Source organism: Crocodylus siamensis, chromosome 6 (assembly GCF_052110815.1).
Source record: "Crocodylus siamensis isolate JL-2025a chromosome 6, ASM5211081v1, whole genome shotgun sequence".
NCBI classification, from domain to species: Eukaryota; Metazoa; Chordata; order Crocodylia; family Crocodylidae; genus Crocodylus; species Crocodylus siamensis.
The window spans coordinates 49,341,852-49,413,940 of NC_143400.1; the positions used below are offsets into that span (position 1 = coordinate 49,341,852).

The 72,089-nt window shown below is 41.4% G+C and overlaps 5 protein-coding genes and 1 pseudogene across 5 annotated transcripts; 3 read left to right on the forward strand and 3 right to left on the reverse strand.

Moving 5' to 3' along the window:
* The first annotated feature begins 5,577 nt into the window (after positions 1-5,577).
* Positions 5,578-6,534, forward strand: LOC149862794 (olfactory receptor 6M1-like). Its single transcript, XM_090054113.1, has one exon. The coding sequence runs from the start codon at positions 5,578-5,580 to the stop codon at positions 6,532-6,534; it is 957 nt and encodes a 318-aa protein (XP_089910239.1).
* Positions 6,535-13,362: 6,828 nt separating this feature from the next.
* Positions 13,363-14,319, forward strand: LOC149862795 (olfactory receptor 6M1-like). Its single transcript, XM_090054114.1, has one exon. It carries the CDS (start codon positions 13,363-13,365, stop codon positions 14,317-14,319), a length of 957 nt encoding a protein of 318 aa, XP_089910240.1.
* An 8,930-nt stretch (positions 14,320-23,249) lies between these two features.
* LOC149862796 (olfactory receptor 4D5-like) lies at positions 23,250-24,197 on the forward strand. The gene has a single exon (XM_090054116.1). It carries the CDS (start codon positions 23,250-23,252, stop codon positions 24,195-24,197), a length of 948 nt encoding a protein of 315 aa, XP_089910242.1.
* A 10,813-nt stretch (positions 24,198-35,010) lies between these two features.
* On the reverse strand, positions 35,011-35,955 carry LOC149862797 (olfactory receptor 4D5-like). Its single transcript, XM_090051806.1, has one exon. It carries the CDS (start codon positions 35,953-35,955, stop codon positions 35,011-35,013), a length of 945 nt encoding a protein of 314 aa, XP_089907932.1.
* A 14,287-nt stretch (positions 35,956-50,242) lies between these two features.
* On the reverse strand, positions 50,243-51,198 carry LOC149862798 (olfactory receptor 4D2-like; annotated as a pseudogene).
* An 8,538-nt stretch (positions 51,199-59,736) lies between these two features.
* Positions 59,737-60,675, reverse strand: LOC149862799 (olfactory receptor 4D9-like). Its single transcript, XM_090052274.1, has one exon. The coding sequence runs from the start codon at positions 60,673-60,675 to the stop codon at positions 59,737-59,739; it is 939 nt and encodes a 312-aa protein (XP_089908400.1).
* Between the last annotated feature and the right edge of the window lie 11,414 nt (positions 60,676-72,089).

Genomic DNA, 72,089 nt, shown 5'->3' on the forward strand with positions numbered 1-72,089 from the left:
TTTCCCAATGCTACACTAACAAAACTAACGAATGGCATCTATATGTGGTGTTGTGAATCCTTTGGCCATAATTATTCTGAGTTCTTAAAAGTTTGAGAAAAAATGTAACTATAACAATTATTTCTTTCAAAATTGCAGAGATTCCTTTTATTCCCTGGTATTCCCTTCAGTAGCTATTGGCATATTTATTAAATAGTTGCTATTTTTCATTTCATCTTCTTTTTAAAGAACAGTCATCAGCCATTTTCGTTCCATTTTCTTTTCACTGATTGATTCATTTACTCAGGAATAAGCTGTGATACAGTCGCTCACTTAAAATAATATTTTACGATCTGAGTGTTGCCACAATCAAAAGGGCTGCTTGTGTAATAAGGTTCTGTTCAGGCCAAGCATTATAATTTAGCCTTTGATAATAGCTTGTTATTTTGACAGACACTCTTCTCTAACTATGAATATATGTTTTCTCCAATTTTATACTTAGATTATGAGCTCTTTGAATCAGAAACTGTCTTCTTGTTCAATCTTTGTACAGCATCTACTATACTGGCTTTGTCCATGGTGCTTCTGAAACAGGGATTTAAGGTGATAGTAGTAATAATACCAAAATGAGTAAAAACTGTGACAAGACGTCATATATTCTACACATAAAGAATTGTCACAGTTTTAAGTTAGAGAGAGAGAGAGAGAGAGAGAGAGAGAGAGAATGAAATACTTGTTGTTTTGGTTTTTTTAAAATGGCTCTGTGTGTTAAACACTAAAAAAAAAAAAAAAAAATCCTGCCAGCCTGGAGGTGCTCCCTCTGTCCCCAAGCTCAGCATGCTCTACAGGGGCCAGCAGGAGGGTGAGGGTGCTACAGTGTGGAACAAGCTGGCAAGCAGCCCCAGAACTGTGACACCCATGGGTCCTAACCAGCTCTGTCACCATCCACCTGTGTTTCGCCACATGTAGCTACTCCACTGTAGAATAGTACTTATGTCAGGCAATACTATCCTACAGCTGAATTAATTATTTTAATGCATTCTAATAGTGCCGTATGCCTAGACGTGACACTTTACTGCGGAGCTAATTAGTCAGCTCCACAATAAAGCATCTCATGTAGATGCACCCACTCAATGCTGCTCTAAAGCAGAGGCATTTTTTTATTTCTGGTATTTGGCACATGCACAGAAAAAGTGAGCAGGAGGCATGTGCTTTAGGGCAGCACTCCTCAGCCTGGACTTGAGGTGCTGTAGACCTAACTACATCATTTATGTGATTTTAATTTTTTTGTCCTCAGTCACTAAGAAGCTTAAAGCTTGTATTTAAAGATTTATTTAATGTTTAATCATTAGACAGAGGTATGCGTCTTCAAAGTTAAGTTACGGTATTTGATAGCATTTTATAATTTCCTTGTATTAATAGTTCCTGCTTCCACAACCAGTGTAATTTATAACAGTCAGTCATTTGTGGAGTAGCTTGCTATTTGCTTTGAGCAAAGCTTTGGAAAGGAAGCTGCATCGCTCAGTTGATAAGGCCACTAGTTACAGAATCAGGACCTAGATTTAATCCTGAGCGTGGGCAGTGGGTTTCATTCATCCCATCCACTTCCAGTGTGGCCCTGAGGCTCTCCCAGCCTAATATGCAATATGTACCATGACCTACCAGCAAGGTAAAGGTACCTGAGGCTGGTGCCTCATATTGGCCACATCTCCTTTTTATGCTGAGTCTTAAAAAACAACAGACCTCTCTCTTAGTGGCCTGTAAATGAGACACCTGCACCTTTAAAGGTTTGAAAATCTGAGAGATCAATGCTATAATTTATCATTTGCAAGACTTAGGGTCAGATAAAAATTCAGTGAAGTTCAGTGGAGATAAACCAATTTATACCAGCTGAAGGTCTGACCTGAAGTCTTTCTTTACCAGAAGTTTTAGGATTCGTTAGTCAAAGCTTTCCTGTATATGTACAGAGATTGGACCAGAAGATCCTTGAGGTCCTTTTGAACTCTATGATTCTATGGTGTTTACATGCAGAATAAGGTCCCAGACTTGACTGATCAAACAAATACAGATCCAAACTTTTCCATCTAGAAACAGATGGTGTTTGTGTTCTTCATTCCATTTCAGATCCTTCTCATAAATTTAGAGCAAGGTGACAGCTAATGCATGCCAGAAAAGCTCCAATGATCTCCTTAGTCAAGCTAAGGAAGTATGGGCTGCATGAATGGACTGTAAGATGGATAGAAAACTGGCTGGAGCATCAGGATCAGAGAGTAGTAATCAACGTCTCAATGTCTAGTTGGCTGCCGGTATCAAGTGGAGTGCCCCAGGGGTCAGTCCTGGGACCAGTTTTGTTCAATGTCTTCATCAACAACCTGGGAAATGGCATAGAGTGCACCCACAGCAAGTTTGCAGATGACACCAAGCTGGGGGAAGTAGTAGATACATGGAAGGGTAGGGCTAGGATTCAGAGTGACCTAGACAAATTGGAGGATTGGGCCAAAAAAAATCTCATGAGGTTCAACAGGAACAAGTGTAAAGTCCTGCACTTAGGACAGGGCAATACCATGCACTGGGACAGCCTGGGGGCTGACTGGGCAGCAGCTCTACAGAAAAGGACCTGGGGGTTACAGTGGACAATAAGCTGAATATGAGTCAGCAGTGTACCATTGTTGCCAAGAAGTCTAACAGCATACTGGGCTACATTGGTAGGTATTTTGCCAGCAGGTCAAAGGAAGTGATTATTCCCCTCTATTCAGCACTGGAGTACTGTGTTCAGTTCTGGGCCTCCCACTACAGAAAAGATGTGGACAAATTGGAGAGAGTCAACAAAAGTGGTGACAACAAAAGTGGTGATGGGGCTGGGGGACATGACTTATGAGGAAAGATTGAGGGAACTGGGCTTATTTAGTCTCGAGAAGACAGGGAGGGGATTTAATAGCTGCCTTCAACTAGCTGAAGGGCGGGGTTCAAAAGAGGATAGAGCTAGCCAGGGGTCAGCAACATTTCTGGACAGAGTGCCAAAAACACTCACAACTTCAACTTGTAAGATGTTGGCATGCCAGGGGTGGATAGCAGGGGAGCCACAAAGGGCCTGATACTTCTGGCCATACAGCCCCAGCCCCTTCCCTGCGATCCACACAGAGGCATGCGTGCCAAGCAAAATGTCTTTGAGTGCCACACTTCGGCACCTGTGCCGAGGGTTGCCTACCCCTGAGCTAGACTGTTCTCAGTGGTAGCAGGTGACAAAATAAGGAGCAATGATTTCAAGCTGCAGCAAGGCAAGTTTAGGGTAGATACTAGGAAAAATTTTCTCACTAGGTGGGTAATAAAACATTGGAACAGGTTACCTAGAAAGGTGGTGGAAGCTCCATCCCTGGTGGTTTTTAAGACCTGGCTAGACAAAGCTTCAACTGGGATGATCTAGTTGGGAATAGTCCTGCTTTGAGCAGGGGGTTGAACTAGATGACCTCCTGAGGTCCCCTCCAACCCTAATTTTTTATGATTCTATAATTTTTGTGTGTTCTTTGATCCATCAGGGCTTAAATATGAAAAAGAGAAACAATGTAGAAATAAAAAAACTGCAAATCTTGCTGTACTTGATCAAGCCAATTGCACATCTAACCTGGTTTTCCTTTATCATACAGACACTCCTCAGAAAATGCCAGCTCTTAGTTTTAACTTGTTCTTATTCTGCTTGTTTATTTGTTGTTTGTTTTTAACTAAAGAAGAAACATAATCGAGCAATTCTTCTGTTGCAAAGAACTGGGAAATGTTACTACAGGTCAGAATACTTTTAACATTGTGGATTCTTAGGTGAAAACTCTGGGTTGATCTTGTGAATCATGTTTGTACACTTAACAGTGCTGGCACTTAACATTACCTGGCGTCACATGGCGCCCTTGAAATGATCTCAAGACACAAAGTTGTTATTTGAAAAGCATGTAATATCTTGGTTTGCATGGTTATAACTTGAACATGTACCATGCCATACAGGAACTTCCTTAAGTCTTGAGCCCCAGAGTTGACCTGATCAGTTGATCATTGCCTGGCTGGAACTGCTTGGGGGAATGCGCCCCAGCGTGGTCCCTGCCAGCCAACAGCAGGCCAGGGCAGCTCCAGGGATTAAAACATAGTGCCATCCTGATCAGCTAATCATTTGCAGCCAGGGACTATCTAGGAATCAAATCCTGGGACAGTCCCTGACAGCTGATGGCAGATCGGGATGACCCAGGGTTCAGACCCTGGGACCATTATTGGCAGGGATGGCCTAAGGGCTGAGCCCTGGGCCAGTCCCTGCCATCTGGTGGCAGATCAAGGGGGCCCTGGGACTCTATCCCTGGGGCCTAGCTGTCTGCATAATCTGATTGTCAAGTGTCAGTGACCTCCATTGGGTTTGAGCCAACAGCAGATCAGTTTGGCTTCAGGGTTCAAACGTTTCCCCTCCCTAACCATTAGCAGCCCCCCTACCTATCTGAAGCTGGCAGAGAAGGCCCTGGGACTCAAATCCCCAGGCTGTCCATGCCAGCTGATGGGCGATCAGGATGGCCCCAAGGTTTGAGCCCTGGGCCATCCTGATCAGCTGATTGTTGGTTGACAGGGACAGCATCTAGGATTGTGGAGTCCTAGAGCCATCTGGCAATGAGCTAACTACTAGACACCCAACCTGCTGGTGCAGGAGGAAAACTGAGTAGAGGTTTTCAGGAACCTGGGTTTGACTTAGGGCACCTAAATTCTACTTAAGACCTTTTATTAAGCAACTATACACAGATCCACAAAAGCACCTAAATACCTAAAGTGGGACACAGATACCATTTGAAAGAATGTAATCCACAAAACCCAAAAGAATGTAATCCAAAACCTTTGCCTGATCAATTATGCACCTTAGAATTAAAAAAATCTAACTTTTCAGCAGTGACTTTCCCTACACACTTTGAATGTTGCAACTGTGCATACTCAACATAAATCTGAGAGGTGCCAAGATGACATTTAAGACACTCTGAGATCCAGAAAATATGTGCATATCAACCTGTTTTGAGGGACCTAATCCAGTAGGCATGCTCAGAACACAATTAATAGATACCAGTAGCATTGAACTCGCCAGAAAGCATTGTTTCTGTGCCATTCATAGCCCTAATGGGAAGGAAGTTATCCCACTGCTGTTCAGCTATTTTAGTCCATGAATGTTCAAGGCACGGGGCAGAAAAGCCAATGGGGGCAGGAGAATGCCCAGGTTATTTATCTTCCTGAACATCATGCATTTCAGTGAGCCAGACCCACTTTAAGCTTTTTCTCTCTCTCCTGGCCCAGCATACTTTACCTTCCTGGCTGTCTTGTGGGTCAGCTTCAAGAAGAGGGCTATACAATGGCTAGTCTATGATCTAGTGCTTAGAATAGTTTACTGCCAAGTGGGATCTGTGGGTTCAAACTATGAATGAGAGGAGTCTGAAATTATGGTTGGCAAGTTCCATATAAGATTAGAAGATGGGAGAGTCCTCCTCATCCATTTTCCTTCTAGCACCTATGCATATACTTAGGAAATCCTTTTATTATCATTTTTTACTTTTTTTTTTCCTGTGTAGGCACAGACACAGAAGACACATGGAAACAGTGAATGTGACAGTGGTGACAGAGTTCATCTTGGTTGGATTTCCTAATATCCATGAGGTGGAGATAATCCTCTTCATCATATTCTTACTCATCTATCTAGTGACTGTACTGGGAAACAGCCTCATCATAGTACTGATATGCATTGATCACCATCTCCATTCCCCAATGTATTATTTCCTCAGTAATCTGTCCTTCATAGAGATCCTCATGACTTCTTCTCTGGTTCCTAAAATGTTGGTCAACTTCCTGTCTGAGAAAAAAGCTATTTCTTTTACTGGCTGCTTTAGCCAGCTCTTTTTTTACTTTTTCATGGGCACAACAGAATTCATCCTCTTTGCCATCATGTCTTATGACCGGTATGTTGCTATATGCAATCCACTGAGGTATTCCACAATCATAACTGGAAAGATATGCATTCAGTTGGTCATTGGTTCTTGGGCAGGAGGTCTCTTCATGATTTTGTCATCATTGATCCTGAAAGCACGACTGCCCTACTGTGGTCCCAATGTGATCAACCACTACTTTTGTGACAGTGCACCACTGCTGCACCTTGCTTGTGCTGATGTCCAGCTCATTGAATTAATTGACTTCATAGTGTCTCTGGTTCTGCTTCTTGGCTCTCTCTCATTGACTGTGGTCTCCTATGCCTACATAATCTCCACTATACTTAAGATCCCATCTGCACAAGGGAGGCAAAAAGCATTTGCCACTTGTGCCTCTCATTTCACTGTTGTTTCACTGGGATTTGGCATCACCATGTTTGTCTATGTCAGACCTTCACAAACTGATTCCATGAAATTCAACAAAATTCTCTCGGTTTTGTCCAGCATTGTGACACCCCTCCTAAACCCATTCATCTTCAGCCTAAGAAATGAACAAATGAAGGAGGCCTTAAAAGATGCTGTGAAAAAGTATCTGTTGATCACCAAGTGGGCCAGGATGTCATGATTATACTGTGGTTGGAAATAAATATATACTTATAAATTTGAAATGAGCTTTTAATTTATCCAGTGTGATCTTAAACACTTAGAAGCAGATTATCCTTCCACAAAGATTAAGCTGGGTGACCATACTGCATGCCATTTATGAATTTACTGTTGTATCAAATCCAGAGCTGGTGATTTGATCTAGATTTAGAATTCATACACTTATTTTGTTTAAGATGATTTACTTTCCATTAGAAGAAGAAGAATTATGTTTGGCATTCCAGACTACATGCAAAGAGAGGACTTCAGTGCCTAAAATTAAAAACAAAACCTTAAGTCAATTAAAATGGCTGGTGTCTAGATTTATATTGATTTCTTAAGAAGCTTAAGGGAATCTTAGGTGCAGTTTAGACATCTGCATTTTCCTGAGACAGAAGGGATAAAATACATTTGATGCCTCCACTTTTGACTGTGTAGTTCCCTCGGTGTGTATACATTAGGGCATCAGCACATACACAAAATAAATTCTGGTGGAATGCCTAGGTAACCAACTCCCATTAAGCTCCATTGCGATTCAAAAAGAGTTAGGGATGATCCTAAGCACAACCTAAGTTCCTGGAAAGGCCCAATCCTTTTGGCCTGCACCAAGCACACCTATTTCTTATATATAGAATTAAATTCATTTAAAACATGGAACTATTGGGTGCCTGGGCACCCATAAGGGTAATGGTGCCAGCAAGGAACCGGACAAGAGGAGCCTGACTTTGGAGCCTGTGAATGTTGCCATCCTTTGGGAAGCGGGGAGGACCTGGATTCTAATTTCTCATGTAAGGTTATTCCTGTTCTCTTAACTAAAGATAGTCTAACATGAAATATATAATCATTTCTATAGGTGGATCTAGGATTTTGAAAAGTGTGGTGCAAATGGTATGGCACATCATCACATATAACACAGTGCATATTTTTCTCCAGTTAAATGGAAACCACTTGCTTTATTAATATGCTAATGGGCTAGTAACTAAATTATTTAGTTTAAAATCAAAACAAAAATAAATATAAATTTTGGAATGTTACCAATTTTCTAAAGTATATATACAGTTAAAAAAGTAACAAAGTAGGCAAAATAGTCAATAGATACTGTGTCATTAGTCCTGTAGTTATTATAGCTAAATGTACATTCTCTTATTCAGATTAATAAAACAAAATCTAGCCTCCTTAAGCATCTTGACACTGCCTCAAATACTTCACTCTCAGTCATTTTTATGTTTGAGTTAAGATTGTGATGAGAGAGAAAAACGGTTTGCAGGTCTGTGAAATAGAATAGAGAGGTAAGCAGGAAAGGATAATAGACAACCAAAATGCTGAAGAAAGGATATTTTGAATAATAGAACATCAAGACAATTAAAAAGGAGAACGAGTAATTAACACTTGTAGAGTGGAGAGATATTAGCAGGTATCAAGGAGATGATAATGAGCCATACAGTCAACTGACTCTCCCAGCACTGAATAGAAATGCTGCTGCCCCTCCCACGCAATTGGTTTTAAGGTTTGGGTGGAGCAGGAACCAAAGCACCATTCAACTGCCCTACTATCTGCCCCTTCTCCCCTCCCTCGGTCCCCTTCCCCTCCATGGATCTGCCCCTGATCATTCCTGAAAGCAAAGACCAAAACATAGAACCCCACCCTTCCAGGTAAAAACCTCTGTGTATTGGGTTACAACCTCTGTATAATAGGCTATCTCATCAGGTACCTAGTTAGACTTTTCCTTGCTTATTTTCCTTTTGGCCCCATTATTTTTGCTCCTATCAAGCCAGTTCTACACCCTGGAACTTATGGTTATCTGCTTATGAAGGGCATAGGACCCAGGGGTGACACTCCATTCCTTTTCTGTTCATCTTTATCCTTGTACAGACATACAGTTTCTCCTGGGAGAGTTGTTGCTTTTCCAGGAGGCACATCAAGTGTACAGATGTTCAGGCTTTTTTCTCCCCAAGTAAAAATGGCTGTTCCCGGGGGGAAAAAAACCTGGGAACAACCAGAGTTAACTCATTCCTGAGAGTTTCTCCTGGGAGAGAAAGTGTCTGTACATGTTATAAGTTTTCAAATTGCCTGTACATATGTGGCTGGCATATGTAGTTGCCTGCATATAAAGACTAGGCATGTACAGTAAGATGCACACTGGATGTGAATATCTACACACCACTTATACACATCTCTAGATGTCTAAAAATGTAGCTGACCAAAACGCATGACTACCAAAACTTAGACTTAGAAACAGAGAAGGCCTAAGGAAAAGAGGGAGTTTGGATTTGGGGAACTATGACTTAACAATATAGTACTCTAAGCACCATATGTGAATCATTACAGAAGCTTCTTCCAACACTCATGGATTTCATAGACATTAGGGCTGGAAGGGACCTCGAAGATCATCAAGTCCAGCCCCCTGCCCCAGAGAAGGAAATCAGCTGGGTTTGGTCAAAGGATCCCAGCAAGATAAGCATCCAAATGCTTCTTGAATGAGTCAAGAGTAGATGCCTGCACCACCTGTGAAAGGGAGTCTATTCCAGGTCTTGGGGACTCAGACAATAAAGAAATTTTTCCTTATGTCCAGCCTAAAATGATCTTGGAGGAGTTTATGACTGTTCGTCCTTATTTTTCCTTGGGGCGCTCTGGTGAACAGACGTTCTCCCAGATCCGGATGTACGTCCCTTATATACTTATAAGTAGCCCCCAAGTCCCCCCAGAGCCTATGCTTTTCCAAGCTGAAGAGTCCCATGGCTCTCAGCCTCTCATCATAAGGCCTATTCTCTTGCCCTCTGATCATGCACATGGATCTCCTCTGGACTCTCAAGCTTCTTGTCATCCTTCTTGAATCGTGAAGCCCAGAACTGGATGCAGTACTCCAGCTGCAGCCTCACCAAGGCTGAGTACAGTGGGAGGATGGCATCCTGAGATTTACTTGAGAAACATCTATGGATGCAAGCCAGAGTACTGTTTTATTTGCCTGCTGCAATATCACATTGGTGGCTCATGTTCATCTTGTGGTCAATCATGACCCCTAAGTCCCTTTCAAGTTGTGGTGCTAACAAGCATAGCACAGCTGAGCCGATAAGCATGCTGCGGGTGTTTTCTCCCAAGGTGGAGTACTTTATATTTATCTATATTGAACGTCATCAGGATAGTATCCTCCCACTTACAAAGTTTATCCAAGTCAGACTGGATCACTAGCCTGTCCTCCAGTGTGGACGCTATGCCCCAACGTTTAGTGTCATTGGCGAACTTAGCCAATGTGCTTCTAACACCAATGTCCACATCATTGATAAAGATGTTAAAAAGAACTGGTCCAAGGACAGAGCCTTGCAGGATGCCACTGGTCACAGAGCACCATGATGATTCCCTACTATTGACCACTACACTCTGGGTCTGACCTCGAAGCTTCCTTTTGAAGCTGGTCCCTGGGCAGCCATGAAATGGACATTCAGTGGGGAAATGATAAGCCTGGGGGAAGATCAGTAAGCCAGATGATGTAGGCATCAGCAAAGTGGCTGTTGATCTGGAAGGGCAGACACACTGTGGCCTCTCTCTCTCTAAAAGACTGCCCTTCGTCCATATTTTCCAGTGACTGTTAATGACTTGCCTTCAAAAGAAATGCCAGCAAAGGTACTAAGCAGTGGCTGCCCTATGGTGTGGCCATTTTTCTGTGGTGGTGAGAAATCAATGATATCCAGGTTCAAGCCATCTTAGGAGGGGGGAGTGTCTCTGGCTTTCCCAGTGACTGCATTTGTCGCTTAGCTCAGGAGGACAAAGGTGGATGTCCCTTTTCAGTCCCCAAGTCTAAATCTGGAATAGTTTCCATTAGGATATTTGGACCTGAATCTGTTCTCATTAATTCCAGTCTTAAAACCAATAATGTCAATTTTGAATTGCTTTTCCCAAGGGAAATATTATATGTTTTTGTCAGCGAGTTCTCTTGGGGACACAAGTCGGAGAGAAATTACTGAACACCTATGGATATTGTTAGAGGAGGAGAACAAAACTTGTTTAGCTCTTATGAATTCTTCTCACCTATGAAATAAACTAAAAATAATGCAGAGTAGTTTGAAAATATAATGATCTAGTTTGTTGCAGTTTGTCCTTGTTGGTCATAGATGATGTAGCATTAGAGGAGATTTAAGATACTAGGCTTGGTTTTCTCTCTTCCATCTGACTTGCATTTTTTTTTTTTTACCTATCACCAGATCCAGACAGTTAGAAATCTGGAGAAGATGTACTAACTAATGCAAAGATGCAGCCACAATCTTGTCTCCTTACTGGAGAATTTCTGTCCAAAACAATAGTGTCTCTGTCTCTTCTCACAGATGTACGAAGAACCCAGGGCTCTGCTAATGTTCTGGAAAAGGTAAAGCAAAGGTCCAACCAAAAGGAGTAGGGATGGACTAAGGAAGCAGGTCGTACTATTTTTCCCCCAAAACATTTTAATGTGGAAAATCCCTTTTCTGTGATCTTTTGTTGATTCTAGTTCTTTTCATTAGACATCAATTTGTTTTCAAAACTTACTTTTTAAATAAGTTTTGACTGAATGAAATACAATAAAGAATGTAATGTTGGCATATTATATTTGTTTTCATGCCACCCTAGCTTTTACAAAATCCTTCTAAAAGCATAACTGTGCACAAATTTTCTTTCTGCATTTTGGGCAATACACTGCACAGATTGTTGCTTCTCACAAGAGGTTGTTGGACTTTATGGTTTACCTATCCCCTTCCAGTGTTACATTTATAAATACTTTTGTTTGGAAAAGTTAGACAAAAATGTAACTCCCTCTGACTATAAGAATCTCAGTTTTCCTAATAATGCTTCATTTTCTCTTTATTGTCTATTGCCATTTTTATTAAATAGTTCTAATTTTTCATTTATTATTTTTTAGAGAACAGACCTCAGCCACTTTTATTTCATTTAATTATTGATTCAGTATGGGTGTGTCTACATGTCACCATGCCTTAGTATTTCCTTTTGGAAGTACTAAAGAATGGTGCGGTTACTGCCCCTACTGTGCTGTATGCATGGCACGCAGTTACATTTCACTGCTACTTCCCCATAGCAGCACGCTAAAATGGGGGAACATGCTGCTACAGTGAAGTAGTTGTTGATCATCATGTGTAGACTCACATGATCACTATGTCGCTGTAGTGTGCCATACGGTGATGTAGGACAATGTGTAGACATGCCCTATTTGATGTATTAATGCAGGAGCAAATTATGATACAGTTGCTTACTTTAAATATCTTACCACATGAGTTCTGCTACTGAAAACAGAGTCTGCTTGTAGAATACGATTATACTCAGTGTACACCTCACAATCTAGCCTCTGATGTTTTGCATGGGCACTGCTCTTTGCCTCTGCACATCTGTGCACTTTTATAGGTTTTGTATTATATTAGGTACACTTACATTCTTGGTTTTATACCTAGCTTCAGAGCTCTTTGAGGCAGATTGTCTTTTTGTTCAGTGTTTATACAGAAGCTACCACACTGGTTCTTTGTTGATGTTGTTTTTGACTGAGCTGATTCAAATGGATAGCAATACTTCATGAAACTTTTTGTACAGTGAAGGGGTTGGACTAGATGACCCTTGAGGTGCAAACCTATGATTCTATTATATTTTGATTTACTTTTTATTAAAAAGTTGGCCTGCTGTATAGACAGACAAAAAACAGCCACAGTATATTCATGTGGGAAGCATTCAAAAAAAGTTGTTTCCTAAATTGTCATTAGTGTTTAAATGGATCACCTCTATTGATAAAATTATTGGTCCATCCCCTTAGGTTAAGTGAGGGGAAATAACTGTGGTATTGAAGGAACCTCTCTCTTGAGAACTTTGTCACTCCACATTACTTTTTCTTCACTGTATTAACTGTGGTTGGGAGAGTCACGGTGAAGCATTCCCTGTCCATTCATGCACTTTTTCTGTTGCTCTCTCCTAAAAATGAAGTGATTTATGTCCTTTTGACTCTCTCTCAGGCATGCTTATTGGCACACACTCCAGGTAGCTCCAAGTCCACGATGTTGCTAAAAAGCTTAACAAAGTATTTCATGTGATTGCATCATGGCTCTCAGATCACAAGTACTGACCCAAAGACCTGAAAGTAGGGATGCTGTTATGGTATTTTGTAGCATTATGCAATGACCTTGCACTCAAATTTAAACAGGTGTAAATACAAACCACAAGATACAAATCAGCAGTTTAGGTTGAAGAGTTACCCAATGAGCACATGTTTAACGCACATTTTAACATTCTGTTTTGTCCACATGAAATAGATAAACAGTCTGTGCAACTAACAGGTTTGGTGGTGAGTCTCATATCTCTCTGATTTTTAGCAAGAAATAATAGTTTAGTAACAAGGAGAAACCTTGAGGGACAGAGACAGAATCTTGCTCTCATTTAAGCTACATAAACCCGGAGCAACAAATAAAATCAGAAGTACTGGTTCTGACCTAACTTACAACAGTCTAAAAGTTGTATAAATATATCAATCTCCATCCCCTCTCCGTATTACAAATGTACACTTGACTGGGTCAAACAGAATTATATCTTTGTGAGAGAGTGAGAAGCAGCTCCCTGGCTCCAATGCAGTTTCTTCTAATTGACAAACAATGCCCTGTCACCATGAACTCAAAGAACTTAATGCTAGTACATGACAGTGCCAGTGATCTCAGAAGCAGGACAAGTAGGGAGTCTGTCACTAAACCCCACAATGTTCCTTTAGTTTTTTTGGCTTCTTGTTCTTAATTTATTCATTTCTTTCCCTTCTCCTGTGAATCTCTGTCCAGGTCAGACAAAAAGTGGGAGCATGGAAATAAAGAACATAACAACTGTGACTGAATTTATCTTGGTGGGGTTTCCCAGTGAACACAATGTGGAGATTCTCCTCTTCATATTCTTCCTTGTTATGTACCTGGTGACAGTGCTTGGTAATGCTCTTATCATCATGCTGATCTGCCTTGACTACAGACTCCACACACCCATGTATTTTTTTCTCTGCAATCTATCCCTTATTGAGATCTTCATGACCACCTGTGTGGTGCCCAAAATGTTGGCCAACTTCCTTACTGAGAGGAAAACCATTTCCTTCGCTGGCTGCTCTGTCCAGTCATATTTCTACTTCTTCATGGGATCCACAGAATTCATCCTTTTTGCTGGTATGTCTTATGATCGATATGTGGCTATATGTTATCCACTGAGGTACTCTACAATAATGACTGGGAGAGTGTGTGTCCAGGTAGTCATTGTTTCTTGGGTTTCTGGATTTCTACTCATACTGATGTCCACTATTTTGAAGTCAAAATTACCTTTCTGCGGCCCCAATGTGATCAACCACTTCTTTTGTGATAGTGCCCCTGTTCTTCACCTTGCCTGTGCTGACATCCGGTTTATTGAACTAATTGACTTTCTCTCTTCTCTGATTCTCCTACTTGGCACTCTGTCAGTGACACTAGCCTCTTATATCTACATAATCTCTACCATACTCAGGATTCCTTCTGCACAAGGAAGACAAAAGGCCTTTGCCACTTGTGCCTCCCATTTCACTGTTGTCTCAATGGCCTATGGCATCTCCATATTTGTCTATGTCAGGCCTTCGCAGGCTGACACCATGAACTTCAATAAAGTCCTAGCTATTCTCTCCAGCATTGTGACCCCCTTCTTAAACCCTTTTATTTTCAGCCTGAGGAATGAGCTAATGAAGCAAGTCTTGAGAGAGACCCTGAAAAAATGCCTATCAGTCCCAAAAAATGAGAGACTGTTGTGACTCTGGGCAAAAAGACATTTTGAAAGCATCTTAAAAAAACAAGAATTTCTTTCTGCTACACATTTTTGTGACAAGGGGTCCTACAAACAAATTCTACCTCTAACTTAAAGCCTATTGCTCTGGCCTAAAAGTCTTTGACCTATATTAGGTAGGAAGTCAAGCTAGATAGCAACAGCATTTCTTTTGGCAGTCTTGTTTTTTGAATACACTATCTGAATGCACAGCAAGTGTAGCATTCCCATGACTTTGTCATTAGAGAATCTAATATTGAGACCTAGATCTTAAATTGATGTCTGTTGGCACAACCTCACTAATGTTAATGGACCTGCACTGATTTACAGCCTGGGGATCTGTTCCCGTGTCCCTGTGAAACAAAGTCTACACCAGCTGGAGATTTGGCCTTTTGACTCCAATGGATAAAACTATGAAAATTATGACAGTCTGAATTACAACAATACTATCCAAGTATAACACCAGTCTTTGCACATGTGCAGCACTAAACTAAGGATACCACACTATTATAATTCCTAGCCATACCACTGGTGGATCAAGACACAATGGTGTTATGACCTATACCAGCATGGAACAAAAAGATGGTATTACTCCCTGAATCCCTCAGAAAACCTGATGATCTTTTTTCCCCCTTTTTTCTGCTCCAAGGTTCCTTTTCAACTAAGTTCACAAACACAAATATAATTCCAAAAATGTGAGTTCACCCACTGGCATCAATGGAACTGCTTATACACTAGAAGCCATAAGTGATTGCATGTATTTTTTTTTTTTTACAGGGTGGGAGCCTGGTTACTGGGAAAAACTGATATAACAAAGAAGGAAAGTTTATTTCTGTAAATCAAAGGCTAGATGTTTAACTACAACTATAAGCTTCTGATGTTCTATCAATGTTGACTGAACCTACATGGGAAGATGCAGCACATGTCAATGAATGAGGTGGGGTTTCTGTAAATGAAGGTATACCACCTCTCTCAACAATATAAAGTAAGCCAACAGAAGCACTCTTTTGTTAGCCTGGTTGTATCCATGCCATGGGTTTCTCTCACTGGTTCAAACACATAGTGAAAACACATGTTCAGGTTTGATTCTTTGATTTGATTTTCCTTAATGTATGTCTCTGATGGTATGCATAACCCTGTATAAATTGTCTAGAATTGCATGTGTAAGATTACACAAATTGAGTTTGTATACCCTTAGAAATTCCAATTCCTGGAAAAATCTGACATTAGAACATTTGTTCTCATTCCAGTTTAGGGCAAAAATAATACACTTTAAATTTCATATGAAACAAAACTGTAAAAAAAAAAAAAAAAAAGATTCCATGATTATTTTGCTTAGAAATTCTAAAAGATATTGAGGAACAAACTTAGTCTGTTATTTCATTGTATTCACCAAAGATATCAGCTAATTAATCCTGATTGAAGCATCTTGTGTTGCATTTCATTAGCCAGTTTACCCATGAGTCACACATGTATATGACTTAAGTGACCAAAATGGTGCTTTAAATATCTCCCCCGCTTGTGATGGAAGTCCCAGTTGTAGCTGTGTGAATCAATGGCATGTCTCCACAGTCAGCTATCTCTAGATGTTAAGAGGCTCTATATGGCTAGGAAGATTTTGCTGAAGTGTCTCTAGAGCCCTGTGCAGGTCAAAAAAATGTAGTCATGCTAAGAACATAACTACAGGCACTTTGTCTCTGGTGCAGGAAGGGTTTCTGAGGTTTCTCAGCATGTTTCCTACACCTAAGGGCAGTAACAGGAAGGGTGCAAGTGGCTATTGTCACCTGTCAGGCAGTGAGGCATAGCCAAGAAAGCGTAGGTCATTTCCCTGAGGTTCTCGCTAAGATTTAGGGTATTCCGGTTAACTTTAAGGTCCAGGAGATAATAGGGGGGAGTTCTAGAGGGTAGAATAGGGACTAGAAGGCTATATAAGGGGATTTAGGATGAAGCAAATAAATGCTAGAGACAGAACGAGGAAGTAGGTGTGGGAACAAAATGAACCTCATAAGGAATGGGAAGCTGGGGTGAGGAGGGGATATGTGCCCCTCAGGCCATGTCTCCTAAAAAGTGTTCCAAAATGCTTCCCTGGGTATACTGTGTACTGGAACTTGTTCTCTGTGCAAGGGCAGATCCAGGATTTTGGAAAGGTGGATGTGGGAGCAGTGGCCTGCACTGCACTGCAGGGGTGGCTGCACCCCTAACCCCATTCCGTCCCCCATAAACACACTCCAGGGCAGGAAGACCACACTGCAGAAGGATCAGTTGGACACTTTTTTTTTAAAAAGTCCCTGAAGTTGTTCCCTCCCCTGACTCTCCATGCTCAGCAGCATGTTTCCTCCCCTCCCCACTCATTCCCATCTCTACCATCCACTTCTGCCAATGCTATGGTTCCCCAGATGATCCAGGCAGAAGACTGCTCTAGAGTCACTTCTGTCCTGCCCCAGTTGGTCTGCATCTGGACCTAGGGTCTTACAGAGGCAGCAATGGACAGGTTTTTTTTCCACATGAGGTACTGGGTAGAGAAGAAGAATCTGCTCACTCTTGCTGCTATCCCTGGCTGAGCCCAGCTTCATGTGGAGCCTGGCTGGAGCTGGCAGGAATGGCTTTGAAGATTCCTCCCTGCCCTCAAGACAATTGGAGACTGTAGCACTGGTAGTTGGGGGCAGGGGTAGATGGGGAAAAACATGACAGAGCATGGAGGGTGACCATTCTTACTTATTTTGGGGACTTAAAAAAGTCTCATCTCTTCTTCCTGCATCTGTATCCCTTCAACACCCCTAGGTCCACATCTGACTCTATGCCTGAGAAGAAAAGCAAAGCATGAGAGCAGTGTCAGGCCCCTGTTGTACCTACTTCATTTGATCCTTGACGCATTGACCCAGAAAACACCAATTACTTCTGCAACAGTGACATGGAGGCTTCTAGGTATAGGTAAGGGTGCCATACCTTTAATGGCAGATTGCAGCCTGCCTCTTGAGGAGATGTGACCTTGCCTACCATCTCGGGTTCATCCACTTCTTCTGAATGGACTCCACTGATTATTCATGCCCCATACAGACTTGATCTGTTGACACAGTTCTCCTCACAGGAGGCCCTTCCCATTTTGCTCCACCAGATGCTGGATTATAAATTTGTTGGGGGAAAATAAAGATGCGGAATAGGGATAGTGCAGTGCTGCCTGACCCTCCCCTGAGCTACCTTGGCTTCTTTCATGGCTGCATCAACCTTTGCTAGAAGTAGGCAGCTTGCTAGCCGGTAAATCAGGAGCCAGACTCCCAATTTTGGGAGGTGAGGGTGGCATTAATGATTAGACCATAGATTCACAGAAGTTTAGGTCTGTAAGGGACCTTATGAGATCATTGGGTCCAGCCCCCCCTACTCTGGGCAGGATTCCTAGAGTTCAGTTCCTCAAGGAAAATAATGCTGAAAGGAAATCAGCATGGGGTCACTGCAGGTAGATCCTGCTTGACTAGCCTTGTTTCTTTTTATGACTAGGTCACAAAATGCTTAGACACAAGAATGTGGTAGATGCCATCTAGCTAGACTTTAAGAAGGCCTTCAATATCATATCTCATTCTGTTCTTGTAAATAAACTGACAGGCTGTGATGTAGAGGATTACACAGTCAGGTAGGTGCCAAATTGTCTTAGAGGTCACATCCAGAGAGTGGTGGTAGACAGGTTGATATCAACCTGGAAACCTGTGGGCAGTGGAATCCCACAAGCCTCGGTCCTTGGACCAGCGCTATTCAATGTCTTCATAAGTGACTTGGATGAGAGCATAAAGAGCATCCTGTCCAAGTTTGCAGATGATACCAAATTGTGGGGCAAAGTTAACACACCAGAGGGTAGGGAACAGATCCAGGTGGAAAAATCGGCAGAACGAAATAGGATGCAGGTCAACAAAGACAAATGCAAAGTGCTGCACCTGGGCAAAAAGCCACCAACACACTTACAGACTGGGAATGACCTTCTCAGCAGCACGGCAGTGGAAAAGAATGTGGTAGTTGCAGTTGTGGAGTCGCAGTTGACTCGAAGGTGAACATGAGTCGTCAATGTGACAAAGTTATCAACAAAGCTAACCGTACTTTATCATGCATTATCAGTAGGGCTGTGCGAAAGTTTGCTGGCCGTTTCATTTTGACACTGTTTCAACTCATTTTGAGGTCAAAACAGCAAAATAGAAAGGAAACAAAAGGCATCAAAACAGCCTCAAAACAATGAGGCTAGTCAAAAAGTTTCAAAAGTCAAAAGGTTTCGACCATAGCGCTGTGGATGGGAAGTCAGTCCAGCTGGGCTGATTTCTCGTCCCCAGGGCTAGATCGTGCCAGGGCAGGGAGTCAGCCCAGCTGGGGGAGACTGGACAAGCACCTAGTGCTGACCCCAGCACTCTTTCCTGCCCAGGGCAGGGGGTCAAACTCAATGATCTACTGAGGTCCCGTCCAACCCTAACATCTATAAATCCATTTCATGTCAATCAAAGTAATTGCTAGTGGTATTCTTCTTAACTATGCAATGATTTCCTCTATTGAGTTGTTTTTGGTTAATTTCCAGCTTCAGCAATCACGTGTCAGTGAGTTCTATACTTTGCATTTCTTCTCTTGTTTTATTTCAGAATAATGAGATGGGAACTCAACTGCCCCAGTGATTGCTTTTAACAATGATTAAAAGCAAATCAGTGGCCATTTTTTAGATAGCTTTCAAAATCTTTAAAAAACTGGGGAACATCTTTTATTATATTTTCAGCTATTCAAAATCAGAATAAACCATATAAAAAAGAAACACTTGAAAAGTACAAAATAGAGAATTTGAAAACTGATTGCTCAGTGAACTTTATAATGATCCCCATTGGAACTGAACTGCCAGAGCCTAATAGTTAAATCCCCAATGTAGCATCTGTATGGATAATACTCAGTGAAACTCAAGTCAATTGGCAGTTTATCCAAATGCCAGTGGTAGTTGGAACTTAAATGATATAAATGGAATATTTCTAGAGCTGATCCTCTTTGGAAGTAGATGTGTTTTCTAGTTCACCATGAGAGTGCTCCATTTCATAAAAGGTAGTCATAAAGACTTGACTTCATAAAGGCAGTCATCACTGAAAATACAGATACAACAGGTAGAATATTTTATTATAAAGTATGGGAAAGATCTGGTGCAATACAAGGGATGAAATCATAAAGGAGGATTACACTTTAACCTCACAACAATATTCAGGAATATTAACAATATTAAGGAAATATGGGCTGGATGAATGGACTGGACTGTAATGTGGATAGAAAGCTGGCTGGAGCACTGGGCTCAGAGGGTAGTACTCAGTGGCTTGATGTCTAGTTGACAGCTGGTATCAAGTGGAGTGCCCCAGGGGTTGGTCCTAGGACAGTTGTGTTCAGTATCTTCATCAATGACATGGAAGATGGCATAAAGTGCACCCTCAGCAAGTTTGTAGATCACACCAAGCCATGCCGAATAGTAGCTATGCTAGAGGGTAGGGATAGGATTCAGAGTGACCTAGACAAATTGGAGGATTGCAACAAAAGGAATCTCATGAGGTTCAACAAGGACAAGTGCAAAGTCCTGCACTTAGGATGAAGTAATCCCATGCATCGATACAGGCTGGGGGCTGACTGGCTGGGCAGCAACTCTGCAGAAAAGGACCTGGGGGTTACAGTACAATAAGCTGAATATGAGCCAAAAGCATGCCCTTGTTGCCAAGAAGGCTAACAGCATACTGGGCTGCATTGGTAGGAGTGTTCCCAGCAAGTCAAGGGAAGTGATTCTTCTCCTCTATTCAACACTGGTGTGGCCACATCTGCAGTTCTGTGTCCAGTTCTGGGCCCCTCACTACAGAAAGGATACGGACACATTGGAAAGAAGCCAACAGAAGGTAACAAAAATGGTTAGGGGGCTGGGGCACATGACTTCTGGGAGCCTGAGGGAACTGGGCTTATTTAGTCCAGAGAAGATAAGACTGAGAGAGGAGCTAATAGCAGCCTTCAACTACTTGAAGCGGGTGGGGGGGGAGTGGGGGGGAATCAAAAGAAAATGGAGATAAATTGTTCTCGGTAGTGGCAGATAACAGAAAAAGGAGCAACAGTCTCAAGTTGCAGCAAGGGAAGTTTAAGTTAAATATTAGTAAGAATTTTCTCATTAGCAGGGTAGTAAGGCACTGAAACAGCTTACCCAGAGAGGTTATGGCCTCTCCAGTCTTGGAGGTTTTTAAGACCCAGCTAGCCTTTTTAAAGCCTTGGCTGGGGTGATCTATTTGCGGATCATCCTGCTTTCAGCAGGGGATTGGACTAGGTGGCCTTCTGAGGTCTCGTCCAACCATAATTTTCTATGATTCTATAATTTAGCTTTTCAGTATTTGTTTATTATGCAAATAGAAATAAACAAAAAATATTTAGGGTGATCTGGCGGAGAAAAAAAGATGCTGAAGTTTCCATTTTTGAATCAACAAGGTCAGTTTGATTAATTAATCTCCATCTTTGTTTTTCTCTCTGCCCCCCTCTCTTTCCTCACCTTCATCTCTTTGATCACAGTGACCAGAAAACCCTGATGCTTAGAAATGTTCCATCAAAAGCCTTGCCAAAGCATCTGGCTTTTGCTGAAAATATTCTGAACACCTCTGCTAAGGATATGTGCTTCCATAATACATGTGGGAATGCTCAGATAAGGAAAGGGTAGTCTGGGTAAAGGTACTGCAAATTTTTTTACACAGAATTGTGCATATACATAAATTACTTTTCCTTCATAAACTTCCTGTGAGGAAAAGAAGAGAACATCCTCATGTTCTGGAAATAAGAAATGCATATATAGCAGCCAAAACTACTGACATGCGATTACAAATGGAGACAGTGATATATTTAAAAAAAAAAAAAAATCACACTTCTCATTGGCCTCTCTTCTAAATCACTGGACCAAGCTTTGTCTCAGTTCCACAAAGAAACCAAGTGCCAATGGTTGATGCTCTGTTTTAGTAACTTATTTCCTACAGCAGAGGCTGGCAGCTTGTGGACTGCCCCAGTCCAGCATGGGCCAGGTGACTTCTGCAGTGCATCAGCAGCAGGGGAGTTTGCCTGTGCCCACACCAGGTCTAGGTGCTCCTGCCACTTCTGGCTTCCTGCTCCCCTGCTTCACAGCTGGCAAGCTGTTCATCTTCCAGCCAGTGGGGAGTTGGGCCTGAGCCAGAGCCAGACAGCTGGGAGCTGCATCTATGCCTCTGGCACTTCTCTCCACTCACAGCTGCAGCGCGGACACAGCTGGAAGCTGCCCAGCCCCTGCTCAATTCCCCACGGGCTGGAAGCGCTGTCTGTGCTGCAGCCAGGGTGTGGGGTGGGCAGGGTGAAGTGACAGCAATGCAGGGCCTGGCAGAGCTCCTCTCTGCCCAGACCTAGCAGAGGCAGGGCAGTCAAAGCCCTCTATTTCCATGGGCCAGACCCAGTGGCCCTGCAAGCCATATGTTGCCAACCCCTGTCCTAGAGGCAAAAAAAGTACCCATGACTCTTGATTGCTTCTCCTGAAGAGCAGGCAGTACTTGTTCCACAGAAATGGAATTAGAGAGCTTTAAGAATGCATTTGACTTTGAGGTGACAAACCCTCATCCTGGCCTCTGAGCTCAAAACAGAAAGCCAATTGGGAGCAGCAAAGCCATGCTTAAAACCAGATCCCTGCCCCTTCTCTCCCCCCCCTCGCCACACACACACACACACACACACACACTCCTTGTAACCCTGTGCATCAACTGGAAATTTAATTGTTTGCATCATCATAATGCCTATATTTAGGGTGGTGAATTTTTAGTAGACCAGGACACAAGATAAAAGTTTCCTCTTGACCAGCAGACTGTTAAGATTTATCTGGTAAAAAATAAGTACCAGCGGAACCCTGAAATGTTTATATAACAACCATAGAGACAGGGTGTAACCTATATAAAAACATATACTATATATACATTTTTTTTTGTGCTGCTTTTTTTCCTTTGTTCATTCTTCATTTCCAGCACCAGGACTTCATCTTACCATCTTTTTTCTATATGTGCTCTTAGAAATTGATTTCATAATTCTCTTCTCCTAGTTCATGGAAACGTCTTGGCATCTTACATCTTAGCATAAACGTGCACCCCTATTAGGGATCACAAAACTAATACATTCTGCAGCAGGGTAGTACTTGTACTATAAAATGGTAGATGTTGCCCTGGCTCGCTAGGGGCATGAGGGGCTAGCCTGCAGGCAGCCCCTCTGCTGAAGCATCCTCGTGCCTCAGCCAGCCTCTCTGCAGCATGTGGAGCCCAGTTGGAGCAGCCCTGAGCTGGCAGGCTGACCTCCTGGGGCTCTTGTCTGACCAGGGTTCACGTGCTGCATGCAAACTCCAGAGCAATATGCTGTGGAATTTCTTCATGGACATCAATCATTCATGTAGACATGCCCAGTTTTAACCATTTACAAAGGGAATTATTTTTTAGATCTGCCTGGGACATTGTGGGACTGGCGTTGATGACCCAGGATGTTTCTTTCAGTTCTATATTCTTATGCCCCTGGTGATAGAGAAATTCCATTAATATCGTACTTCTTGGTGTTCAGTCACCAGCATTAAATTGTTGCTCTGAGCACTGGAAATTGCACTGCCGATAGTCACTGGTCATCTTTTTCAAATGAGGAGTTTATTTTAAAACCCTACAAGTAATGCATTTTGATTCATATTTCAAAAGATTAGAAAGTGAATGAAAAAAGGAATAAAGGGAAACATCTGCTCTGTTTCCCTGAAAATAAACAGAATAAAAAAGATCTTTTGTTAAGCAAATGAAATGATAAAACTCCATGTATACACACACAAGCTAACACATATACATATATGCATAATTTATTATGACTGAGGTTGTTACTGATCTTCCCTGTCCAGGTTTTGTGCAACAATACTTAATGGAACAAAAGAATTTCACCGCCACAGTGACAGAATTTATCCTCTTGGGTCTCTGCCAGAATCCTAAGCTAAGATTTCTCCTTTTCTTCATTTTTCTGTTTGTCTATATGGTGACCTGGATTGGAAACTTCACCATCATTGCCACAGTAATCTTTGATCTTCACCTCCACACCCCTATGTACTTCCTCCTGGCCAACTTGGCTTTTGCAGATGTGACCTATGGGTCCAGCACTGTACCCCTCATGTTGTCAGGATTCCTCACTCAAGGAAAGATTGTCTCATTTGCCAACTGCTTTTCTCAGATGTTCTTCTTCCATTTTACAGGGGGAGCTGAAGTCTTTTTCCTTGGGGTGATGGCTGTTGACCGGTATATAGCCATCCATAAACCACTGCATTACACAACAATTATGAACCGGAGTGTGTGCATGGGGCTGGTGGCAGGAGCATGGTTGGGTGGCTTTGTTCATTCAATTGTCCAGATAATACTGTTAGTACAGTTGCCATTCTGTGGACCAAACAAACTTGACAATTTCTATTGTGATGTTCCACAGGTCATCAAACTGGCCTGTACAGAAACTTTTCTATTGGAGCTGCTGATGGTCTCCAACAATGGGCTGATCACAACAATAATATTCATCATTTTGATGTTATCCTACACAATCATCTTGATCAAAATAAGGACACATATCACAGAAGGGAAGCACAAGGCTTTTTCCACATATGGAGCCCAGATTGCAGTTGTGTGCTTAATTTTCTTTCCTTCAACATTCATTTATGCTCGGCCATTCCGTACTTTCTCATGGGACAAGTCTGTCTCTGTACTCTACACAGCCATCACCCCAATGCTGAGCCCTTTAATTTACACTTTGAGAAACAATGAAATGAAAGCTGCCATCACGAGGCTAATTAACAGGATCCGGTTCTCAATAATAAAACCAAAGCAATAATTTAATTTTGAAATGCTCAGTCTTCTGTTTTCTTTGCAAAAGTGCAACAGTAGACACTTTTGATCTAATTGACTTTGGCTTTTTGGAGGAATGGAAAGTAATAATCAAGGTAAATTATCCATGAATGATACAATATAGTGGTTTTTATTCCTTTGCACTAATCTTCAGTATGACATGGATGGGAATCTCTTTAACACCAACCAGTTATGTTCCAAATCCAAGAAAACCAATATTTCCATTGCTGATGTGCAGCATGCTGATGATTGTGTCATGTGCCCACTCAGTTGAAAAGCACCAGGTCACTCTCTTGACTGCTTCTGTGAAGCATATTAAATGCTTGGACTTCTTGCCAACTTTATAACAACCAAAACGCTTTACCAACATATCCCAAACTAACTATCTGCTTCTCCACATACTACAGTTAGAAGGCAATGCTCAGAGAATGTTGAGCATTTCCTTTACCTGGGTAGTCACCTTTCCCAAAACAAACATAGATGATTATATTCAACACTGAATAAAAACTGCTACTGCTGCCTTTTGACATCTCTAAAATAATTTATTCGGTGATCATGAGATCGGGACCCATCCTTACCCTGTTGTATGGGTGTTGGACAACATATCAGAAACAACAGAAAGCCTCGTCATATGACCATCCAGAAAAACTTCTGTATCAATCAGAAGATTGATATCTGACAGTTCCAAAAAAATGTGTTCTTCTTTTTTTGTATATCTACTATTGTTTTAGAAAAAGAAAACACATATTAAAATGTTTTTCTTGGGGAAAAAATGCTTCAGCTACATTCCTATTTTTCTTGTTTGTTTTATACATTGCCTTTTTTGGGCCAGTTGTAGTGTGCGGCATGTCAAAGATAAAAGGTTGGAATATACAGGTCTACATTACATATAATAAGGACTCCATGCAAGGGAGTGGGATAGGATTAGATCCTATTTATTGTTTGTGAACCTAAGTGGCAAATATATAGCTACACAACAGCAGTTTTTGGCACTTATGCAAAGTTTGGTATTGCCTTTGCTAGCTTACCAAGGGCTACATTCAAAGAGGACAGCTATGTGGGGGAAACAGAGTCAACCAAGTGTGTGTGCAAGGCTGGGTAAGTCCAAAAGTTCTAGTTGGAAAAGACAGACAAGTAGCAGGAGTTAGACACAGAGGGGGACTCTCCCATTTTTAATCCAATAACCATTGTTTAGGGCATTTGCCTAGGGATCAGAATTCACCCACAACAGCAGGAAGCAAGTCACTGTCCCTTCTAAGACAGTATCCATCAAACCAATCATACCCCTCTTCTATGTTTTCTTCCTCCTCAGCATGCCTATGGTGTTTTCTGGGCTCCTCTGTTAGTTAGCTTCATGTGATGGGAAAGGCTTAGAGCATTTTCCCAAGAAGCAGGTTCAAATTATTTTGGGGTGGGAGAGGAAGTAAATATAAAACCGGGGACTGCAACTCCCCACCAAGTTACCTAACTCCTAGGCCATAGAGCTTAAAAGGTGTAAAGGACCTCCTCCTCCTGGTGCATTAGCAAGGAAATTCTGTTTACTTGGGATAAAAGGAAATTCCAGACTCTGGACCGTGTTACACATTGCACTTTGATCTGCTCATATGTTGATTGATGTTAGTGCTAACTTGAATTTGGAGAAGTCACACCTTAAAGCTATAAATCTCTGACTGTCTCCCACATTTATAGCTGGGCGTTGTCACTAGATGGCTGATGAGCAGCTGCAAACTAAGAGCTACAGCTGTGAGCTAAGCAGGGCAGGCTGCTATCCCTGCTCTAGGTGGACTGTTTGACAGATGAGCTGAGGGGGAGGGGAGTAGGAGCATGAAGCTAGAAGGTGAAGTGTAAATAGGATGGGGGTAGGTAATGAAATGGGAGGTGGAATAGAAATGGTAAAGGGGGAAGGGTCATGAAATTAAGTCAGTCAGTCACTTAAGGATAAAATAAAAAGAAGTAAAAAAATAAAAAGAAATAAAAATGAAGTAAATTAAAGAAGAAGGTCTCATGTTTAAATTAATTGGGATTGGGATGTGTTGGGAGGGTGCTAGTTATGCTTCTCAGGGTGGTTGGGGAGGGAAGCAATCCCCCAAGCTCATGGGGATCTGATCCAGCCCCACACCTTGTTTCATCCCACCTCCCTAAATTCCACTCCCAGACCCATCTGTGCCCTGAGATCTGTTTGCCTGGGTTTGCATCCATAGGAATGGGAAAGTCACACCCCGGGGGGCAGGAGGGGGGAGTGGGCTTGGTGCCAGAACCTTCTGCCCCCACCCTGGTAGTTGTGAGGATGGAAAGTTTGTCCACATAGAACAGGGGGAGGATAGGACACTACGTCCTGGGAAGCTGGAGGACTGCAACTTGGATGGCTCATCTGTGAGGAGTGGCCACACATTAATGGAACATGATCTGGGTAACACAGGGATCAGAGATAAACCTGCTCTGTGTGGAAGAAATCAAACTTCATGTTGTGGTTGAATCAGAACTGACAGAGCCAGCTTTTCTTTATTTAGGGCTATACTGTGATCACAGGGAGAATTCCACACAGCAAGGGGAATCACCCACTTGTCTGTTTCAAAGGATTTCTCAGACTCTCTAAGTTTACAAGCATATTTATACTTAACACAGAGACAGAGAAAAAAATACGACTTTGAAGAAACAAAACAATAGTAAATTACACAGACATTTAGGAAGTTTACTTAAACAAACCATCTGTACACAGGGCAATATATCAAGATAACTTAAGGATAACACAAGTTATGCAGGATTTCTTATCATCTCAGAACATTTAACTGAAATAAGCAGTATCAGCCTTCTGGTCTCTGTCTGGTTTTTTAGCCAAATAGGTCAGATGCTCAACTAAATTACTCCTACATTCCCTAATTTTTTTTTTCAACAAGTTAGATATTTATAGCCATTAGCCTTTCAACTTCTAGTTTTTCTTTCTCTTTACTTTCGGCTATTTCAACATACAAATTATATACTTCGTTTCTGGTTGATGGGCTATTTTGCATTTGCTTGGTAGTACAACTGAAACAACATTGAATTATCATAAGCACTGGGCATACTCCAATAAAAACAACTAACAATATCAACAAACTATGAATGACAGTAGAGCTTAAGGAACTGAAAATAGAGCTAAACCAAGAATTCAAATTCCAACTATCTGACTCATGCAATTTAGCTGCTTTTTTTTTTTTAATATGTTTACTTAAATCCTGGATTTCTTCTGAATTATCCAGAATACAAGTACAACGTTCTTTACCTATTAAACCACAGATTCCTTCTTTGCTGGCTAGTATATAATCTAACGCAAGTCAGTTTTGCAATGTCATTTGCCTTATTTCCTTCATTTCTGTATTTATTTTATCAAAAGTAGTAGCATTAGCAATCTTTTCCAGAGATGCTGCAACTTTCTTTATCTCAGACACTGCTAAGCCTGAGCCATAGCTGGGGAACATTATACCCCAAAATCTTTGATTTTCTGTAATTCTGCGAACATAGTGAATTCTTCCTTTAGGTAAATGAGATCTAATAGTAAAGGCAGGATACGCTGCGGAGACATAGCATGTTCCTCTCCAACCAGAGGGAAGATTTTTACAGGCCTTATCTCCACACACAAAATAGTGACCAGCTAGTGCAGTATATCTACCTGTATTACAGCGTGGGGACATCATCCATTGTGAATAATAGCCTGAAAATTGACCTGCAGGGGAGTAGTTAGATATCCAAGAACCATTAGAAAACCAAGCACCATTTATCTTAAGTTCTACCTTGCACTGACTCCTTCTGCAGCACGAGATCTATTACAGGTCCAAGAGAACTTTTCAGGGGTGGCATAAGCTAATCGTACATAGTCAGATCAGTTGCAACTTACATTTTGCTAAGTTTTATTTTTATGAAAATCTGAATAGTAATGAGCTAATATCTGAGTTGCATTCATGGGTACTAGTATCATGGGTATTCCTCTGGTAGAATAGATAGGTACATGACTACATATCTAACAATGAGAGACATTTAAATCTATCCCAATTTGATTAACTAAAGACAAGAACACATTTTCATGAAATGATCTTCTTTGTCAGTGCAGAAGTGTAGTTTACAGAGTTTCTCATAACTGATGAGTCAAGTTCATATAAGATGGCTCAAAAGGAAATACTGAGAACTACCCAAATCACAACTAACTAACTCCACTTCAGAAACCAGGAACTAGGTAGAAGCCTTTTTTCTATCTTGAAGGGCATAGTGGTGTCGTTGGGGCACATCCTCTTTGCTCTGTAGTGGCAAATCCTCTTTGCCAGTAGGTGCTTGGCTCACTACTGGTCTTGAGCTCTCCTGCTGGCAGGCGCTAGACTCACTGCCAGTCTGTGGAGGCTGATGTTTTCTTACTGTGTGAAGCGTGGATCCATGTTTGCAGCCCATGACACTTTATTGCAGTGTTGGTCATCAGGAGTACCTGGAATGGGCCTTTCCAACAAGGTTCCAGCAATGATTTTTTCTTGATGGACTTTTATATGGACCCGGTCACCAGGCAGGACAGAATGGCACGGCTTATCTGGTTCTTTGGGGAGAGCTGCCTTTACGTGTGAATGAAAAGCCTTAACACACTTCATTAGTCCCTTACAATAGTCCAGAATGGTATCATCAAGTGAATGTATATTGCAAAAGTGGGAGGCAACAGGTGGTGAGGCGGGGAGCTTCATGAGTCTTCCCATTAGAATTTCATGTGGGCTAAGCCCAGTCTTTCAGTTGGCTGTAGATCTCATACTAATAAGGGCTATGGGAAGTGCATCTGGCTATTTTAGGCGAGTCTCAGCACAAATTTTTGCCAGAATGCCATTTTGGCATTCTACTTGGCCCGAGGCCTGTGGATGGTATGGGCAATGAAAGTTCTGTTGGATCTGCAAGACTTTGCAGACTTCTTTCATTATCTGTCCAGTAAAATGAGTTCCTCTATCAGAGTTTAGGGATAAAGGAATACCAAACCCTGGAATCTCAGAGCAACTTTTTGCTTACAGTGATGGTGTCACCTTTTGGACTAACAAGGACTAAGGAGAAAGACATGTTGATCAGAAACAGGACCAAGAGAAACATGTGATAGTTCCTCATCCTGTTTCCCAACCATTTGATCTGAAATTCCTACAGTGTTTACAACAGCAGAGGAGAGGGGAGTTGTGGAAAATTCTTCAGCTCAAAGAGTAGAGCGGCTTGCACTGGTGTCTACTAAACATTTTCTAGAGATGCCATTTATCATTCATGAAATGAAGGGATCATCTTGATTAAGTGGGAGAAGCGGGGCAGTGATGATGTTACTATTCCTCAGGCTGGCCTAACAAGAGGCTCCCTGATTTGGGACAGAGAATTGAGCAAGAGGAGCTGGTGGCGGGTCAAACGTCGTCCCTGGCTGGCCAGGCCGGTGAGGACATTGAGCCTTCCAGTGTCCTGGTTCACCACAATAATGACAACTGTCATTATTTTGGGACTGAAATCCTCCTCGTCCCATCCCACAACCACATCCCCTGCCTCTGAACTGTCCTCGATGGAAACTTCGCCTTCTGCCCCTGCCTAAAGTCTGTAATTGTAATGACATTAGCTTAGTTTCCGTGGATTCCTTTTTCTTTTCCTGGCAGGTTGTACAATGATTTGCAATGGTGACTAGTTCTGCAAGTGGCTTAGTCTGCCAACCTACAGCAATTGTGCACAACTGTTCCTGGACTTTAGAAAGAAGTCCGTGGACAAAAGCAGAAGCAACTGCTTCTGGGGCAGTTTCAGCTGCATTTTCAATACCAGAATGTCTTTCAAATACTAGTTTCAAGTGGTCCATGTAGTCTGCTGGGGATTCTCCTTTATGTTGTTTACAGTTATGTATTTTTGTCCCAGTCAGTTTTCCTGGGGCAAATTTTAAGCACAGCCTCAAGAAGGCATCTTCAGGCATCTGCTAAGTGATCTCTAATTCTGGGGTCTTGAGTAGGCCAAGTAGCCTGTACGATGAGCCGGCTGCAGACTTCAGAGGACAGAACACTTCTCATTAATTGGTTCAAATCTGCCCATGTTGGATAGTAACAATGGATTACAGTGTCTAATTCATCTCTAAATTTTTTTGGGTTCCTCTGTAATGTTGGGAAATTGTTTGACAAGGTTTAAGAGATCTCCTGAAGTTCAGGGGACAGGGACTGTGATTGTAGCTTCCCCATTTGCACCTTGCCCTGGAAGTTGGTGTAAAGGCCTAAACTGAGCCTTTTTAGATTTTAAAGAAGGGGCTAGACCATACCGGGTACCAGACCTTAAACAAGAGGAAGGGGTTGAGATTTCAGGAGACAGATGCCATGTCTTGGGTGGTTGTGAGCATGCCCCAGGGGCAGGTGATGGTTGTTCAGTGATAGTTTCTTGGTGAGGTGGGTTAATCCTGCCGGAAGAGCCTATTTGGTTACTTTGGACATTTTTGCTTTTTAGGTTCAGATTGTGCCTGGAATTGATATGGGGTGGCACATTAGGAAAATCAGTTATATCTTCTGCAGATTCATTCTCAGTTATTTGTGGATAAAGTTGTTTTGGTGCTGATGGTATTGTTGATGGCAGGCCCCCTTTCAGTGCACCTTTCTGTTTGAATTCCTTTATCTGAGATTTCAGTTTCTCTTGGGAGTCCTTAAGACTCTGAACTTGAGATTTTTTTTAAATTTTTTTTTTAACATCTTTTGGAAGTTTCTTTATACTAATCAAAAAAAGTCTCCCCCCACTGAGTCTGTGGTATATTACTACCTCTTAACTCAAGGCCTCTGCAGAGATGAACAGTTTTACTTAAATCAAATGTTTCCTCCAAGGGAAACTGCCATCTAAAATCATCTCTGGTATACCAATTCCATTTGTCTAGAAACTTACAATTTTTATGGCCATAGTGTGTGTACATGTACAATGCTGGAGTCCCTTTTGGCAGAGCCAGTACATCTTTTAGACTCTTTGCTCACTATATCTTTAAACTGAATTCACACAGGTCTTTCATACAGGAATGGCTTATTCAGGGTGTCTGGTCAGGTTGTGAGATTTGCTAGAGGAATGGAGATGCTGTGGCTAATGTCCAAAGACAAGACTCCACTGCAATAACAGCATACGATGCAGTTACCCATGGTTAGACATGGCTCATTTATGAGGGTGGGGAAAGGGTAAACCTGTCCACTGGGTCACAAGGTTCCAGTTGGGCCCCCTTGCATTCAAAACTGCCCTTCCGGACAGCCTTGGGGCGGCTGAACCCAACCTTAGTCTCAGACCTGGTCAGTGGCTCATATTTCTCAGTTCATCCTCTCAATTCACACAAGGGAATTTCTGCATTGAGGCACAAGGTTCAAGAGCATTTCTTTAGTCTCAGCCTTGGTCAACGCTTATTGTGGAAAACACTCACACTCTAAGAGCTTCCACCTTGTAACCTTGCTTTTGAAGAGCACACAGAACAAATCTGGTGTCCTCGGGGTGGCTGAACAAGATTTCCACTCCTGGCCTCAGAGAGACCTCCTAGTTCTTTACAGAACTTAACTCAATTTACACGGGGAAATACTTTCATTGACAACAACAACACAGAGTCTTTAACCTTAACTCTTTCTACTCACAGTTAATACTTACACAGTGGGTCTGACAGTTCTGGCAGAAAAAGGTTCAGATAGAGTGAGCCTCAAGCAGTGAATCAGGAAGACACAGAGACAGCCTCTCAATGAAAAGCCCCAGTAGAGATTTCAAAAGGTCTCTTACCTTGGTTTGGCACCAGGGCTTCAGTGAAGAGATGTCTGTGTCCCAAACAATCACTCCGGGCCTCTCCGTCCGAGTCACGGCACCAAACTGTGGAAGAAATCAAACTTCGCGTTGTGGTTGAATCAGAACTGACAGAGCCAGCTTTTCTTTATTTAAGGCCATACTGTGATCACAGGGAGAATTCCAGACAGCAAGGGGAGTCACTCACTTGTCTGTTTCAAAGGATTTCTCACACTCTAAGTTTACAAGCATATTTGTACTTAAGACAAAGAAAGAGAAAAAAAATACGACCTTGGAGAAACAAAACAATAGTAAATTACACAGACATTTAGGAAGTTTACTTAAACAAACCATCTCTGCACAGGGCAATATATCAAGACAGACCATGGCATGCAGATTTCTTATCTCAGAACATTTAACTGAAATAAGCAGCATCAGCTTTCTGGTCTCTGTCTGTTTTTCTAGTCAAATAGGTCAGAAGCCTAACTAAATTACTCCTACAGTAATTTGGCACTATGATTATGTCTAATTTTGAAAGTGTATTTTTCCATCTGAAGTTGCCTAAAGATAGTTGTATATTTTAAAATCACATCTGATGCATTCATCTGTCCTTTGTGTTCCCCTGTGTGGCACAGCATGTCTGTGATGTATACATCCTGTTAGGTCAATAGTTCTGTAGACTGAATGTACCCAAGAAAGTGGCTGAACTGAAATATGACCTCTTTCAATGACTTCTGTCCCACCTTCACTTTTGGGGTCTTACTTTGGAAGCAGCCAGTAAATATAGTGCATTCCACTCTTCATCTGTGAAACAAAATGGAGCCTAAAGGAATTTGATGCCTATAGTCACAAAATTCAGTTTATTTAAAAAATTATATAAATAAAATATAAATGTATATATAAATAAAATTCTCAATGGACTTCTGTGAGTAAACAGAGCTATACTATTTTACGTGTTGTAGAAATGCACCATGAATCCTATTCCAGTTCAGAAAAACTTCAAATTTATATTGTGTGAAGGGGAAAAAAAAGAAAAAAAAAAGCAAATAAAGGGAAATAGTATAAGCCATGAAATTAGAATATAAATTATATATGGATGGTGTTACACATGTACTGGATGAAAATGATGTTTGACCTTTACTGAGACAGGTTGATGGAAGACTGAAAAAACCCCAAGGTGTATAGATATAGATATACTGTAAGAAGGGGGAAAGGAAGAACTATGACATATCCTTCCAATATTAAAATATTAGGATACTCTGTAACTAGGCTACCCAGCTAGGAGCCCACAGGCACACAAAGGTTTAATTTGCAGTATTTAGGCTCCTACCCAGCCAGCAATCCCTTTATTTCTGGCTGTTTTTGCAGACAAAGCATCAGCCAGCTTCCCCTCTCCCTTCACCTTCCGCATACTGTGCTTGCCCAAGGGCATAGTGCAGCATGGCCTATCATGAAGTGTGATGCTCAAGGTGAGGCTAGGATCTTGTGGTGCAGATTGTAGTGTTGCAGGGATTGCCATTAGGTGCACACTGCTGCAGTGGGAGAGCATCTATGCAGGGCTGTTGCAGTGGTTGAAGATGACTGTGTGGTTACATGTTGGGAGGTGGGGATCAATGAGGCACGTAGGCTCAGGGCCTGTGACCCTCCAGCTGGATTAGCCTAAGGCCATGCAGCTCCCATTAGTATGGCCTGTGGTGAATGTGGCTCCTGGCCACTTAGAAGGTAGATAACGCTGCTCTAAAATATTCTTTCCCCATCTGCAACTAGGGTATGTAGGAATACCTACCAAGATCTTTCATATGCTTCTTCATTTTGAGGTGCTGAATACAAGACATCTTAAAAGGGTCCAATTTTTGGAAGAGGAATTCTTAGTATTTTTGAAAATCAGACCTTTTTACCTGATTCTCATTAACATCGATATAAACAATAGTGGAATCAGGACCTTCATTCATGGCTATGAAGTGAACTTTCTGTCTCTTTTTGTATTAGAAATATCAATTGAAAACCCAACCATAAATATATTCCAGTCCTCTTGTTAGAGTAATCTCATAAACCGAACTGCAGCTTAATGGGACATTGAGCTTTTCCTATAATTCTGGTCCCTGGAGAAGTCAAACAATCCAGTCAAGCAGAGATGGCCCTTTAGGTAACAAATTTAAGGCATCCTAGTTTTGGCAGCCAATAATACATAAGGGAGTGAAGTGGGAAACATCATTGTAACTGTATTTCACACTCTAGCCCAAATGTCTAGGTACTTCTCTGGTCAACTGGGGAAGAGTTTTTGGCGTAAGTCCAGAGCAAAACTCAAATCTATAACTTTGGATCCGTAACAAGCCACTTTAACAATTCTGTCACTGCAAACCCTTAGGGGTAAGATTGCCTGGCTGGATATATGGTGTTATAAAACTTATTTGAAATTATTGATTGTAACAATGAATTTCATAAATAATGCATAAAAGCTCTGAGCAAAGCTCCAGAGCAAAACCATGCTGTTTTAAGGATTTTACAAATTTATACATAAAAGCAATTCTTACCACTACAGCAATTTTGTTGTGAATAACACCACCAATGGTATTAAAAATAACAACAGAAATAATGTAGGGATTAGAAATGAATAACAATTAACCAAAGAATAGATCTGGTCAGGAACTACTTTTCACTTAAAGATGGTACACTCTTAATAACTAAATATATTCTGAAAATAAATCAGATTCTTATTAATAAATTGAAATAATAAAGGACTCAGACTGGCGATAAACATTCTACAGGAAAATGTGGAAAGCTAATGTCCATACAAAAAAATCATACTTTAGTGGAAAATGAAAAAAAAAAAAAAAAAGGAATACATTCTTAACTGTTGAGTTCTTCTGTGCTTTGTATACTCATAGACAGTTCCTGATGACTGTTTCACCAAAACAAAAACTTATTGTGCTTACCATATTTTATGGAGATTTTCATTTAATTCTTCTTTTCTCTTTATAGACAAGAGCGATTTCAGTTAGTCAGCATCTGCTTTTAATTTTACATATAGAAAAAATAAGAAAAACCTACCAACACAGGAATTACAGCTTCATTTTCCCTGCTGAGATCATCTTGCTGAATAACTTCTTAATGGCATTTTTCATCTCAGTGTTTCTCAGTGTATAGATCATGGGGTTCAGCATTGGAGTGATGACTGTGTACAGTGCTGATATTGCTTTATCCATGGTAAATTTTTGGAAGGGTCGAGCATAGATGAAGATGCAGGGTACAAAGTGGATGCTCACCACCATAATCTGAGCTCCACAAGTAGACAGGGCCTTGTGCTTTCCTTCCATGACGTGGGTTCTTATCTTGACTAAAATGATGGTATATGACACAATCAGGATAATGAAGACAATTATGGTGAGCAGCCCGCTGTTTGAGACCATCAGCAATTCAACCAAATAAGTGTCTGTGCAGGCCAGTTTGATTACCTGAGGGACATCACAGTAAAAATTGTCCAATGTGTTGGGACCACAAAAGGGTAGGTTGACTGTCAATACCACCTGAACAATGGAATGAGCAAATCCACCCAGCCATGCTCCTGCCACCAGCCCTTTGCATGTGCTTTGGTTCATGATGGTCAGGTAATGCAAAGGTTTGTGGATAGCCACATACCGATCAAGTGCCAACACCATGAGGAAGAAGACAACAGCACCCCCAGTGAAATGGAAGAAAAACATCTGTGTTATGCAACCACCAAATGTGATGGTTTTGTGCTTGGACAACAGATCCCACAGCATCTTGGGCACAGTTACTGAGGACTCACTGAGATCTATGAAGGCCAAGTTTCCCAGTAGGAAGTACATGGGGGTTTGGAGCCAGTGGTCTGTGATCACAGTGATGATGATGGTGAGGTTCCCAAGCCAGGTCATTAAATAGATTACAAGGCAGACTGCAAAAAGTAAACATTGCATCACTGAACTCTGGGTGAGGCCCACAAGGAGAAATTCTTTCAGAGTGGTGGTAAAGTTCACCTGCTCCATTGATTACACTTCATCTGCACCTGAAATTAGAACACTGTCATGGTTCACAGAGCATGTCTATTTTGTACCTGAAAACTTCCATAAAAAAATACACCATAAGAATATTCTTTCACATTACTCCAAAAACCTCATACCAAAAATGTAATGGAGTTGCTCTTAAAATTGTTTTTAACGCTCACATGATCAAACCTAAGACTGAGACACTGAAGGCAGCACTGAGTGTACTCCAGATACACACCAAACTGAAGTTACATGATATTCTGGAGTTAGCTGGCATGAATGGAACAGCAGGGAACAGTTGGAGTATGTTTTTACAGGGGTTCTCCCTAGTACAGGCTAGCATGGAGTAGACATGCCTTATGTTGACAGACTGAGTCCAAAACAGACCATTTTGTGACCTCTTATCAAATGAGCTATCATTCACCACACTACCATATATTGAGAAGAATGACTTACCTTTTTGAAAGATGCCTTAACAAATGCAGCCAAAACTGGATTAAAAGATTATATATCTACCGGTTTCCTTGAATTTGTTCAAATTGCTAAGCAAATCAGTGTAAAACACGTTACACCTCTTTTTCATTTGAGTTTTTTCTGGCTTCAACTTCCAAAAGTTTATTCTGTTAATGCCCTTCTTTGTTTTCCTAACTAGCCCTTCGTACCAGTTGTCTTTTCTCTATGAAGATGCTTTTTCACATGAAGATACATCACTATCAAGTCATGCTTTTTTCAGATGTGAGTTCTAAGTCACTCAGCGGAAGACATTTTTAACCAACTCTCAAAGCATTTTTGTAGCTTTTCTCTATAACATCTTAATCATTTTAACAGGTTTTTTTTAATTTAAATACGTTTCAAAACTTTATGCATTCCAGTATTACCTACCTAAATCATGTTTACTTGCCCACTTTCTATAAACATTGCCCACGTCCACACACGTGCTTTACTGCAGCGTAGACTAATTAGCACATCTGATGGTATTAGGCTGCAGCAAGCTAATTAACACCAATACAAGTTAGGACTGCTGGGGGAAGTTCTATCCTATGACAAAGTAAGAGTAATTAACTGTGATTAAATGCCCATGGAGATCCTGACCGCAGGTGTAAATTGTGTCCAGTCAGCCCAGATAGAAGGGGGCCATATTCCTGCCTGCTGCCAAGCCACATGGCTCTGCACTTTCAGCACTCTCATGTCCCAGCCAGCCCCTCTGCCACCTGATGCCACAACCTGGAGCCCAGGGCAGGAATGGCCCTGGTATAAACTTCACTGCCTCGGCTCAAATTGCTGCTGTACTGGGTACGTTTGTAGATGCTGTGCCCAAGAGTAGTTTACTCTGGGTCAAACTGCTCTAGAGTTTATTGCTTCAAATTAATTGCACATGTAGATGAACCCATTAAGTCTTTTTCTCCATATTGTAATCTTTCTGGCATCACCACTTTCCTGAATACGGAACCATTTCCTATAGGTATGGTCTGCATTGCTTGTGCTTTGATGCATGACCTTGCATTTATCTGTATCAAGATACAAATTTTTTTTTAAAACACCCATCCAGACAGCTTTCCATGACTGCCCTATCTTCATCAGTGTTTATAGCTCCTCTAAACTTTGTTTTAATGTGCAAATTTTGTTATCTGTGACTTCACATTTATTTTCACAGGGGTGATAAAAAAGGGTGTATAACATGGGGTGCTGGACTAATCCCTGTGAAACTTGGTTAGGAAAGCATCTTCATTTAAAGATGAGAACTCTAATTATGAGAACTCTGTATTTGTTTTCCCATTAAATTATTTACTTATTCTCACTGCACCTGAAGACAGTGCTTTGTTTCTTTGGCTGGTTAAATTTTCTGTAGTTTCCAAATTCCATGCTGTATCCTCAGCCTTAGAGGAAATGATCCCTGATTCAGCTGACACAGGAGTTCCACAAAAGAAGATGTGCAGCCCTAGTCCTAGAGAAGAAAGAAAATGTCCTATTGGTTTGCTGTGCTCCAAGCTCCCACCCAAGTATAATTCTCTCTTTTTTACTCTCTTCTCTTGCTGAAAGAAACCTTATTGATCCAGATGACCCAAAGTTTGCAGGAAGGGGCACAAGTTAGATTTACAGATTATGATAAGGGATCATAATATAAAGAAGGTATTTCACATCCTACTAATTGTGAGGAATGTGTCTCTTGGAAAAATTGGGGAGCCATATAAGTTTTATTAGAGATGACTGAAGTAATTTCCATTCATAATGGCTTCTGTCCACTGCCACTTTCAACATATTCCAACCAAAAGGACAAAATCCTTAGTAACTTTTTATGATGGGAAATCTGTACACACTAAAAGCATCTTGAATTTGGTAGAACAAAGTACAACATAAGCAACTACCAGCTCACAGTTTCTTTTTGTAATGCAATCTATTAAAATCAATACAGAGTTAAGTAAACACAGACAATATCATTTTCTTTAAATAAAATTGGGTAAGGCATCCAGTCACCGTGAGAGAAACTAGTCAGTCATACTTACTTCAGTGGTTTCCTCAGTACAAAACACTGTACAATTTTATGTCTCCGGCTCTGAACTGCTGCAGAGATGAAACCACGCAGTCATTGAGAACTGAGCCCACACTAATGAGTAGCAAATTTTGCTCAGAAGGAGCTAGTCGCTCCATTAACCTGTCCTTTTTCCACTGGCATTTAAACTGAGTTTCTATAGCTCCTATTACATTTTTTTCCCCTTCAGAATCCCCACTCAAACCTATCGCTCCATGTTCAGCTCAGGGAACCTGTCAGCTATATGGACTTACAGGCCTGGCAGAGATATAGAAAGAAAACTGTCCCATAAGAAACCATGGGGCATGACAAGGGTGGCTGGGATTTTAAAAACAATCTAAGGGATTTTGATGCTTACTTCCCTCTGACTTTCAGTAGAGTCACCTACCTGTCTTTGGCTTCTCTTGAAAATAACAAGCAATATCAGTAAGCAGTTTACCCGAGTGCTTTGTTAATTTCACTAGTCAAATCTCTGCTTCCTTACCAACAGGTCACATGCATCAAAAATCAGTATTTTGCACTACTTGCTCTATCTGTGATACCAGAGCTGGCTAGCTCTGATGTCTAGAGGATGCCCTAAGCAAGTTACATGTCAGATCTGGTCATTATTCCTTCCAGAGGCAAGGGAATCAGATCAGTTGCAAAAAAGGAAGCCAGTCTTTTTTCCCTCCTATTTACACTAGTCCACTGATATAGGCACAAAGCCATTATGAAATTCTCCTGAGGTTTGCTTAGTGTGATGAACAAACTTGGTGCTTTGGAAAGCAGAGGTATTTGTCTTGAGACAAGTCAATAAAATGTTTGTAGCATCTGCAGTACAGTTTTATTATTAATCTAGTCAGAGACAACTGATTTTGGGAATGTCCATGGGTTCAGGATTGACATATGGAGAGCATTTAAGATGCAACAAAGGGACACTGGGTATCTGGCTAACCTTCCAAAGAAAGAATTTGTGAGTGGCATTTTTTATTGGACCAACTCCCAAGTTGGGATAGACTTAAACAAGCTTTTTGATATTCCAGGTGGACAGGTACTGCAATATCCAAAAGCTTACCTAATTGTATCCCAAACAGGCAGTTGGTCTAATAAAAGTTATCACCCACAAAAATTCTTGCTTTTTGCATATTTCCTGGACTATCACAGCTACAACATCACTTTAGTGCTTCTAAAGCAGTCAATCCATGAACTCCTGGGTTCTGTTCCTAGGGAGCTACCTGGTCAAGAACACAGAGCATCCTGGAAGTTGCCAGGACTTGGGAATTCAAGGCTCTGTACTCAGCTTGAGAAGGAGATCACAGTCTAATGATTAGAGCTTAAGGCTTGGCAACTCTTGAGTTCCCTTCCCAGCTATGGGAAAGGAATTGAGTCTAATTATTAGCATAGCTGTGGGAATGTGTACCAAAATGTGTACCATTTCCCATTCAAAAAGGGGATTGTGAGATATGCCCAGGTAGGATGGGGTCTGGAAGTCAGACCTTCTAGGTTCTGGTCTGGCAGATAGAAAAGAAGTGCTTTGACTCACTGAAGCAAACCACTGTAAGTCCAGTTTCTGTGACTGTTAAAACTATGAGGTGAATAGGATGTTGTAAAGAAGATATTCCAGAAGAGATGTGGACATCTAAATTTTCACTAATGCTAATGCACTAATGCATCCATATCCCTTAGACAGTTTAGAAAAATTTCAACCTAAAGCAAGAGAACTAGAGTCTATTTATCAAGGATGTATATCCAATTCTCATCATTCTATTAGCATTTTTGTCTAATACGTGTAACCATAATATATAAGGACCTCTCAGTCTTTGACGCATTTATGCTCCCAGCATCTTTGTGAAATAGTGAAATAGCATTGTTACCCCTATTCTACAGATGGGGAACTAAGGCACAGGGAGACAAGCTTCATAAGTACAATTTCTGGCACTTATGTGCGTGGACAACTGGTGCCGCCTTAGTCAGGGGGGCACATGCCCTCCCAAGAAACCAGTCAGCAACTAGGGTGGGGGGTCCCTCCATAGCCAATCTCACTGTCTGGGGGAGGAAGGTCTCCCTGTGACAGAACTCACTGACTGGGGGCCAGGTGGGGTGGCAGCTGATAGAGAGGCAGTTGATCACTGTGGCCACTTGCAGAAGTGGCTGTGGCCACTTCTGGGAGCACCACAGTGCTTGCACTCCCCACCCAGTGCTTGCAGGGGGTGCATCAGCACTCCTGCCTGCCCCACCCCCCATCGCCTAAGCAGTGAGCACAGCCAGTCAGGGGGTGCTCATGCACCCCCATGCACACCCTCTGCATCACCACTACTTACATGGCTTTTAAATTCTATTTCCACCTGTGATGGAATAAGTTTGCCCTGGTACACGGGTATCTGATGGAAGTAAGGCAGAGAAGGGTGTCTTCTGCCATTATAGGGTTGATGGGGCCACTTAGGGAAACTAGGATTTATGCTCTGGAAGAAATCCTTGCCAAAACCCAGTATGGAGAGAGGCTGGGTGGTAGGCAAGTGGAGGTGGTGGCAGTCCTCCAGCCCCAAACTGAAACTAACAATGCACCAAATCACAGGGTCACATATTAACAGGGTAGGGCTAACCATGAAAACCAGCCTTATCCCAATAGGATTCGACAGGATTTGTCTGCCCCCATGATTCACATATAGAGGAGAAACAGCCAGCGGATTGGGTAAGACAGTTCTCTCTTCTCTGCCGGCAACCCTTCTGGATTAGCAAGAATGCATGGCTTTGGCTGTTGGTAAATACACATCAGGCAGGCTTCCTTGTGCCTGTATCTGGTGTTGAGGCAGATAAAGGTGTCCTCCTCCTATGGATCCTCCTACATAAGACCAGCCTGAGCTGTAACTTGGACAGTGAAGTAGCATTACAGAGGAAAGCATCAGATGCTGTCTAGAAGTGATCAGCTGTGACAGCATCTTAAAAGGACATGGAGGAGTCACAATGGCCATCCTCCTAGCAGAAGGGCTGCCCAGTTCTGACAGACCCAAAATAGTATAAAGGAAATGTAGTTTGCAGGATCCGTCTAACCTTATCATTTTTCTCAAATCCAGATGTGATCCCCATGTGGATTGTGTCCACATAGGACTGAATCCTGGCAGGGAAATCTGGGAGTACCAGGGCAGCACAGTTTCCCCATCCCAGTAGGGGGATGGGGAGTGTCAGAATGGACCAATCGGGTACACTGGGCATCAACTTAAAAATATGACATAGAAAACCAAAAAATGGCCATTTAGATTACCAGGAAGGGAAAAGAATGCCACTTTAAGTTACCTTCTGGATTTCAGTTTATGACTTTTGAAGGGACACGCATACATACATCTCTCCAAAGTGGGTTTTGAATACAATTCAGTTTGTAGAAATTTGTATCTCCAGCTTCCAGTTCCTTTCTGCCTCTAGCAGATTGACTTCATGTACTTTTTCTTTGACTTCACAATTTTCCCAGGTCACAACTCCAAGCATAATAGAGCATGGAAGGGCAAAAGGAGGGAGCAACCAGTAGGTAAGTGACATATACAGTGACATAAGCAGTTTACATGTGTGGGGGGGGCTTTGGATTAGTAAGAGGCCTAAGTAGTCATATAAAAAAGTATTGATGACTGGGACAAATATCAGAAACAACCCTGACAGCAGGGATCACAATCTCAAATTTCCCCTCCCCTCTTTCTATCAGAGTACCATAATCTATAGCCACAGTTAAGATCTTGCTTCTTTGTCTCTCTCTGGTTCCATAATTCCTATATTCTTATAAGCATGGTGGCTTAATTTAAGGTGGGAGGGGTATAAAGTGCTTCCAACCCAGCCCATACCCTGAAAACTAGGCTCAGAGTAAGCTTGAACCCCAGAGGCCAAGTCAGGCCTATAACTCAGGTGTTCCTCTTTGTGTATGAGCATTCCAACAACTAGGTAGCTGACAAAAATTAATTGTCACCTGCTCTTTCCCCTTTGTATTTTTTTAAGTGAAAATGACTACACTTCAGTTGCTGCTCCTCTACATGTTCAATTCAGTGCTCAATTTAGTGTTCCTGGTATGTGTTAGGTGTTCCCAGTTCATACCTCATAATCAAGAATCACTATGGACATATGTGGTTTTAGGAACCAAACCATCACCATTGTGGTTTGCAGTGAGTTCCACTTGGGTGAAAGTTGGGCACCTAAACTGCTGCAAAAGCTTAAAATATGAATACCTGTATCTCTTTGTAGTCCAGAATGTAGGTGCTGAATAATTTGGGCATGTGAGATTGTATGGTTCCTGGAAAGAGGATATTATAAATCTTTTATTTTTTTTTTTTTATTTTACTTAGATCTGTCCCAAGTCCCATGTTGGTATCTAGTTTACCAGATCTGCCCCCTAAATACAATGTACTCCCAGTGTCTTCTTCATGCTCTGGTGACACAGCTGCTGGTCAGAGCTGTATGAAATTGCCAGCAGTGCTTGGGTGTGCATGCAGTGTGGCACCTTAGTAGCAGTGTCTTCTCTCTGCTGCCACAATTTCCACTGGGAAAGACATCAGTATAGACAGCCTAAGAATTAGATCTAGACCTATGTTATTCTTCCTAATTTTGCCACCCAAGGAGAAAACGAGCACTGATGGCATCCATAAAATAGAATCAGAGGTTAAGGGTAGGACAATTTCAGCAAAAACTCCTTGACTTTGTAACTGCACACCATTTTGTCTAACAAAATGTATCTGTTGAACTTGATCCCTTGAAATCCAACAGACTTATTATCCAGACTCTTGGTCTGTCTATCAATCATTAAGGCAGGTAAGCATGTCAAACTCAAAAGCTTATTAGGAATACAAATCCAAAGAAAAGTCAACTCAACTTGTGCACTTAACATATTTTGATAATCCTGAGTGACTAGAATTGAACAAAGAGTCAGGAAGAGTTGGGTATACATATAGGTCCCCCATATGCCTTTAAAATCCTGGGCTCTGTGCTCAGGAGACAATTCCCATACACAGTGTTTTGATACAAAATGACATTGAGCCACTTTCTGAGGGTGAAGCTGTCTACACCTTTATCAGGTGGATTTGATTTCCTTTTGGAATGACAGCTTTTCAAACTCAATATGAGAACAAATTTCTTCTGTCCCTGAATGGATGAGGAATCAGGTTTACAGATGACAAGTCATAAGAAAGGAAATTCACCCTGTGCTATTTATTTTTTCCCATGTAGGGAAGTGATTCCTTGCACTATTAGAGTTCATAGGGTTTAGGTGAGATGCCCATAGTCATGCCCATTGTCAACATCCTCTTTGCAGTATCACATCCAGCGTATCAACACCAGATAAAGGGATTTCCAAATAAAATATGAAAAGAAATAATATTTCTGATTCCCACATAAGCTAAACTATGTTGTTTTACTAGCCCTACAGATGTAAGAACAAAATAAGTAACTACTAGTTGAAAATGTTTGCTCAATGTGATATTTGTAATCTAAGCCAGGCTAGTAAAAAACAGACACAAATAAAGGAAAACATAATGAAGATGATGGTGATGTTGTCGCTAATTCAAGTATTTTTGTTGTAACTATTTGATAAAGGGCATCTCATATGTATGAGCCACAGGCAGAGAGTCTGTGCAAATATGTCAGAAGAATGAGAGGCTTCAACACATAGATGGTACATGAAAAGATGGATTGACTGGCATTCTTCATAAGATAAGGTAAGGAGTATGCACTCTGATAGGCTTATATCTTCCTGCTTGCACACCCCATGTTTATCTGCTTGCATAACCTTTATCTAAGTGGGATCCTCTGGTCTTAGAAAGCAGTCCCAGTTTTATTTCTAGGTCTGATTTGTTTATTGGATGGGAAGCAGAAGTACAAGAAGAGAGAGAAAGTTATCTACAGAAATGAATCAGGTAATCATGGCAATTGCAGCCGTTTTGAATTATCCTTTCTTTTTTAGTCCAACCATTACAATCCTATGTAGTTTCCCTAGCCTTAGTCCTTGGAGAGTAATGAGGTAGCTGGGATAGTGGAGTAGAAGTTCTGACTCCTGTGGCATCTGAAGTGTTCATAGAGGAGTGCTCTCAGCTCAAACTCTTAAATCTTCTTTGCAGTATCCTCACTTTCTCATACTTTTGCATTTTAAAAGTCTGAGATCAATCCAACACTATTATGCACTTGTAGCTCCTTCAGAGACCTGAGAAGCAAGATTCCTCCACCAGAAGCAATGATTAAAATCAGTCAGGTGTTGTAATATGGAGGAAGCCAATTTCATAGATTTCATAGACATTAGGGCTGGAAGGGACCTCGGGAGATCATCGAGTCCAGCCCCCTGCCCAAAGGGCAGGAAGTCAGCTGGGGTCATAGGATTTTTGAAACAGCCTAAAGGACTTGGAGAACAGGTTTGCACTGACTCACAGTGGAGTTGGGCAGCTAGCAAGTCCAGGCTCCTCTGAAAACCACAGCCAATACCTGAAAAGCCTTTTAGAGATGGAAACAGCTTGTAACATTAAGCATCATCCTCTTAACTAAATTGCTCCTGCATTAACAAGAGGATCACACTGCCTCTTTCTTTGCACTTATGAATCAGCAGTGTATTCCTAGTAGAACATTGCACAACTTATGCTTTCAAACTCATTACTTCATATCACCAGCCTTATCTGTAACTTCAGAACTCTGATTATTAAGAGTATCTCTCTAGTCAGTCCCATCTCAGATCTGTTCACGTGTTCTGCAAGAAGCAAGAAAAGCAGTCATATTTCAAACAGTAAAGCCTTAGACATCTTTCCCTGTTTTTTATCTCATTTCATACACTGCCAGTAACACAAATGCTGAAAACCCTCCTCAGGTTTACTAAATAAGATCAATAAACCTACTGTTTTTATACTGTGGGTTATTCAAATAAGGGTCCTACACTACTGTCTAAGTCAGTTCTACAAAGCTCACATAAACTTCTGCCCTGCAGCCTTTATAAAGTACAGTTGACCCAGTTACTACTAATCAAGATCAGCTGACCCCCCTCTGATTGGTTATGGAGGAGCTTTTAAGGAATCCCTCCATCTCCCAACCTTTCCTATACATTATACTAGTCTTTAGTTTCTGTATAGCTTCTGTCTTAGCAGCATCTATGGCTGTCCTGATTTGTCTTTGATTTGCTCCTAGGTTTCAGCTTTGAATTCTCCCTGCAGGCCTCTTTCCTAACTTCTGACCCTGGTTTGGCTTGCTCTTGGAGTTCACCTGTGAATTATCCTTCTGACACAATAACTATTTTTCTAATTCCTGAATCCTTTCCATGGGTTGGTATTTGGCTTCTGACTTGTAGTTTCTGACTCTTACCCTTGCAAACCCTAGTTCCACACCTATTTACCTGCTAGGCTAGCTGGCCTAGTAGCCCATGATAATTCAGCCTCAAAGTCATTTAAAAATTGGTGATGTGCCTTCAATTATGGGGGGTTGATGGTGGTGGTGGTTCTTGTTGTTGTTGGCTAGTTTTAAAACCCACAAAAACAACACACCTTGGAAAAATCCTCAGGCTGGGAATTGATGCATGCAAGGTATATAGGGCATTTGACTGGCCTTCAAGGAGAGTGGAAGTGCAGACTCCTGTCTTATGGTTATGAAGAGTTGGGACAAGAGCTGTGAGCAGGAGAGGTATTCTGGTATCCATAGTGAGTTCAAGGAAAGGCATATACTCCATCCCCTAGAAATGCAGTGTGGGGGGAGGATTTTCTACCAAGACTCCTAGTTTCTACTGTGACCTATGGTAGAGGGCTAGGTTGTAAGGGTGAAGGCAGATTCAAAATTGGGAGTCAGGATGTCTTTTTCAGTTTCCCCTTCCAAAATGTGACTAGTGCCCAGTGACTAGTGTTAAATCAGAAGTGATGAGAGCTGCAAGTCACGACTGCTTGTCTTGGGTATAAGTAGAGGAGTGGATTATACAGTAGGCCTCCTAAACTTCATGCAGATGTTAGAACTGCATGCAGATGTTGTAGAGAAAGCTGAGATTTTTCTGAGCTGCCTGTGAGAGTTGGAAGCCTGTGTACCAGAACAGCTAATGAGAGCTTAGTGTCTACATCCTTTAAACAGCTTGGCAAATGTTAGCCTAAGCAAGAGAAAAGGAGTCTGGCTACCTGCTGTAGGCCTCACTGGACTATGGATTAATAAAACTATTATTCAGTGCATATACAAATTGTACAAAGGTTCTGCTACAGCACTGATCAAAACAGGCCACACTGGGGCATGTCTACACATTTATTAATGTATAATTAACTACTAAATAAATGTGCAGTAGCCAGAGTTACTGTGCACTAGTGCTGGTGAACCCCTTTTTAGTGATGCTGCTGCACAGTACCCTAATAATACTTAGCAGTAGCATATTATCACTGTCCATACTTTGATGTGCTACTGTGCAATATTAGTAGGCTGCTTCACAGTTAACATCTCGTGTATAAATGCCCACTGAGACCAGAACTGGGCATACCTTGTATAGCTTACAAAGAAGTGCTGGGAAAGTGATATTGTTAGCCCATATATGTACCTCGCATGGCCAGCAGGTAGAGAAAATGATTAGACCAGCCAGGACACCAAAACAAGAACTGAAGTGACATAGTAAAAAGGTTTCTTTATTTGGTAGGAAGGTTGCAGTATCTGGTGAGAACTGGGATGTGGATGGTGTCGCCAAAAGATGTTGGTACTTGTTGAGGACTAGGATGAGCATGCTGTAAATTTGAAGTAGTTCTGAGTGATAGATAAAACACTATGATGTATTTTAATGGCCTGGGGGGTGCTATGTTATGTTCATATCTTGCCTGCAAGGAATCCAGTTAGCACTGCATAACAGTTGGCCATGGATGTTAGTGACTATGCTTATTTGTGGACAATAAAATCAGTCGAGCTTTTGTTACCAAGAATCAAGCCTCTCGAATAATAATGTTGTCAATGGACAGAGGCTGCATGCAGCAGCAGTCAGCACCACAGATGGCATCCTGACACACTGGACACACAGGCCACCCAAATGAGGGAGCCTGATCTGGCTGGTAACACCTAACCTCTACAGGCAGGTGACCACCTTGACAACACTGACAGTCTGATGATGGCGGTCAGTGACGGTGTACCAGAAAGCAGTGAGCTCTCTGAAAAACACATTTTATTTGGCAGCAAAACTTCTCAGTGAAATGGTTCTATGCTGATATTTTGTCCCTGGAAGTTTTTTTTTCAAGTTAGTCTCCTGTACTGAGGCTTCTTTGATGTCTCTCCCAGGTGCCAGTTATGGAAAGGAGTCTCTGGGGGGCTCCGTTGTGCCTCTGCTGGGGCTTCAGTCCAGTTGGGTTCAGGAATGTCTTCATCTGCAAATTAATGCATCATATTCTTCTAGAAACTGATGGTAATGTTACAGAGGTGCTACATGGTGGTCCAGGAAATATGTAAGTGGCAGGGAATATTTTATTTTTATTTTTGGAGGGGCAGACTAATTGCATTTCAGAAGATGAATACTTTGCCTTTGAAAGCTTGTCTAACTTTATTCCAACCATTGATCCAAGAAAATATTCCCCCAAAAATGCTTGCTGCTCTAGGAACTGAGACACTTAGGGTAGAGCCCCACCTTCATTCCCAAATCAAATCAAGGCCAATGTTAATCCATTCTTTCCCAGGGTACAAGAACATCAGGGAAAACAAGACATGCACTATTATCATAAAGATTGCAAAACACACACATTTCACTCTGTGATATCGCAGCACAATACCATATTCTGTGTTTGCAGAAGAACATGACAGGAAACACAAAACTAAGGAGATCATCATGAGCATTGGGGTTAGGAGCCCAATCATACTCCTCTATACTCCCATTCACCCCCCTGCAAATTTCAGAGAAAATTGCTGCTGCAGCCCAAGTGAGGGGAATATTCCTCAGGTTGACCCCACACTTTAGGGTCCCTAAAAGCAGCCTGTGTACCTAGAAGTGACTGCCTAATAGTGGTCTCCCTGCAGGACCCTAAAGACATACACTTTGGGATAGTGGCAATACTAACCTATCATTCATAAATACGTTTTCGCTTCAGGAAATATGTACTTGATACCAAGGAGCTCTGTGACTACTGTGGACTTTTTTTTTTCCTATGCTGAGCTGCATTTTTTACATGTTTTGCAAGTTTTCACAGCGTCTTCAATGCTTATATTCATATTGGCTCAATATAGAGCATCCCTTGCTTTGCCTTTCTCAATACCAAAATGCCCCTCATGGATGCATCTACACAAAATGTTTACTGTGGAGATGCCTAATCAGCTCTGCAGTAAAGTGTCTACATCTTCACATGTGGCTGTATTAGGCCACAGGAAACCAATGAACTTCACTGTAGATTAGTACTTGCAAACACAAGTACTGCCCTACAGTGGAGTTCTTTAGTGTGCAGCAATGCAAGTGTAGATGAGGCTGGCTAGGATATGAGGGTGCTCTGTTGCGGGGGCTACCTCCTGGCTAGCCCAACATTGGAGCACCTTCATGCCCCAGCTAGCCCCTCTGCAGCTTTTTAAGCCAAGTTAGAGCAGCTCCAGGCTGGCAGACTGACCCCCTGGACCTTCTGCCAGCTGGGGCTACTCCAGCCCAGCTCAATGTGCTGCAGTTCTACACACACATTTAAAAGTGGTGCCCAGGAGCAATGAGCTATGGCACAATATATGCTGGTGTTTGTTGTATTACATTAATTTCATGTGTAGACAAGCCCATGTACTCTATATATTGTGTCTTGCCATAACACCTTTAAAACATTAAGCCTTGAGCCCTTAAACAAAATGCCATTTAGTACTGAAAATGCTCCCCTAACTCATAATAAGGGCTGGGTATCTCTTTCACAAGCCACTCAGCGCAGATAGCTAGCACCACATTTTGTAATATCTCATCCTAAGCGGTAACTTCTGTAGTGAGTGCCTACATTTTACCTGGCATACAACTTGGTGTTTTAGCAGACTTACGTATACTATGCCAGATTCAGCTAGAGCCCCCATCCAACAAGGGTAAACTTGGGGGTGGGGGAGTCAGCAGGGACTTGACCCTGCCACTGCTGTCAGCCCAGCACCCCATGCATTCATTTCCTGCAGGCCCCAGCTGGAGAGAAGGAGGACCACTCCTGGGACTTCCCCTGGCCCGAGTTCAACTGCAGACAGTAGCAGCACTGAGCTGCCAGATAGTCCTTGTTCCTTCCAGTCCTCTGGGGAGCCTCTTCAGTTCAGAAGTAATGCTGAAATAGGAGACCTGCCTGCCACCATCACCACTATTCCCAGCCAAGTCCTGAACTCTGAAATGCTACTTACCAAACCTGACAGCCAGAGAGGGTCAGGAGCAGCCCTGGGGTTCCCTCAACCCCCAGGTCAGCTGGGGAGAATGGCAGCAGTTGATAGGTTCCCCCCTTCTTGCACCCAGAGGGACCCCTACTGGAGAAGGATGTGGGAAATGGAAGGGGAAGGATGTGCCTGCACTGGAGCAGGGGGGCTGCTGAGAGCAGTGTGGGGTGGGGGGGTCCTAATTTTGAGGACTCCAAAAAGTACCCAGGAGTGCTGTAATGTGGTTTGACCATGGGAGGGTGGAAGGAGTGGGGTGGTGCAACCCCCCTGTGGCTCTAGTGGAATCTCCTGTACCTGTACCTACATCTTCGGTAAGAATGTGCACGTGGACCTTCAGCAGAGAGCCTTGAGAATGTAATAAAGCCTCATTCCCTGTACTTATGGAAAAATGTAATTATACATAAGTGTAATCACGTATTATAATTATATATAATTAAGATTAAATAAGAATTTTTACAATAATAATCATTCATAAATAAGCAAGGATATATTTAATTCCTTCACTGATAGCAGGATTCTGCCCATCAGTCTCCTGATGGCCTTTTTCTTCTCAGCATTTCTCAATGTGTAAATCATTAGGCTTAGCATGGGGGTGATTGTGCTGTATACAATAGAGGCCAACTTGTCCATGGGGAATTGCCTGAATGGATAACCATAAATGCTGGAGATGAATATTAAACACATCACTGTGACCTGGGCTTCGCAAGTAGGCTTTGCACTTCCCATCCATAACATGAGCTCTTATGTTGACTAAAATGACAGTGTATGAAATAAGTGAGACAATGGTAGTTACTGGGACAAGCATCCCACCATTTGAAACCATCAGTAACTCCACCAAATAGGTGTCAGTGCAGGCCAGCTTGATGATTTGAGGGATATCACAATAGAAATTCTCCAGAACATTAGGTCCACAAAATGGTAACTGGAGGATCAGGCCAGTCTGAATAAGGGAGTAAGTTAATCCACCTATCCATGCCCTAGCCACTAGCCCCACACATTCTCCAGCTCATGATATTTGAGTATCACAGTGGTTTGTTGATGGCCACATACCAATCAATTTCCATAATCACCAGGAATAATGCCATTGTCCCCCCAGTGAAGTGAAAGAAGAACATCTGGAGGATGCATTCATTGAGCAAGATAATTTTGTGCTGGAAGAGGAGACAGGAGAGTAATATGAGTGCATTGACTGAGGAGTCACTGACATCTAGGAAAGCTAAAGTGGCCAGCAGAAAGTGCATAAGGCTGTGGAACTGGTGGTCTGAGATTACTGTGATGATGATGGTGAAGCTTCCCAGCCAAGTTGTCACATAGAGTATAAAAAAGACTACAGAGAGAAAATACTGTAGCTCATGATTCTGAGTAAGGTCCAAGAGGATGAATTCTTTCACAATTGTGGAGATGAGATTCTGTTGTTCAATTTATTCTCTTCAGTTCATGCCCAAAAAGGAAACAGAAATTATAAGGGTTATGATGGAAACACAGTGAATTCCTGCTAATACATCAATTTTGACTCCACATGTACGAAAACAGCTTTCGATTTCCTGTGTTTGCTGAATTCAGCAATTGTCCTCAGCCCCAGTGGTAAGTAACACTGCTTCAGCAGACTCGGAAAGGTAGCTGGCCAAACTGGCATCAAACTCAAGGGACTCTTAACATCCCTGCCTGTGGGCAGATTTGGCAGCCAAGGGCAGCGAACCTGTAAGCTCCAGCTTCCCAGGTCCAGTTCTCCAAAAAGTGTAGGCATAGGCAATCTTCCTTCAACACATGGCCTTGGGTTCAGTGAAAGGAAACATTTCATGCTGAGCAGGCCAGCATTTTTTAATGAAATTTGGTTTTGTCAGAAATTTTTCAATCAGTCCTATCTCTGATGATTTCCAGGGTCACCTCTGGCCCTGGGAAGTAAAGAGGAATAATTGATACAGAAAACAATTGCCAGCTCACCACTGTCTCCATTCTATTTCTTATCTCTCTCACTCTGTTTTTCGATGGGTCTACATATTGATCATAGAGCCCAAACATCTGCAACTAGGATTGGAAGGATGGGCAATCTAGTGCTGGGGATGAGGCGGCGCTGCCTTGCTGCCCCCTCTCCCCCCGGTGCAATCTAGCTAAGCTAAAGAGTTGGTTTTAATTTCTGCCTTGCTACAGACCTTCTTTGTGACCATAAATAACTACAGTTTTACAAAGACAATAAAGTCATATATATGATCCTCAGTAAACTAAAGCAACTGTTGTAGTTCCTGAACCACCTGGGGACCTTTGATAAGCCCAATCACTGTGTCCCAGTTCCACATCTCTAACATGGATTCACAATGCTGAGTTTCTGGTTAAGAGAAGGTAAAAAGGAGTACATTTTTATAGTAGGGTTAGAGTGATCCCATTGTTATAGGTCACGCTCTCCTATTATGTGGACATACAGGCACTGCCCTGCCTTCCTTCTACTTTCCCCTTCCTGGCTATAGCCCATATCAGGTTATAACATTCAGGAAGCCAGGCTTGGATGGAGTGTGGCACAGGAAATTTTTAGATGCTTATGTTTAGGAAAGGGTCTTAAAGTTGTTCTTCTCCTTATTCCCCTAGGCTCCTTTGGAAATGTCACCCAGGACTTGTAAAAACCTTCAGAGAAGAGATCTTTCCCTCTCATAAGTATCTAGTCTAATTTTCCCTACCATATCTCTCTTACCTTATCAGAGATGCCCCTGAGCATGCCCCTGCAATAAGTATGCCTAACCAGAGTGTTTCATTGGGCTATAGATGAATGTAGTACCTCACACAACCTGCTGGGCCAGTGCTCTCAGAGATGCTGCTACCCAAAGACAAAGGATGCCTAGAAAAAGTTAAATGTCAGGGCTGTTCATTGTCCTGCCAGGCACAGGGAGGTGGTCCTGGATCCAAAGAGGAAACAGGCCCAGAAATCGTCCTTTTATTCATTCTGTGACCACTGTATGAAGGCAGGCACTATTACCATTTTTCTTTTCCCCCCTGAAAGTCCCCTGAGATTTACTGACAGGATGCAAGAAGTCTCTGCTTTGAAAGTTTAGAGATTCTGTCACAAGAAAATTAATTAAAAAGTTTATGAAGATTTTCATTTTGTTTATGATTACCATACAACCACAAAACTCTTCTTGTACCAAGTTGACCTCTTAGACTGTTTTGGGCACAGAGGAAGAAACAGCCATCTGACTGGCCTCTGAAAAACAGACTCTCAGGACTCCTGGGTTCTGTCCCTACCTCTGGGAAAGAAATCAAAACTGAGACTGGGGTTTCCTCCAAGGACCTATCCAGTCCATCCACAAGGCAATTCAAATAGACACAGAGCAGCTCTTTAGTGAGTACAAAGTCAATATTATCGTTAGTCATACTCTCTGCTAGGTGATTAGACTGGCTGAGAGTGGGGATAGTTCAAGATTCATCATAAATCCAGAGTGTGTTTTTATTTCACTCTTTTTATACAGTAGAAGTGCTTACATCAAGCACACATCATTGCACCTTACAATGCATTGGTTAATGCTCTTTAAAATTGCACAGCTTCCCAAGTTCCATAACTTCATGAATTATTGCTTCAACAGTTTGTGAGAAGGTAAGCCTGACCACCATCAAGGGAAGCCAATTGTCCCTGTATTGGGATAGCATTTAGGTGCCTTCAGAGAGTTTCAGGCTATAATTCCCAGTCTCACACAGGTGCCTAAATCAGGACTGTAGGTAGGTGTCTAAATCTAGAAAAGAGGCAGGACATCAAATGCACACCCCTCCTCAGCACCGGCTACTGCTTACCCAAAGCATCCACCCATTTTGTGTACTGAGTGTTTGAATGCCAGTCTTATGCCCTATTTAAAGTATAGGGAACATCTGCACACTAAATTTGCTCTGCCTGGCAGCAGCATCTTCATGCACAATATACTGTTCCCAGTGGCCTGCATTCTTACTTGACCACTTCTGTGCAGCGTTAGCTAAATTAATTATCTCTGATGGGCATTTGGGCCAGTTACCCAGTACTGACCATCACACCTATAGTGCAGTTCAGATGTGGCTGTGCTTCTTCTTGTTTGTGGGGCAGTCCACTCAGAGAAGCACAACATGCTTAGCATCATCATTTCCAGGCAAACTAAATTTACCACGTAGATGTAGTGTAAGAACCAAACATAGATTTGTGTATTCTGGGTAGGAAGCCAGGCACCTAGAAGGTAAGCAAAAGAATTCAGTTTTTCTCTTTACTCACCTAAATGGCATGTCAACAGCTGTGTAATTATAGCTGCTGGCACTTACAGTTTCAGATTGTATTTCTCCCTGATGTAAAACAGAATAACCGTGCACAGCTATCTACTTCTAGTGGTTTTGAACCTCCTCCCAATGTTTTAACCCATTAGGCTCTTGGTGAGGACAGTTGCCTAGGAAGTAAGAAACCCAGGTTCTAGGTTCTCTTAGCCAGAGGGCGTTTGAACCTCTATTTTCCAGGAAAGTACACCAGGTTATGTGTTAGCCATTACCCAGGCCCTTCTCCCACCCTGCTCGTGACACTGAATAACATTACCTTGCATTTACCATTCACTGAATAAACATCACTGGGGAGATTCATGCTACACTGGGGAAGGTAGGAGCTTGGACACTAGAGACTCCTACCACACAAGGTAATATCCATCTCAATAAGCCATACAACTTCTACCTTCTTTCTCCTGCAACTGCATATCTTCCATTCTTGGCTAGTCAATGGGCCAGCTTCAAAAGGAAAACTAGAGAGAAGTCTGGTTTATGCCTTACTGTGACTTGGTGATAACATCACTTTTTGGAAAATAAGAGTTGTATGTTAAAATTCCCTCTGGTGAGGGGGGGTTAGAATCTGAATTTCCCTCTCCCTGGGCAAATGCTCTGAGCAACAGGCAAATGGGCTAAAACCTTAGGAGAGCTGCCCTGCTACTCTTACTCGCCCATTTAACATCCTCTACTCATGATTTTGTGCCCATATACAATAAGAGAACTCACTCAGCCTTATGTGCAGACCTGGGCAACCCTAATTCACTGTGTATCTACCTGGCCAGACAGAGCACAATGAAGCCCTACAGAGCATACTTAGTGTCAGGTGTATACTTGCACATGCAGAATTAAATCACCGTCTCTGTATAAATGCCAACAATTGTTACTCCCTTTTAAACATAAATAATTTAACCCTTAGAGTTAAGTTAGTACCTTTTAGGATGTGGTACTTATATACTCTTCAAAGCCCCTATAGGTGCTTCTGTGCCACTTTAGATGCTTTAATTCTTTGAAAAATTTCCTGGGAAAATAGGTGCCTAGGTTTCCTTCTTAAATAATGATTTGTGTATTTTATCCAGTGGCTGTTTAATGTAAAAAGGTTAAACATTCTTGGGGCAGAGGCCACAGAGTCCCCACCCAGAATATTATATTGGCAGCTGTTCAGGGCATCTCTTGGAAGAGGAGGAGTGGTAGCTGTGTGTTTGAACCCCTTCAAGCTGGGGAAGGAGTTGAGTGAAGGACTCCAGCAACCTGAGTGATCCAGTCACTGAATTAAAGAGCAAAAGCAGTGGATGTCACTACACTTTGTGCTCAGCCCTGTTGATACGAGTTAGGCATGGGATAAGAACACCTTCCCAAATGAGGACCACAGGAAAAATAGGCAAGGATCCAGTCTCATCAATTTTGGACATCAAGGTGAAATCCTCTACTACCTCCAGTACTGTTAGTCCTGTTTTTATAGCCAAGGATGCAAGGTGTGTATTAGAGCTTGCTAAACGAGACAGTTTTCAGTTTACTAATTTCACTGTTTTTTTTTTAATGAAAAACTTTTTTTTTTGCTTGAACCAGGCCCAGAATTTCCAAAATTGTTGCACAAAATGAGAAAAAAAAAGCACCTATTCTGCAATATCAGAATTGTTTTCAACACTGGTGAAATTAAACACTCTAATGTTCTCCAATCTGGAACAGGATATCAACCAGAGGCCATTTTTTACTTCCAATTTCATGTCATTTGCAGGGAATGGAGGGTACAGGGAGAGAGAACCTGGAGATGGTACACTTTACTCTTTCATAAACACAAAACAGTAAGCAAACAATCAAAGATAAAAGTGGAGCTGACAGAAGAGATGGTCAGTGAAATGAAGGGAGAGAGGAGGCACCTTGTACCACTTCAGGTTAACCAACAGATTGGTCACAGGGTACGCAGATCTGGATACTCGTCGTCACCATGACAGTACCTCCAAGGTGGCCAATTCAAAGAGGAGCGGTATCTCCCTTATAGATAGAGTTGATAGTGTCTTGAAGCAGGGGGTGTTGTGAAGAGCTTAGTTGACTAGCTACCAACCCCACAAAGCTGGGCTTTGTTCCTGGCTCACTGCATGCAGTACATGAGTACATAATAAGGTAAAGAAAAAACACAGGGAACAGAACTGGAAAACCTTTAAGTACTATTTGGTGGCTGATTAAACCAGCTGGTAAAGGGGGAATATGCAGGGGTATAACAGGGGCCTGACCCCTACCCTAGAGCCAGATAGAGCTAGTAGCACCAGTGCAGCTTGCAGAAAGCCTGGCTATAAAGGGCAGCAGCAAGTAGCTGAGTTAAATAGGCTGCAGGACCCAGAATGCTGGGCTGCTGAGGAGGGAGTCAGCATCACTTGGACCCTATTAACAGTGAGTTGGGTCAGAGGACTGGAAGAGGGCAGGGCAAGGGGTCATATAAGCCTGAGCCTGGAGCCAGAGGTTCAGACTGGCTGAAATCCACAGAAGGGAAGGGGTACTGCTGGGAGCCTCCCAAAGATAGTGTGCCTAAATCTGCAAGCATCAGGGAGAGGATCTGCAGGCAGAGCCAGCTGCCAGGAGGGAAGTGTACTACCTGGAAAGTTGCTGGAACCAGCCAGCTCCATAAGAGTGCTGCAATAGTTAGTGGCCCAAGGGGGAGTTTGTATCTGAGTCATGATTGGGCAGCTTGTGTTTTGGAGTTTGTCCTCTGGCTGGAGGACTGAGCTGTGGCTACAGGGGTGTTTTGGAGGCCCTAGGGGGTGCTTGGATGGTACCTAGTGCTTGAGTCTCACAAGGGACAGTGATATGAGGGGCTAAAACCAAGGAGCAGAGGTCCAAAAACAGTGGGTTAGGGCTGAGGCTCTCAAGCAGAAAAAAGAGACCAGAGCTGGGGAGGATGAAGCCTGAATTACAACTAAGTGATACCTGTGAGTCATGGGTGTGCTATGAGGGTGGCTGAAGGCCATGATTATAGCCCTGAAGGTATAGGCCAGGGATCAACAATTAGGGTCTGGAGGAACCCAATGGTGTGATAAGGCAGAGAAGTCCTTTTGGCTGTGTTAAAGTGGAAACATGCTCTAATGAAGCTGGATTAATGACAAACCCCGAGGACTGAGTTTAGGGGTGGTGGAGAAGCCCTGAGAACTGAGCCAGAAGGGAGGGTGCTAAAGAAGCTACTCTAGTTGCTAGAGAAAGCCTTCCCTAGGTAATTACAGTAACACCAAGGCATGATAAATGAGAGGCAGGATGCTAGAGGGAGCTGGGGAGCAAAACCAGATAAATGAAGCTGCTAGGGGGTGCCATGGCTGGCCTTGAAGCTCAGGTCCTGTCATGGGGGTTACACATTAGAAGTGTGATAGTTGCATTTTTATATGTCTGTTGTGTACTGAATAATTACAAAAAACAATTAGGCTTCAATAACTTAATAAGAAAAACAGTTAGCAGTTTAACAGTCATCACACAGATAATCATGCAAATGCACATATTTTACTACTTTGTTATCCACAACTATTACTTGTCTCATTGAACTCCCTTTCAAGCCACCCTGTCTTCCTGGCAGGTGTGTTCTTGATTGTCTTCCAGAAGTGATCTGCGAGGGCCGTAAGTTTCTGCTTATTATATTTGTGGCAGGCCAACCAAGTCTTCCAGGAAGGTATTGCCACCTTCCAGGAAGGGAGAGGAAAGGCAGGAAACATGGTTAAATGTTGAAACTTGATTGAACTCAGGAGAAGAGTTGTTGGGGGATTGTAGGGAAAGGAAGCTAGGTAGAAGCAGAGGCTCTGTGGAACCACAGTTCTGCTGAAGTGTTCATTGAAGAGTGTCAGGGCTATAGAGCCTTTAGCTTATACACAATACCATAGCAAGGCAGGGGCGAGCAGGGTGACTGCCCCAGGTGCCAAAGCAAAGGGGCCCAGCCAGGGCAGAGCCGGCCCGGCGGGGGAGCTGGGGCAGCTTCTGCCACTGTGTACACCCCTAGGCAAGCATGGGGGGGTGACCCCTGGATCTGTGTATGGGGCGAGGGTGGGCTGCCACTGTAGGCTTGCCCCAGGCACCAAACTTTCTTGCTACAGCACTGTTGATACAACAGGGAGAATCACCTAGATAACTTTTGAAAGTGCTTTCCATTCCTATTTTCTGAATATGAGTTCTCTTACGGAGAAGAGAAGACTGAGGAGGATTTGATAACAACTTTAAAATACCTGAAGGATGACTACAAAGTGGTTGGAGATGGGGATCAGGACTAAGAGCAATAACCTCAAGCTGCAGCAGGGGGAATCTAGGTTGGAGATTAGGAGGAAGTTTGCTTGTGAGGATGGTCGAGCATTGAAACAAGGTACCTAGAGAAACTGTAGGTTCTCCATCCTTGGAAGTTTTCAAGAACAGGTTAGAAAGATGCTTGGCTGGCATGGCTTGGTCAAGTATAATTATTGCCTGAGCATTGGACTGGATTAGATGACCTTGTAAAGTCCCTTTCAGCCCTACTTTCCTATGATCCTTTATTATTCTAGGGTTTTGTACTAAATACTTAAAATAGATTTTGGTGACTGGGGGGTGGAAGGTGGGGACAACGTGTATTTCTTCCACAGGCACCTCCTCTTTCCCACATCACCCATATAAGAACTAAATAAACACACGACACTCTAGGTGATGAAAGAAGAATAAAAAAACAGTTGTTCTGTTTGCATTATTTTAAATGAAGCAGTTTAAGAAGATCTAGGAAACTAGGAAAGATGCTTCGCCTATTAACTGTTCTCAAATTCTCAAATAAAATATTTGTCCTTTGACTACAGAAATATATCAGAAAAGAAAAAAAAGCAACAATGTCATTCATGGTCAAAAGCTGCCAACAAAAGCAATTAGGATGGCATATTATTTTTCCAGATGCCTAGACAACCAGTCCCCAGAATGCTACTGACACACAGATTGGCGCACTATTCCTTTGTAGCCCCGCACACCTGAATGGCTTGTATATGCTCTGAGATGGTGTTAGCCTGTGTCATCTAGGTGCCTAGAAAAAACTAGAATGCCCTTGGTAAGTGAGTAAGAGTCATCTTGAATGGACTTTGGTAACTAACAGTAAGAAGCAATGCTACAGCAGAAGGTGTGTACGACTCCAGAAAAGGTTGAAAGAGGGGAAAAAAGGTCATTCTATCTTTGCTTTCACATGTAGGTTTACGGATCAGTCTGCACCATTTTCTAGAATTGGTTGAAAAAAATGACACATGTCTTTACACACATGAACCTCTTTTCCTTTTTTTTAAATGGAGAGGTCACAGTAGATTCCTTTATATTTCTTTTCTCCTCTCTCCTCACTTCCCCCCCACTCCCTCCCCACACTTTTCTTTGGATTCAGTTTGGAAGCTTAACAGGGAAGATATTTAAATAATTTGAACATTGTTAATGTTTCTCAAACAAGAAATGAAACATTTTATAACCATTTTAATAATATCCGTAAAAATTTGGGGGAAAGAAATATCCCAAACAAAAATGTTAAGACAAATTAAAAGCTTTAAGCAATGTGCTTTTTATCTTTTTATAAGGTAATACATAACTAAAAATCATTATTCATAAGAGTTTTACCAGTCCAGAGTTCTTTGTTCAGTACATAGATGGAATCCAATTCATTCTCAGAGTTGGTGCAAAATTTTTGGAAAACTGAGATGTACACTGTGCTCTTCATTATTCCAATTAAAGTTTTAATGTTATTACTTCTTTCTGGAGAACAAAATTCTCCTCATGAACCTCCAGATAGCGTTTTTCATCTCAGCATTTCTTAGGGTGTATATGATTGGGTTCAACATTGGAGTGATGAGAGCATAAGTGACAGAAACTATCTTGTCCACTGATAATTTCTTGAAGGGTCGGTCATAGATGAAGATTTCTGGGATAAATATTAAGCTCATGCCTATGATCTGGACAGCACAGGTAGACAGTGCTTTGTGCTTTCCATCTGTGACATGTTTCCTGATTTTGAGTAGGATGATACTGTAAGATATGAGCAAAATCAAGAAGATGCAGGCAAGGATCAGTCCACTATTGAAGACCATCAGCAGCTCAACTAGGTGGGTATTAACACAGGCCAGTTTGATGACCTGTGGGACATCACAGTAAAAATTGTCCAGGATATTGGGTCCACAGAATGGAAGCTGGATGATCAGTGCAGTTTGAACAATAGAGTGAGCAAATCCTCCCAGCCATGATCCTATCACCAGTCCTGTGCACATGCCCTGATTCATGACTGTGAAGTAATGCAGTGGTTTATGAATGGCCACATACCGATCAGCTGCCATCACCACAAGGAGAAAGATACCAGCACCTCCAGTGAAGTGAAATAAGAATATCTGGATGATGCACCAGCTGAAGGATATGGTTTTGGTCTGAGAAGCAAGGTCCCACAACAACTTGACTGCTGTAACTGAAGAGTCATTGATATCTATGAAGGCCAAGTTGGCCAGAAAGAAGTACATTGGAATGTGGAGATGGCTGTTGGTGATTACCACAATGATGATGGTAAGGTTGCTGAGCCAGGTCATGAGGTAGACTAAGAAGAAGACTAGGAAAAGAAGATACTTCAACTCTGGACTCTGAGTGAGACCCAAGAAGACAAATTCTGTCACTGTGGTCGTGAGGTTCTCCATTTCCATTGAATATCCTTAGTGTATATTTGCAAAGAAAACATTAGTGATAAACACAATAGACTGGAGTTTTAACAGACAACTTCCATGGGAATTAAATCAGTTTTGTTCCACTTAGATAAGAATCTAGTAGCCATGAATGATCATAATACAATGTCCAGCTGAAACTTTGGAATAGTGGCGTTAGAAATAAGATGTTCTTTTTGCATAGTTTCTAGTATGTCTGTTAACACTGAAAGTTAAATCCTATTTCACTATGCAGCAGTAACCTGGCTGCATAAGTGCCTTTTTGGTACTAATGCATAATTTGTAATTCTTTTTAAGCCTCTGGCAAAATAATATTGCATGCACATATTCATGCATGAAACAAATGGATGAGATGCTAGAAGCTGGATTTCCTACTTCTTGAGTGAGTACCCTACCCACTAGGCTATAGGGAAAAAAGACATGGGGACTGTCCTTCTTGACCCCTCCTTCTAATACATGCTAGTTATGGATTCCTTCCCAGCTTCAATTTTGAGCAGATACATAAGCAGGTGAATGTGCCTGCATAGCTGCCTGGACAGAGTACAGACTACTGATTGTGCTTAGTACCCACATGGAGATTTCTGTATAAACATTGCACCACAAATAGAATTGCAAAATACATGGCAATTACCAGCTAGGTTGTCTCTCTGCCCTCACCTGGGGACATTCCACACACCCCTCCTCTTTTACCTGTACGCTATTTGGTGGGGTTTATCTGTGTACTAATTAACACAGACCCTCCTGAGTTTATCCTGAGTGGCTATAAGGAGCATGCAAAGATATTACCAGGGTGCAAAGCACTCCTAAGGTCTGCTGGGTCTATGTACCCTAGGCTGCAGAGAGCCCTAACAGAGACCAGAGCCCGGGTGATGGCAGCAATTACCCCAGGCTTGCAGGTGTGCTCCAGGAAGAGGGTCAGCCAGACATTAGCACCCCAGAGGAGACACCTGAAGCATGGTTTTGGTCAGGCACAGTGAGGCAGGTGGCTCAGTATAGTATTTTCCCCTACTGTCCCACCACATAAATCACTGCCATTTAGATGTGTAAACTGAAATATAATCCAGCCCTTGAAAGTCCCTTTTACATTAGCAGTATATGTGCCATACATATCTCTCCCCAACACACTTTCTCTCACATACACACCAAGTGTCAAAGATCAAAGTCTTTGATTTCAGATGCCAATGGCAAAAGATCAAATGGCAAAAGGTCAGAAGCTAACACAACAAACTCCGTAATTGTAATTTATCCCTCTGTATTAACAGTGCTGCATATACACACCCCTGTCTGTGCCTCATTTCAAATCACTTGAGTTCCCACACGAGAGAGACACACTAACCTTGAACAAATTGCAGCTTGGTACCATGACATCAAAAAAAGATATCGGTACCCATGGTGACCAGATAAAAATGAAACTACTTTAGTGAAGTTGTAAAATTAAATAATATACTACGCACGCCATCCTCTGACCAAACAGGACCAGTACCACCCCAGTAAAAATAACGCCCCCTTTTTTCTGAAACTTGAGCAAACAAAGAGAGCACAAGTGCCAACTTGTTAATTATTCATGCCCGGCATGTAATAATTGGTTGCTTTGCCAAATATAACTTTTGAAAGAACTTCCGCCCAGCAGCAGAGAACTGCGTATACACTCAAGAAGAACAGATTGTGCACAAATATTATCTCTCCGCCTACGTATCTTTCTGGCATACCCCCGTCTTGCCGGCCCATCTATCTTTGTCGTTATCTTTCTCATCAAGAGCTCTCGGCAATCTGCAGACTGCAACAGCTTGTGTGAATCACTCGGAAGCAACTCTCTTACCCACCCTGTAACTGAATAAATCAACTCCTCTGCCTACACTGCATCACATCAGTAGCATAAGTAAAATAAACTTTCTGTGTAACCAATATGCTGTGTTTAAATCATCTGACTCCTGCTCACCGTTATCACCCACCTGTCCGGTTATAAATTCGCCTCCTCGCACCAAGCCGGTCGTGCCGACCCAGGCTCGCAGGTCAAGGGTGCACCGGCATTAGGGGCGCGACACCAAGAAGAAAAAGGAACCTTTGTTAAGATGAAATTTAGTTTGGAAGTGCCTAAATAAGATAAGTGTAGGAACAGAAGATTGTTTAGTATTCTACCTAGTAAATTTACTAATGCCGAAGAGTTCATGGTATAAGAACATTTTAAGGAATTTGTGCCTACGGCATACCTATATATTAGCATTTTAAAACTTTTCGACTTTAGATTTTTCACAAAATTAAAAACCATGAAAAGGTTTGAAAACATTAAGAAATTAGTTTAAAAAACAGGCCATAGAAAAGCATTAAACAGGAAAGAATATATGCCCATGCCTCCTACAAGCTTTTATGGAAGATGGCAGGAAATTCTCTCGCTTTAGTCCACTGTGAGACTTCATGCAAAGGAGATCACAGCTTGATATCAACTGACATGCTTACACCACCTATTTAGAACAATGTTTGTATGTGTGACTTAAAAATTTAATTGCATTTTTTTCCTGTCTATATTTCTTTGCATTTTCATAATTTAGGCTATAAGTAACTGCTTAAGTTACTGTATTTTTATTTCTTACCTATAAATAGCTGCATACGTTATTATGTATGAGCATTCTAAAATACATATTATCTTTTATTCCTGCTGAATACAAGTAAAAGATTAGAACAGAAAACAAAACAGAAATCTGCCAGTAGGACATCCACCATCAGCAGATGGCAAATGCTAGCAGGTTACTGTGAAAGTCAGCAAAACAGGCAGGCTGCCTCTAAAATTATAAAAATGAAAAAATTACTTTCTGTGTGGTGATGATGAATTACATTATACAAACAGGAGAAGATGAACAGAAGAAAGGCAGGTAAGATGTGTGGATGATGAAATTCAGTTCAGAGATCACCAGCTTTTTTTAAATTTGCACTTCAGCCTGCATTGAAAGTCACTATATTTGACATCAGTGGTACATCAAATACCAGTGGTGGTTATTCCTTTGCCAACACTATGGAGGAAGACACTGTTAGCAAGAAAATTAGCTGCTAACTGCTTCAAAGGATATTGCCACAATGGCATAGTAAATCTGCCAGATACACATACAACAGCTTTCTTTGAGACACTATTTACCTCATGTAGTGAGCTTGGAAAGGGCTACTTGACATGACCCAAAGGTATAATAGGCAAATGACATTTGCATCATTTGGAACAAACATACATACTCTCATAAATACAAGGCAAAAATGCTTCAAAATTCATGGACATGGGTATTACAGGCTGCTATATCCTCAAGATGATGAAAGGCTGAGTTATGGTTAGTTTTTGTAGTGATGCTAAAGCAACACTCAGTGAGAGAATATCAAGACTTTGTAAATGAAGGCCTAAAGCTCCAGGACTTGAAGGAATGCTAGAAAGCTGTGATCCATAACTTACAGCTTACAAAAAACTGAAAGAAGCTGAGCAGGAATAAAATGCCAGAGGAACTGCGGAAAACAGAAACAAGTATTTTTGTTGTTGGTTTGTTTTAATGACAGCGCCTCCAATAAATGATGTTATAAACTAGCAAAGGAATATGAAGCTGCCGTAATTTTTGAGTATCCTGTGGAATTGTTTTGAAACAAAAAACCTGAAATCTCTTCTTCATCTTTATAAGTTTGAAAAGAATTGAAAAGTTGCTACAGACTGGGCCAAATTTTTAAACTGTACCAATAGGTTCTCGTTTACAGAAGATTTTCAGGTTTTTCACACAAACCTTACACGTATTTGACATAGAATTGTGAATATCAACAGAAAAATCAACAAAGAACCAAGTGTTAAAAAAAACAAAAAACCCTGCAGTGCACTGGAAGGAAGAGGAGAAGTTGCAAGAACAAATTAAATGAGCTTAAGTTGATCAACGATGTGATGCGTTTGATCATGTTTTGTAGCCTGAAACCTTAGCTTTAAGCATTTAGTGAGCTCTCAGTTTGCAAAAAAGTCAGTGTTATATGTTATTCAATGAAGAATCTTATGTCTAAAGCAAATGTAAAGCCACAATAATTCCATGGTGCATCCTCACCTTGAATTTTGTGCCCAGTTCGAAACATGATTTTAAAGGAAGGAGCTTACGTACCTAAATGTGGAGGTGGCTTAGACCTTTTAAAGTCAAAATGCAAAATTTATGACCACAACAAAGGCAGAGAGCCTACAGGGAAAAAATAAAAGGGACTGATCATCCAGAAAGTCTATTGAAGTTCAGAAATTGTAGGGGTAAAAGTGAAAATACTAAGTTAGAATATCCAGTGCAACTTTAAAACAAATTGTGCAAGGTCATTCAACCATGTAAATGAAAGGGATAATCAAGAAAGAATAAATAGGGATGGTATGGAGTAAGATTGTAGAAGGGATTAAAGACAACCTAGTTATGGAACAAAAACTAAAGAAATACTTTGCCTCAGCTTTTGTCAAGTCAAATGATGGTGAACAAAGGCATGATGGAAATAAGGATACAGAAATGAGAAATACTACCTTGAAGGAGAAGTAAAATGTGTTTACGTAGGAGATAGGTTTGGGTATTTGACTGATCAAATAGTTTGGTCAATTGACCAGTCAACTATTCATCAAAAACTGTAGAAAATTGCCTATACAGTCAAATAATACACAGAAAAAACCACAAATTTGCCATTAAGTATATCAAAAAACAAGTTTATATATATTTCTGTCAAGAAAACCTCAAAAAAATTGCTCCCTATAAAATTGCCTACAATCTTTGACTGGTCAAAAATTGTGTTGTCCATTGATCAGTCAATTAACAATATTAGACCTGCCAATTGACTGATTTGCCAACCCTAGTAGGAGAAACTGTATATGAACAACTTAGAATTTTGAAAGTATTAGTATATGAAGTAATAGGTCCCAGGATTCTTAATCAAACATTTAAGTTTGAGTTGGTATCATAAAATTAAAGAACAGCATCTCTAGTATCCACATTTAAGAAAGAAAGCAACCACAGTCCTGTTAGTATGACCTCATTAATATGTAAGTCTTTAAAACAAATTTTGAACAAAATAATTAAAGACACAGAGGAAAATTCAAAAGGCACAATAAATAAATGTAACATGAGATTTCAAAGGTAGATTGTATGATGCTGACTTGTGATAGGAAAACTGATTTTCTAGGTAAAGGAAATGTAGTTCTGACCTGTCTGTACTTCTGCAAGTTATCTAATAAATTGAGAAATAAAACATTATTAATTAAACTGGAATATAGATGGATTAGAAAAAGAATTATTAACTGGGCGAGGAAATGACTAAAGGGCAGGTGGTAATTTACCCTGAAAGAAAAGACAAAAAGGAAGCTATGACTGTAGTTCCTCAGGGGAAATCTTGGGACCTGTCTTATTCTCTGTTTTTGTTCATGATGTTGGCAGCAATACCCCCCCTCCAAAAAAAACAAACCCAAACAAACCAGAAGTGCACTGACTAATTTTGCTATTGTCACAGAATAGTCAGGCATCATCAGTAGAGAGGAGGACTGTAAGACCACGGTGGAGGGACTGGATAACCTTAAAGACCAGAATCACAGAAATGTAAAAACTTTTTATACTACAAAGTGCAATGTCAGATACTTGAGGGCTACTTCTAAAAAATTCCCCTATAAACTGGTAGATCAAATGTGCGAATGTTGTATTCACAGGATGACTATGAATCGCCGATGTGATCTGGCCATCAAGACAACTCCGGTAGAGGGAGGGAAGTATTTTTAAAAAAGAAAAAGAAATGGTGAAACATCTGGAATTCTACGTGCAATTTGTCATCCATGCTCAAGTGAGATGTATTCAGACTGAAGACAGAATTGCTATAGGAATGATCAAGAGAATGATGATGTGGAAATTGCAGATCTTACAAGAGGGTACTTGAAGAGGTTAGTTTCCTTACACCAGCAAAACAAAGGTTTAAAATGTTTTCTATTGCTCCATTTAAATATACTGTGGTGAGGATGGATAGAAAGATTAATTGAAGCTAAAGGGCAATACCATCACAAGAATAAATAGACACAAAACTGCCTATAAATTTAGGTTGGTAACTGGAAGGTCTGTAATTAGCAGAGGGGGGACTGTCAAAAACCTTTCCAATGGGAGTAACAGGAACAAAAAAAAATGAATTACTTTTAAAGATGGATCTTAATTAGTTTATGAGACTCATTATACTTGCCTGTGATATCTGGAGACTCTATTTGATGACCTAGGAGGTCCCTAGGCTAGTAGGGACCTTAGGAGGTCCATACTGGATGAGGAAATGTCTAAAGGACAGGTGGTATCTGTTGTGCTGATAGAAAAGACGAAAGGGAAAGATGACCTAAGAGGTTCAGTGTTCTCACACGCACTCCCACACACCAACACGCTCCTTCCATTTCTCTCTCAAGTTCTCAAAATTGATTAATGCATCTACTTTTATAACACATTGTTATCTTACCCTTAAGACTAAGGCATAGGAAAACAGTGAGGAGGACCCTACCCACCATCTTTTGCATTTACTATTTTTCAAGGACTCGAACAACAAGCAATAGAAACACATGCATGCATCTAACTCTACTTACCGAACAGGTGGAATAGAATCTGGCCCTTGATGTTAGAAGGAAGCAACAAAAATAGTGACAATGCACAATAAGAAGAGCAGCAGCAATGGGGTTGGTGGCCGTCGGGGGGAGGGGGGAGGCACAATGATAATGCACAACAAAAAGATCAAAAGAACAATGCACATAGCTAGCTCTTCTACACAACTTTTTATCTATACTTCAATGTGCTTTACAAGAGAGCTAAATAACATTATCCTCATTTGAAAGATGGGGAAACTGAGGTAAAAAGAGATTAAATGACTTGCCCAAGGTCACAAAACCATCTCATAGTGGAGCTGCGATTAAAGCTAGGTCTCCTGTTCCACAGGCCACCAACCAAAAAGTAACCCCATTCTAGCTGTGAGAACAGGCTAGCAGCCAAAATACGAGGACTGTTCTTGGTGCTCGGAGCAGAGGACATGGGATTTCTGGCATCAGTTTACCGTTACTTTAACCTGAGCATTTTTATTCTTTAGCCAGATTTCTGATGTCCGATCAACAAAGAATATGACAATTTCTTTGCAACAGTAGAATCCACTCCCTAGTATTACAATAACTCTTCATTCATTAGGAGTGAGTACCTCACACAAACTGCTGTTTATATGATCACAATGCCAGCTACCAACCAAGTGACTCAAGAGGTGCTGAGAGTGCCATTATCTCAGAGTTTTTCTTTGTTCTCCTGGCAGGCAGAAAAGAGCCCTAGTTTTAAAGAAGCACCTCCAGCAGTTTCCTTGTATATCACCTGAGACAGTCATACTAGCAATGGCTTTAGGATTTATGGTATGAAACCTTCTGAGATTTCCTTGAAGGGGTGGAAAAAAGTTGTTACCTTAAAGTTCCAGAGTGTAGGCATTTGGGGATCTTGTCACAGGGGAAATCACTGAAAAATTCCAGAAGGTTTTCAATTAATACTTGTTCCTTTCCAATCATATAACCTCTATAGATTTGAGCTAGAAGGGGCATGAATTAACAGGACAGAATATATGCATGTTTACTATTCCTAAACCTTTTAAGACAGATGCTTCTTAATCCTTTTCTTCAGAAAAGTAGGATGAATGAGATTCCACAGCTTCCATAAACCAGTCATACAAGTAAGATGGGAGCAGAGGCAGTGGGACACCAACCCTGGTGCAATGGGAGTTAGGTGCCTACCCTTCTTAGATATGTTGAAAAACTCTCTGGAAATCTCATGATACAACTGTGTACCCAGTGAATTTTCATTAAAAATATGTATTACGGTTGCATGTTTGCTTTATACATCATGTTATTTCTTAAATGACATTTTACACCAACTTTCTTTGCCAACTGAAGGCTTAAGGCAACGCTTCAGGTAGCAACACATGAACTAATACATTGTGTCATTGATCAACTTGAGCTCTTTTTATTTTATGAAAAGGCTGCTTAAAAATGAAGATTCCCAGAATGAACATTAGGCTCATAACTATAATTTGGACTCCATAGGTTCTCTTCTGTGATGTGTGTCCTTGTCTTGACCAAGATGACAATGTATGAAATGAGCAAGGTGACCAAAAAAATGAGGAGAAACCTACTGTTGGCCATTAGCAGCTGAACCATGCAGGGTCCTGTGCAGGCCGATTTGCTGACTTGTGAGACATTACAGTGGAGCACAAAAAGGTAACTAGATAATTAATAGAATCCATGCCCCAGCCATTAATACTACAAACACTTCAAGTACCTCAGAGATTTATTCATAGCCACCTATTAATCAACTGCCATCATTACAAGGAAAAAGGCCACAGCACCCACAATAACATGGAAAAATCTCAGGGAAATGCATCTGTTAAATTGAGATGGTTTTGTATTGGTAGAGGAGATCCAACATCATTAGAGTTACTGACATCAGTGAAAACCAAGCTGGCCAGCAGAAAGGGTGTGCGAGTGTGGAGATGGTCATCGGTGATCACTTGTAGCAATGACAGTGAAATTTCCCAAACAGATCATGTAGATTAGAAGGAATATCATAGAAAGGAATTACTGAAGTTTAGGTTCCTACGTGAGGCCCAAGAGGATGAATTCTGTCACTGTCCTGTTCCATTTATTAACTTTGGACAATTTGGTGAGAATAAGGAAATAATGGATTACAATCTCAATGAATAACAATTAATTTGCATAAATTTGCTATGCTATCAGACTAGCTTCTAATAACTTTTAATTATATGAACTTGAACTGATGAGGTTGCTCAGACATTTGATGTAATCCTGTCTCTTTACAAGGAATGCACAGAGTCTTGTTTCCCTGAACACAGGAAAAATCAAACAACAGAAAATATTGCATGCATCTTTGCATCCAAAATTGTCCTTCCAAATTTGGTGTATGTGTCTAAAGTAGGGAAGCTGATTTTTCTGTCCATACTAGCAGCAGTGACATTTCTATTCAGGAAGCATAGAGTTAATTGACTCCAGGGTTCATTAGAATCTCCTTGATTCCTCCTAATTGGTCTTTATGCAACAGGTGTTAACAACCCACTCTCCTTTCTAATGGTCTTGATGTTCCACTAATCAAGCTGGCAAATTTTTTTTTCTTTCATACTGTCTTCCCAAAACCAAGGTGGTTGTCTTATTTTGAGGTGGGTGATATTCAAGAAAATATTGTACTCCATTTCAAACCCCTTTCCTCAACTTCTGCTGGAGCAACGCACAAAAAACACTTTTTTACTCTGAGGTTTCTTTCAGAATTACAGAAGAAATGTCTTAGCTAGCCTTAGCTTTCTGCGGTGCTTCTGCTATCATGCACATTCACTAAGAAAAGTTGGTAATCATCCATATGGCAGGGCTGCAGGGACTTGAGACTAACATTAGTGCCAAGTCTTTGCATGTGTAGACACCTGCCAAAAATTGCTTAATGCACATTAGCTTAATGCACATTAAATTTAGTTGTGCTTAAATGCACATGTAGACGCACTCAATCTGTACAAGGGAGTGGTCTAACCACCTTTGAATTTCTAGCCCAAGCAATAAGGTACACATTTATAGTTGGAAATCCTGAGGGCAGCTTTCAGAACAAGTCAAGATAGAAACTTAAATTCCTACATCTGGGATATGCAGAGGTGCTCTCCCACCATCTTATGCTTACTCACGTACCTTGGACAGGACTATGCTCAACACGAGGAGAATGAAGCAGAGCTACAAAACTATACTGGTTATACTGGAAACATCCAGTCTGCCCCAACACCCTGTTGGGAATAACTTTACCCTTTGATTAGGAGCAAGGACTTCTTATTTTCAAACAAATCAGGGACTGTTCTTATCATTTTGTAACTTTGCAAAAATAACAGAAGTTCTGCAAAGTTACACAGTGCTGAAATGAGTTTCACATTGTTATTTTCCCATGATTTTTTTTTAATATTGTTTAAAAAGCATCTTCCTATAAGAATTTTCATTTTCAAAGAACTGTTTTTTTCTGGGGGATCTTATTCTGTATTCCAAAAAGTTGCAGCTAGGTCTACCATTGACTGACTTCTTTTGTAGTTATACAGTTTAATATACTGATGTCTGCATAATAATAGATAATACCAGAAGTATAGCTAGACAAATGTCCAATCAGCTACATCAAAGGAAAATTAAAGAAATTGTGTACTGGACAACTTTAGAACCTATTCTGCATTAAGTCTCTTCATAGCCACTGTAAATTAGTCGTTGTTTTATTATATGAGGGATTAAAGAACTTCGAATTTTGGGGTTTTTACTCTCTTTTAAGATCCAAATGAGCTTTTTGCTCCAGTGCTATTTTATGACTATGAGTTCCACAGACCAATTGCCAGTAGAAGGTGATCTTTTAATAAGGGCACCTGTCAGGAGACCCCCATGTATAGATATGCAGGTTTCCTACTTTTTAATAGTGTTGGAGTGCTGTTGTCGCCATAATGGGAAATATACAAGAAGCAAGGTTTTTTCTTATGACAAGACTTTTTGTGTCTGAAAGTTTGTCAAATCTCACTCCCAACTATACAGTTGGTCCAATAAAAGATTTCACAAGAATAACACTTGCCTCTCTATTTCATTAAATCGCCTGTAATAAAATTTATTTTTTGTGGCGGCAGACTCATTCACTCTTCGTTGAAGCCCACCCAGAATTTCATTCAAACTATATCACTGATTTACAGCAAGTGAGGGGTGGATCAGTCCCACTGACTTCTATGGCAATCTTTTCAGACTGAGGGGAAGGAACCTCTGTCTGCTTCTTCATGGGTGAGTGCTGTAACCACCGAGGTATTGTATTAAGGGAGTATTAAAGAAAAAGCAAAAGCTGCTACTGCATTTCACGTGGAACTAGTCAGTGTTTGTGTGCCTGAGGTGTGCTTTCAGGATTACTACAGGATTTAGTGCTTCAACGCACTCTCACAGAGGACCATAATTTTCTGGATCCTAACCAAGCTTAAGAGGGAGTTTGGTGCCAAGCTGATCAGAACCATCAAGACTGAGGTGATTCAGCACTGTGCAAAACTAGAGCTTGGGGATTTCATTGTCACAAAATCTTGTGCTTATGGAGCTTAACCCTATTCTCTATCCCCCGCTTCCCCACCCCTTAGTTTAGGTAACAGCTGAGCTAGGAATTGGGGGATTGCACTTTTGGGCTTAAAAACCCAAATTCCATTTAAGTATCTCATTTGGCTTAAGGAGAGATTCTGTCAAAAATAATGTAAGATTCATATTCATCTTTTTAGGACATTTCTATTAGGGGTGTGCAAAACAGACCGTATCCAATTTGGATTTGGCCCAAATCAGGGACAGTGATTGATCCAAATCAACGAATCAAATCACTGTCCCCGATTTGATT

What these genes read in the sequence shown, in the direction of transcription:
- LOC149862796 (XM_090054116.1), top strand. Translation starts at nt 23,250, where the DNA reads ATGGAACAAAAGAATTTCACCGCCACAGTGACAGAATTTATCCTCTTG.
- LOC149862794 (XM_090054113.1), top strand. Translation starts at nt 5,578, where the DNA reads ATGGAAACAGTGAATGTGACAGTGGTGACAGAGTTCATCTTGGTTGGA.
- LOC149862797 (XM_090051806.1), bottom strand. Translation starts at nt 35,955, where the DNA reads ATGGAGCAGGTGAACTTTACCACCACTCTGAAAGAATTTCTCCTTGTG.
- LOC149862795 (XM_090054114.1), top strand. Translation starts at nt 13,363, where the DNA reads ATGGAAATAAAGAACATAACAACTGTGACTGAATTTATCTTGGTGGGG.
- LOC149862799 (XM_090052274.1), bottom strand. Translation starts at nt 60,675, where the DNA reads ATGGAAATGGAGAACCTCACGACCACAGTGACAGAATTTGTCTTCTTG.